Source organism: Brienomyrus brachyistius, chromosome 5 (genome assembly GCF_023856365.1).
Source record: "Brienomyrus brachyistius isolate T26 chromosome 5, BBRACH_0.4, whole genome shotgun sequence".
Taxonomy (NCBI): Eukaryota; Metazoa; Chordata; class Actinopteri; order Osteoglossiformes; family Mormyridae; genus Brienomyrus; species Brienomyrus brachyistius.
Window position 1 is genome coordinate 374,451 of NC_064537.1, and position 53,140 is coordinate 427,590.

General features: G+C 47.8%; 3 protein-coding genes across 6 annotated transcripts; 1 reads left to right on the forward strand and 2 right to left on the reverse strand.

Moving 5' to 3' along the window:
• Positions 1–905: 905 nt before the first annotated feature.
• Positions 906–18,035, reverse strand: LOC125742126 (long-chain fatty acid transport protein 1-like). Of its 3 annotated transcripts, XM_049013805.1 has the most exons (13): positions 17,662–18,033; positions 16,473–16,640; positions 15,833–16,227; positions 12,726–12,890; positions 10,529–10,598; positions 10,340–10,431; positions 10,144–10,253; positions 6,749–6,958; positions 6,523–6,649; positions 6,290–6,427; positions 6,021–6,185; positions 5,770–5,916; positions 906–5,687 (listed from the first exon to the last, which is right to left on the reverse strand). In XM_049013805.1, exons 2-13 carry the CDS (start codon positions 16,637–16,639, stop codon positions 5,530–5,532), a joined length of 1,944 nt encoding a protein of 647 aa, XP_048869762.1. In that variant the 5' UTR covers position 16,640; positions 17,662–18,033; the 3' UTR covers positions 906–5,529. The 3 variants fall into 3 exon arrangements, with proteins under 3 accessions (XP_048869762.1, XP_048869761.1, XP_048869763.1); XM_049013804.1 differs by having other exon boundaries at positions 5,770–6,185; positions 17,662–18,034; XM_049013806.1 differs by lacking the exon at positions 16,473–16,640 and having other exon boundaries at positions 5,770–6,185; positions 17,662–18,035.
• A 7,289-nt stretch (positions 18,036–25,324) lies between these two features.
• si:dkey-27j5.5 (GTP-binding protein Rhes) lies at positions 25,325–26,949 on the reverse strand. The gene is made up of 2 exons (XM_049015314.1): positions 26,364–26,949; positions 25,325–26,180 (listed from the first exon to the last, which is right to left on the reverse strand). Exons 1-2 carry the CDS (start codon positions 26,947–26,949, stop codon positions 25,636–25,638), a joined length of 1,131 nt encoding a protein of 376 aa, XP_048871271.1. The 3' UTR covers positions 25,325–25,635.
• Positions 26,950–27,543: 594 nt separating this feature from the next.
• LOC125742889 (mycbp associated protein) lies at positions 27,544–48,720 on the forward strand. 2 transcript variants are annotated; one of them, XM_049015313.1, is made up of 19 exons: positions 27,544–28,096; positions 30,718–30,836; positions 31,842–31,989; positions 32,361–32,467; positions 33,545–33,710; positions 34,340–34,539; positions 34,655–34,805; positions 34,977–35,095; positions 38,050–38,195; positions 38,461–38,569; positions 38,641–38,881; positions 41,902–42,089; positions 42,629–42,775; positions 44,472–44,594; positions 44,992–45,134; positions 45,370–45,485; positions 45,718–45,827; positions 46,153–46,290; positions 48,260–48,720. In XM_049015313.1, the coding sequence occupies exons 1-19, from the start codon at positions 28,030–28,032 to the stop codon at positions 48,326–48,328; spliced, it is 2,607 nt and encodes an 868-aa protein (XP_048871270.1). In that variant the 5' UTR covers positions 27,544–28,029; the 3' UTR covers positions 48,329–48,720. The 2 variants fall into 2 exon arrangements, with proteins under 2 accessions (XP_048871270.1, XP_048871268.1); XM_049015311.1 differs by having other exon boundaries at positions 27,544–28,211; positions 30,718–31,989; positions 34,340–34,455.
• The last annotated feature ends 4,420 nt before the right edge of the window (positions 48,721–53,140 follow it).

The window sequence follows — 53,140 nt, forward strand, 5'->3', positions numbered from 1 at the left end:
GCTTATCTGTCTACCGAGGGCTTACTGTACTACTCCTGCTGATGCTCTTTTGCTTATCTGTCTACCGAGGGCTTACTGTACTACTCCTGCTGATGCTCTTTTGCTTATCTGTCTACCGAGGGCTTACTGTACTACTCCTGCTGATGCTCTTTTGCTTATCTGTCTACCGAGGGCTTACTGTACTACTCCTGCTGATGCTCTTTTGCTTATCTGTCTACCGAGGGCTTACTGTACTACTCCTGCTGATGCTCTTTTGCTTATCTGTCTACCCAGCGCTTACTGTACTACTCCTGCTGATGCTCTTTGGCTTATCTGTCTACCCAGCGCTTACTGTACTACTCCTGCTGATGCTCTTTTGCTTATCTGTCTACCGAGGGCTTACTGTACTACTCCTGCTGATGCTTTTTTGCTTATCTGTCTACCCAGCGCTTACTGTACTACTCCTGCTGATGCTTTTTTACTTATTTGTCTACCCAGCGCTTACTGTACTACTCCTGCTGATGCTTTTTTGCTTATCTGCCTACCCAGCGCTTACTGTACTACTCCTGCTGCTAAGTTTTTGTACCTTGACGTTACTTACAATTTACAGGCAATATACAATATATTTATTGCTTGGATTTGGTACTTTTACAGTACTGATATTTATATTCTTTTATTTCAATTTCCCTTATTCTTTGTATGCATGTGTGAGGTTTTAAATATAATGCGCCATTTGAGGTTAACGCCATTGCAGTTTAGTTGTGTTTGCACAGTGACAGTGAAGGTCATGTTCAGTGTCATGAAGTGACTTCTTAGCTACAGAGTGTCAGGATACAAGCAGCCTGAGGGCAGGGAGCTTCCTCACTCTCCTGCTTTTGGCTTTCAATCTGTGGTAGCCACTCCCTGGTCTCAGCAGCTCGCCATGGTTCAGGTGGGCAAAGTCTTTTATTATTTTCACTGCTCCTGTGAGTGGCCTGCAGGTTCAGGAGATCACATTCCACATTCAGCCGAATACATCATCAAAATCAGGGTTTTAAGGGAAAACCCTGAAAATTAACATCAAAAACTCCCAAACAATCCAAAATAACAACAGAAAGGAAAGCAAAAAACAGAGAAAACACAACCGAAAACATGCCAAAGTCACATAAAATAAACACAGCAAAAATAAGAGGCAGAGAAAACACAATCAAATGTTCACACACTGATCATACAGAGGCATGGCGGCCTCATGCAGATGGTGATACATGTGCTGTAGCATGTGATACATAAAGACTGACACTCAGGGGTGTAGGATCCAGGGGGACGTGTACCCCCAATATCTCATATTACTGTTCTGGATACATGCTGCAGATGTACAGGGGCATGGCGGCCACATGCAGATGGTGATACATGTGCTGTAGCATGTGATACATAAAGACTGACACTCAGGGGTGTAGGATCCAGGGGGACGTGTACCCCCAATATCTCATATTACTGTTCTGGATACATGCTGCAGATTTACAGAGGCATGGCGGCCTCATGCAGATGGTGATACATGTGCTGTAGCATGTGATACATAAAGACTGACACTCAGGGGTGTAGGATCCAGGGGGACGTGTACCCCCAATATCTCATATTACTGTTCTGGATACATGCTGATGTACAGGAAACAGATTTCCAGGAAACAGATTTTGTACTGGCTACTACAGAGAAAATGCTGTGACAGTTTCTGATGCTTATCATTGTCACGCATGGATGATTGTATTGATTAGATTGAGTACTGCAAGTCACTGAGTTGCATATGATTAATGTGTATTGGCAAATTTCTCTTACTCCTCAAGGCTCAGACATGTCGGCTTTTGTAACTCCTGATGCCTTTATACAATACTTTGTTATGGCTTTTGCATTATGAAATGCCCTTGCTACTTTTCATCCAACCATCCATCCATTTTCCAAACCGCTTATCCTACTGGGTCACAGGGGGTCCGGAGCCTATCCTGGAAGCAGTGGGCACGAGGCAGGGAACAACCCAGGATGGGGGGCCAGCCCATCGCAGGGCACACTCACACACCAGTCACTCACACATGCACTCCTATGGGCAATTTAGTAACTCCAATTAGCCTCAGCATGTTCTTGGACTGTGGGGGGAAACCGGAGTACCTGGAGGAAACCCCACGACGACATGGGGAGAACATGCAAATTCCGCACACATGTAACCCAGGTGGAGACTCGAACCCAGGTCCCAGAGGTGTGAGGCAACAGTGCTAACCACTGCACCACCATGCCGCCCTCTGCTACTTGTCAGAGACTTGTTAATTTGGTGGTAGGAGATTATCCCAACTGCAGAGCTTATATTCATGATATTGTTGTACAGTCCTCTACTTAGTCTGACCATATTTATACCTTGAAAAAGATGTTTGGACAACAAGCAAAGACATTCTTGACTTTCAATTTGGAAAATGTGTTACCTTGGAAAACTAAAGTACAGGTGCTGGTCATATAATTAGAATATCTTGAAAAAGTTGATTTATTTCACTACTTCCATTCAAGAGGTGAAACCTGTATAATGTATACATTCATTCCACACGCATGGAGTCGATCAGTCTGTGGCACTGCTCAGGTCTTATGAGAGCCCAGGTTGCTCTGATAGTGGCCTTCAGCTCTTCTGTATTGTGGGTCTGGCATATCGCATCTTCCTCTTCACAATAACCCATAGATTTTCAATGGGGTTAAGGTCATGCGAGTGTGCTGGCCAAGAACAGGGATACCATGGTCCTTAAACCAGGTACTGGTAGCTTTGACACTGTGTGCAGGTGCCAAGTCCTGTTGGAAAATGAAATCTGCATCTCCATAAAGTTAGTCAGCAGCAGGAAGCATGAAGTTCTCTAAAACGTCCTGGTATACAGCTGCGTTGACCTTAGACCTCAGAAAACACAGTGGACCAACACCAGCAGATGACATGGCACCCCAAACCATCACTGACTGTGGAAACTTTACACTGGACCTCAAGCAACGTGGATTCTGTGCCTCTCCTCTCTTCCTCCAGACTCTGGGACCCTGATGTCCAAAGGAAATGCAAAATTTACTTTCATCAGAGGACATAACTTTGGACCACTCAGCAGCAGTCCAGTCCTTTTTGTCTTTAGCCCAGGCGAGACGCTTCTGACGCTGTCTGTTGTTCAAGAGTGGCTTGACACAAGGAATGCGAAAGCTGAGACCCATGTCTTGCATACGTCTGTGCGTAGTGGTTCTTGAAGCACTGACTCCAGCTGCAGTCCACTCTGTGAATCTCCCCCACATTTTTGAATGGCTTTTGTTTCACGATTCTCTCCAGGGTGCGGTCATCCCTATTGCTTGTACATTTTTTTCTGCCACATCTTTTCCTTCCCTTCGCCTCTCTATTAATGTGCTTGGACACAGAGCTCTGTGAACAGCCAGCCTCTTTTGCAATGACCTTTTGTGTCTTGCCCTCCTTGTGCAAGGTGTCAATGGTCGTCTTTTGGACAACTGTCAAATCAGCAGTCTTCCCCATGATTGTGTAGCCGACAGAACTAGACTGAGAGGCCATTTAAAGGCCTTTGCAGGTGTTTTGAGTTAATTAGCTGATTAGACTGTGGCACCAGGTGTCTTCAATACTGAACCTTTTCACAATATTCTAATTTTCTGAAATATTGAATTGGGGTTTTCATTAGTTGTCAGTTATAATCCTCAAAATTAAAAGAAATAAACACTGGAAATATGTCAGTCTGTGTGGAATGAATGTATACATTATACAAGTTTCACTTCTATAAATGTAATTAGTGAAATAAATCAACTTTTTGGAGATATTCTAATTATATGACCGGCACCTGTAAGTCTTGTAAGCTCCTTTTTTCTGCAGTAGCTGCCTTTCTTCTCCACCACAAGAAAATGTTGTTCCTGTTTGGTTTTGTTAATCTTCTCCTAGGCGTCACCTGTCATCCCTACCTGAGTCTCGGGTTCATTTCCCCTTTGTTCCCCTGAGTTTCAAGTTCTGTTCATATAGTACAGGCACCTCAACACCCCTTTGTAAATAACCTCAGTGCAGTATTCCCTGCATTTGCTTCTTGTTCCTTATTCTACTGATGTAGTGTCGCCTCTGCTGAACTCCCCCGTGGACCAAAAGGGCAGGTATAGCGCCTGAGCTGCAGTGTCCATCAGACAGCGCCTGCGACGCAGTGATGCAGTGTCCATCAGACAGCGCCTGCGACGCAGTGTCCATGCCAGGATATGGATAGGAGGACTGACCCCGGGGTGGATAAGGATCAGACATGGTCCTACTATTAAATAATAGAATAGATTTTAATGACCCTTGCAAGAAAACTTTTTTTTTTGGCAAATTCCATAATTCACCACCTATCAGGGCCCATCCCCCGACCTCCCAAAACAGAGCAGGTTGTTAACATTCACTAATAGAACGAGATTCACTCCATATCCATTTAAATGTGTGACTACAGGCATGTCTACGCATTGCTACCAAAAAAACATATTTCTACAAACAGCAAAATCTCAACCAGAAACTCACACATTCCAAACGTTCATCACCACAGAGAACTGTGTGTTTTACATCACTGCAACAGATCTCAGCAAGGGATCTGTGCACACAAGAACCACAAATCAGTACAGCACATTTACTTAAAACCATTCTTTGCAGTCATGTTACCTATTATACTCGGACTGGGCACTGGGTTCAGTAAAGGCACTGGGTTCAGTATGAGACACCAATTTCTACAATGTGTGGTGCTTGGTATGGTACCACCTGACAGAACCATCGGTTTAGAGCAGGAAATCCTGAAGATAACACAGGGTCCCGGGAGTCACGATGCCACCTGTGGGAGCTGAGCACCACGCAGCACTGCAGGGAGCCGCCAAACATGGCAAACAGCCTGTAACCCACAGTGACCCAAGGACAGGCAGCTGCAGGAGCAGCTCGCACTTTCATTTTGTTTTTACCCTGATGAGTTACAGTTCAAAACCTTTGTCCGGGACACTGCAGTTTGAGTGACAGTTTGGGGGGGGGGGGGGTTCGCAATCTGAAGTGAAAGAAAGTCCTGACCGGCTTGGCAAAATGTGTTTGTTTGCAAACACCATGACAATGCATTAAATTGACTAGCCGGGGGGGGGGGGGGGGGGGGGAGTGTAAAGGGAAATACCTCCAGTAGCAAAAACACATGGCGTGCTGGGGTGACCTTCCCAGCAGGCTGGGCTGCAGATACTGCCTTAAACACAAAAAGGTCATGTGATCCTGCAGCAGAGGTGGAGCGTGTGCCCGACTGGCCACAGCAGCTTTGCTCCTCTGCGGTAGCAGAGGTCCCATTCTGGGACACACCTCCCTCTGACACCGTGTACTGTCCCCACCGCTGACTATCACAGTTGACCTCCTTACCCTATCACGTTCATATTAGAAATTACAACACTGCTAATCTTTAAGGTTGTATTAATCGCTCTAACAGTACTATTAGTACTAAGCTCCTCTAGTACTCCATACCCCACTCTGCAAATCAATCCCATGATTCCAGGACTGCTGGTGAGCAACTGGGTGGGAGACCCACATCATAAAGGCACCGCCCCCGCCGTGATGCAGCCGTACAGCTCGGTGGTCATAGGTTCATACCGCCCTGCACGGGAGTTCAGGAAGTAGATGTGGTCAGAGGATTGCAGTGGGTCAAATCCTTCCCTCTGCAGCCGCGTCTTCTGGATTTTGAACGTTCCTGGTCGGGAACCGCAGGACAGAGCAGGTGTGAGAACTTCATGCAGACGTGCAGCAGCCATCCTATGGCGGCGGCAGCTCACCTGTAGTGTCCATGTGAGTGGAGATGCGCAGGAAGACGGGTCGGGCGTAAGGAGGCAGTGCCCTCTGCACCTCTCGCAGGAAAGTCTCACAGTCAAAGCGGCCTGAGCCATCGGAGATGGCTGCCATGCCCGCCCTCCCCTCCACGCCTGCAGAGGTAAGGGGGATGCGGGCACCTCAGGAAAAGACACAAAGGCACAGGCAGACTGCTGATGTGTGAGCAAGAGTGAGAATATTCCAGAAGAGGGCTCACCTGGTACACTGACCCCATAGACAGCCACATCCGCCTGGCCTAGCAGGCTGCTCAGGGTGCCTTCCACCTCCGTGGTGGAAACATTCTCGCCCTTCCAGCGGAAGGTGTCCCCGCTGCGGTCACGGAAGTACATGTAGCCCAGCTCATCCATGACAAGGACGTCCCCTGTGGGCATCAAGAGTCAGCAGGGGAATGGCGCAGTCTCACTGCCGAGGCGTGTTAGACACAGCATAAACACGGGGACAGCAAGACGTGGCTTGGTCACGAACCCGAGAGGTAGGCAGAGTCGCCCTTCTGAAAGACGTTGTGTGCGATCTTCTTCTTGGTGGCCTCCTGACTGGCGTAGCCGTCGAAGCGCCGTAGGGGGTCCTCCTGGCAGATCCTGCCCACCAACAGCCCTGGCTCACCTGTGGGGGGGTGCTGACATGAGCGTGCCGCTACACCAGCAGCAAGCCAGCAAGGTGGGGCTGGCTAGGTAGGGTGGGTGGTTAGGGCTCCTCACCTGGGCGACAGGGCACGCAGAGGCCGTGCTGGTCCCGAATCAGCTCCATGCTGGCCTCATCCACCTTCACCAGCCGGATGGGGTACACATTGGGCAGGATGCGGCTGTTGAATCCACATGCTCCTACCTAAGACAGAAAGGGGCCGAGTCCTGCGGTGATCAGGAGAATGCCACCCAGTGCACAGACACAGAGAGCGTGCCCCACATGAACCACATGCCACCTGACCTTGCCGTCCATGTTGGCGATGCTGCAGTTGCACTCAGTAGCGCCGTAGAACTCGCCGATGTGGGGGACACAGAAGCGCGTGGTGAAGGCCTCCCACACGCTGGGCCGCAGCCCATTGCCCACTGCTAGGCGCACACTGTGCTGTTTCTCGCAGGGCCGCACTGGCTGTGCCAGCAGGTACCGGCAGATCTCCCCGATGTATTGCACCACCTGAGGGCGAAGACACGTGCTTAGCATGGCAGGTCACACCAGGTTACGCCGTGCTCAACACATCAGGTCACGCTGGGGCCCTGGCAAGCTGAGCACGCCGGGGCACTGTCACACTGAACACATCGAGTTACACTGTGGCCATGTCACAGAGAATACTGAGTCATCACCATGCGTAACACATCGAGTCACACCCGGGGCCTTGTCACACTGAAAATACTGAGTTTCTACCATGCGGAACACATCGAGTCACACCCGGGAGCCTGTCACACTGAGCACGGCGGGGCCCTGTCACACTGAGCACATCGAGTCACACCGGGGCCCTGTCACACTGAGAATACTGAGTAACTACTAGAGTTGAGCCGGATATTCGGCTGAAACGAGTATCCGGTACGGATAAAGCACTTTTGACGAGTACGAGTATCATACGAGTCATACGAGTCAATATCTGTGCTGGGATTGAATAAAAATTCTCATTGGGTAGCTGACTGTGTCTGTGTTGGACCAGTCACAGCGCCCCTCCCCTACACACATACAGATTTATTGTGTTGCTGTGTCCCGCTCTGCTCACTCACACACAGAACACTGAGAAGAGAACAGCGCTCTCCCTCTCTCTCCCTCAGTCACTCAGGTTCGCCGGTTTTTTCCGTTAACGTTCAGGGTTTCTTCAGCTTCAGGTTTGAATTTTACTTTGGTTTGTAGTACTTACTTATTAACCAGTAGAGTTTTGGTAAACGTGGGGTTTGTTCAGACGTGGTGCTTGGTAGAATGCGACTTGCGTCTCTGCCTGTCGGAGATTTTTATTTCTTTTTTAAACCGTCAGCTGGCTCTAACCATTTTTTTTACTTTACGCACTGAAGTGTCTGACACTTTCTTGCTGTATTTCATAAAAAAAAAAATTTAAAAAAGGAAGTAGTGGTATAAAACTAATATTACAAATTAATTAGCTACACACACACACACACTCTCTCTCTCTCCCTCTCTATGGCGGTCATCGGAGTTTTTTTTTTTTTAAACCGTCTGTTGGCTCTAACCAGTTTTTTGACTTCACGCACTGAGTGACACTTTCTTGCCGTACTTTATAAAATAAAGGTAGTTGTGATATAAATAATATTACAAATTAAGCTACACACACTCACACATACCTGGTGTGGAAATAAAAAAAATAAAAAAAGAACCAAAAAAAAAGAAATCACACTGATCATAAAAAAATTAAAAGTTAAAAAAAGAAAGTTATGTTGAGATGAAAACTCTTGTTCATTACATTTTACTTCATTATTGCAACCGCATGTGTTGTATTCATTGTTGCAAAACTTGTTCTGTATATAGTTCGTTTGTTATCGTGATCAAAACCACTGATCTGAAGCTCAATGCTGATGCTGTCATGTAAATAGTTTTCTAATCAGCAATAAATATAACAATTTCTGATCAACCCATATCAATTGCATGCTTAAAATAACATACCGGTTAAAGCTCTGCCCATTTCAAGACAACCCGACCCACTTCCAGATTAAACCCCGCCCACTTCTGGGTTAGGCCCCACCCAGTCCGAGTACAGATACAGATAATTCATATGGTTAATAGATACAGATAATACTGAGTAACTACCATGCGGAACACATCGAGTCACAACCGGAGCCCTGTCACGCTGAGCACATCGAGTCACACTGGGGCCCTGTCACGCTGAGCACATCGAGTCACACTGGGGCCCTGTCACGCTGAGCACATCGAGTCACACCAGGGCCCTGCAACGCGGAACATGCCGGGTCACTGTTGGGGCCCTGCAACGCGGAACATTCCGGGTCACTGTTGGGGCCCTACCACATTCAGCATGCCGGGTCACTTTTGGGGCCCTGCAACGCGGTACATGCCGGGTCACTGTTGGGGCCCTGCAACGCGGAACATGCCGGGTCACTGTTGGGGCCCTGCAACGCGGAACATTCCGGGTCACTGTTGGGGCCCTACCACATTCAGCATGCCGGGTCACTTTTGGGGCCCTGCAACGCGGTACATGCCGGGTCACTGTTGGGGCCCTGCAACGCGGAACATGCCGGGTCACTGTTGGGGCCCTACCACATTGAGCATTCCGGGTCACTGTTAGGGCCCTGCAACGCGGAACATGCCGGGTCACTGTTAGGGCCCTGCAACGCGGAACATGCCGGGTCACTGTTAGGGCCCTGCAACGCGGAACATGCCGGGTCACTGTTAGGGCCCTGCAATGCGGAACATGCCGGGTCACTGTTGGGGCCCTGCAACGCGGAACATGCCAGGTCACTGTTGGGGCCCTGCAACGCGGAACATTCCGGGTCACTGTTGGGGCCCTACCACATTGAGCATACCGGGTCACTGTTGTGGCCCTGCAACGCGGAACATGCTGGGTCACTGTTGTGGCCCTACCACATTGAACATGCCGGGTCACTGTTAGGGCCCTGCAACGCGGAACATGCCGGGTCACTGTTAGGGCCCTGCAATGCGGAACATGCCGGGTCACTGTTGGGGCCCTGCAACGCGGAACATGCCAGGTCACTGTTGGGGCCCTGCAACGCGGAACATTCCGGGTCACTGTTGGGGCCCTACCACATTGAGCATACCGGGTCACTGTTGGGGCCCTGCAACGCGGAACATGCCGGGTCACTGTTGGGGCCCTGCAACACGGAACATACCGGGTCACGGTTGGGGCCCTACCACATTGAGCATGCCGGGTCACTGTTGGGGCCCTGCAACGCGGAATATGCCGGGTCACTGTTAGGGCCCTACCACATTGAGCATGCCGGGTCACTGTTGGGGCCCTGCAACGCGGAACATGCCGGGTCACTGTTGGGGCCCTGCAACGCGGAACATGCCGGGTCACTGTTGGGGCCCTGCAACGCGGAACATGCCGGGTCACTGTTGAGGCCCTGCAACGCGGAACATGCCGGGTCACTGTTGGGGCCCTACCACATTGAGCATGCCGGGTCACTTTTGGGGCCCTGCAACGCGGAACATGCCGGGTCACTGCTGGGGCCCTACCACATTGAGCATGCCGGGTCACTTTTGGGGCCCTGCAACGTGGAACATGCCGGGTCACTGCTGGGGCCCTACCACATTGAGCATGCCGGGTCACTTTTGGGGCCCTGCAACGTGGAACATGCCGGGTCACTGCTGGGGCCCTACCACATTGAGCATGCTGCGGTCTTGGAACTGCTTACTGTGCAGTTGTACTTAATGCAGTCCTCCCAAAAGCGGCTGGCAGAGAACTTCTTCTTCACGACCACTGTGAGCCCATGGATGAGACACTGGCCCACGCCCATAATGTTTCCTGAGGAGGAAGAGGAGGCAGGGGGTGAAGGATGCCATACAGCAAGTGGGCACGACGCTACAGGTAACAGTGTGAGAGAGGCTGACCTGCCGAGTGGTACAGGGGCAGGCAGTCGTAGACGATATCATCAGGGCGCATCCGGAAAGCGTAGTAGCCAAAAGCAGCGATGCGGTAATACCTACGGAGCAAAGCCCCAGGTGTCACGCCATGGGAGACATGCTCGCCCTCCCCCCCCCCCCATCCCCACCCCCGTGCAAGTGCCCACCCGCACTCACCGACTGTGCACAACGATGGCGGCCTTGGGCAGTCCAGTGGTGCCAGATGTGTAGATGTAGAACAGTCTATCTGCAAGAAGAGGGGAAAAGGAGTCAGACCAGAGCAAATAAGGCCGGAGCAGACCAGACAGTTCAGTCCAGGCTAGACAAGGCCAGAGCTTGGCAGTCAGATGAAATTTTACAGATAGTGGGTCCGAGTCAGACTTCCTCGTACATTGTACATCGCATAGGAGCTCTCATCATAGAATGTGGATGGATCCCATTTGATGCAATAAGGAGGTCCACACCCCAAATGTACACGTAATTATTTAGCCCAAAGCGAGACAGACACTACAGTACAAGGGTACGGCTGTCAAGCAGCCAACTAGGCCTCAGTGCAAGTTGGTTGAGGCCCAAGAGCATGTGTGAGACAGACAGACCAAACCCGAAATTCACAGTCAGAAGGTCTGAAAATAGCTACGGGATCATTAGCAAGCAAGGTCATTAACTGACAGTGGATTGATGTCAAAACCCAAATGAATCGTTTACACATGTCACAGAAGCTGAACCCCTTTCCCCTGGGAGGAGTGAGGCGAGGGGACGTGGGGGAATAAATCTGCTGTTTATTCTTTAGCCATCGTGCGGCTCCTTTCACAGCCAGGAGGAGAGCGGCAGGCACTGTGACGTCTCTCAATGAGGCATCAAAGTCATGTGGTAGGAAGGGAGGGAGATCGAGTGTGAATGCACAGACAGGAAGTGGGGGGGGGGGGGGGCTGTGAAAGAGAGGAGGAGGCAGAGGGAGGGAGAGAAGGAGGGGCACCAGGAACTGGGTGAAAGGTCACATACCACACGGGTGGGAGCTGACGGGCAGCTAAATATACTGCTTACGCCGCCGCCACAGGCAGAAACTGCCACCCTTTGCATGATCCCTCACTCTGTGCCTCTGCGGACACTCTGTCCCTCAGACAGACAGACACACACACACACGCACGCAGGTCAGGTGATCGTCAAGTCCTGACATAAACAAAGTCATTCAGTCCTTCAGCCGAACAGACTCTCTTTAACCTATCCCATCATACTCTTCTATGACACATGGCACCCCCAACAGACCCAGGATCAGTCAGGACTTCACTCCGACACCTTCACTGACCGCTTCACCGGCTATCCCGTCTGACCGCTTTGCCCGACTGACCGATTCGAGGGGCACCTCGAATGAATCGTTTACACATCGTTGACCGCTTTGCGGGACAGCCCAACTGATTGCTTTGCCCAACTGACCACTTAGCCAGGGCACCCCGACTGACCGCTTTGCCCGACTGACCAATTCGAGGGGCACCCCTACTGACCGCTTTGCCCAACTGATCATTTGCCCAACTGACCACTTAGCCAGGGCACCCCGACTGACCGCTTTGCCCGACTGACCAATTCGAGGGGCACCCCTACTGACCGCTTTGCCCAACTGATCGCTTTGCCCAACTGACCACTTAGCCAGGGCACCCCGACTGACCGCTTTGCCCGACTGACCAATTCGAGGGGCACCCCTACTGACCGCTTTGCCCAACTGATCGCTTTGCCCAACTGACCACTTAGCCAGGGCACCCCGACTGACCGCTTTGCCCGACTGACCAATTCGAGGGGCACCCCTACTGACCGCTTTGCCCAACTGATCGCTTTGCCCAACTGACCACTTAGCCAGGGCACCCCGACTGACCGCTTTGCCCGACTGACCAATTCGAGGGGCACCCCTACTGACCGCTTTGCCCAACTGATCGCTTTGCCCAACTGACCACTTAGCCAGGGCACCTCGACTGACTGCTTTGCCCGACTGACCAATTCGAGGGGCACCCCTACTGACCGCTTTGCCCAACTGATCGCTTTGCACAACTGACCACTTAGCCAGAGCACCCCGACTGACTGCGTTGTCAGGCACCCCGACTGACTGCTTTGCCTGGCACCCCTGTGTGCCCAGTTTACATGGCACCCACACGGCAGTGATGTTTGTAAATAAACAGACATAGAGAGCAGTGCAGAGTGTGTAGGGGCACATAATAAGATCTGCAAACAAACTTCTTGCTTCTTATTAGGGTGACATAACGGCCCTAATATATGACCCAAGCATGCCTGAGCCCATACCTCCCCTCCTCAGTCAAAACACACAGGCGTCCTGCCTCAAACCCACCTCACTCCCACAGAAAGTACAAGCGAGCAACACACTCACCACTAAAGCTCTTGCTGTTGGTGCAGGGAGGTGGTGTTCTGGGGGCAGAGGCCAGCAGGGGCTCCAGGGGCTCAGCCAGCAGGGAAGCCATGGTGTCCGAACCCAGCTCCCCTGCACAGAAACGAACCATGGACTGTCCAAAGGACATGCTTACCTCCAGCATAGCTGCAGAGGAAGGGCAGAAATGGAGAAATAACACTGAAAACTCTGTGCTACAACTGTGAGACATGGGGCAAGGACAGGACACTGACACAGAAAAGGCACAAGACAAAGAGACACTGACACAGGAGGACAAGACATTGACACAGGAAGATGGAACACTGATACAGGGGGACAGGACACTGACATGCAGAGGTGGAATACAGACACAGGAGGACAGGACACTGACATAGGAAGATGGAACACAAATACCAGAGGAAGGGACACTGACATAAGAGGATGGGACACTGACAGGCAGAGGCAGAATAAAGGCACAGAATGAAGGGACACTGACATGCCCCACTGACATGTTAGAATCATGATCCACAACAGATTACTTGATTTGAACCTGAAAATAAACACAAACTAAGTAGAGCCACTAAAAGGACCAAAAGTAAACAAAGATACGTTTTTAAATGAGACTTAAAACACAGTCTAGGATCAGCAACAGAGGGGATAACCTAACGCAAGCAGGCAGGCTATTCCACAGTCTAGGATTAGCAGCAAAGGGGATAACCTAACGCAAGCAGGCAGGCTATTCCACAGTCTAGGATCAGCAGCAAAGGGGATAACCTAATGCCAGCAGGCAGGCTATTCCACAGTCTAGGATCAGCCGCAGAGGGGATAACCTAACGCAAGCAGGCAGGCTATTCCACAGTCTAGGATCAGCCGCAAAGGGGATAACCTAACGCAAGCAGGCAGGCTATTCCACAGTGTAGGATCAGCAGCAAAGGGGATAACCTAACGTTTGGACCTAATGAAGGTCCAAACGAAAAGAGTGAAAACCTCAGTTGTGTGTGAGAACTTCACTTTAAACGTGAGTTTTCATGTGGGTGCAGTTATGCCAGATCCCCTGGTTATCCCACAGGCTAAAAAGACGCTGCTGCCTAAGCTGACCATTGGTGCGAGTGACTGCACCCTGCGATGGGCTGGCATCACGTCCAGGGCTGCCTCCTACCTTGTGCCATTCCAATACATAACATATAAATTTGTAATTTTATATATGTATATACTGTATATAAATGATTACTTGATTGATTGTAAAATTACTCGATTAATATAATTGATTGTGGCAGCCCTACTTTGTTGCACATCAATCTGCTTTTGTTGTACTACTGTTGCAGGCTCCAAACATGCAGGCATCATGTAAGAAATGCTTTTTGATTTGTTCTGTTATAACAACAGTTGTAAATAACGCACTTGTAACTGGCCATTCATTGAAAGCTCAGCAAGACTTATGCTGATATTTATCACACTATGTTGCTTTTGGGCAAAACTGTCTACTATTAAAACTACAAAATGTAGTGCAGTGCTACTGTTCTTGCAATACCTCTGAAATGCTTGTTGGAGATACAACTGCAACTCAACATAATAAAGTATGGTCATATCACCCACCACTACATACTGACATGAAAAGGCAGAATGCAGATAATGGATAAGGAGACACATATTAGCAAAAGCAGGACGCAGACGGAGATAACAGAACTCAGACAGTAGATGAGAAGAATACAGACCATGGAGGATGGGGGACGGACACAGAATGAGAGGGACACAAACGTCATACAGGCACTGAATACTATTCCTTCTCATGTAACTTTTCAAATCTTTTTCAATATTTTGTTCACCAGATTGTTCTTTTTAAACGTGCAAAAACACTTGTGATGCTGTCTTTTGATTCTCTGGGAGTGCGCGCCTTGTGGAACACCTCAGAGAAAATGTAACATTATGGGGTGCAGACTTCAGTTTGCCACCCTATACAGGCCGGCATGGAGAACTGATTCAATTTGGACTTTAGCTTTGCCCTTGACCCCAGTTTACACTTTGCTTTTAGCAAATAAGCCCACTCTGTCTTTTCAATAATGTTATCATGTCTGGGGGGGTTGGGCAGCCAGTTGACCTTGGACCCCCAAAAGTTTTTTCCTCTTTACTTGGGATTTTTTGGTTCCTCTCCTCTGTTGTCATCTGGATTTCTTATATTCTTTTCTTTGTCTTTCCTGTTCCCTGTTTTTGAATTATTCTGTATTATACTACGGGACTGTTGAATGCTTGAATCTGATTGGCTGACGAACGTTCTGAGGTGTGCAATTATTTTCAGATAAATGCACGGCGAACGTAGTTCCAGGTAGCTCTCTTGACCGCATTACAGTGTCATATCACTTCGCATAGTTAACTGTAATAACGGAAATTAGCATACAGTACCTATACAGCACACAGGACTAACAAAAACAACAACATGACAGACGATTTTCCGAAAGTAAATTTTAATATTTACGGTGAATATGAAACTTTCAACAACTGGGCTGCAGCAGTATTAGTTAGCCTAGTGTACCAACTTAAAGGCTACACATGACATTTCTCACTAGCGAGGTAATAACAGCGCTGCATCTTAAAGCAGACTTACAGTTTAGAGACGGTGCTTCAGAACACTGTTGAGGGACACACAGAGGTAGCCTAATTCATACAAGCTCTCTCTCTCTGTTTCTCTTTCTCTGTCAACGGCTCAAGCCTCCATTGCCAGCTTTAAAATGACGTTTTGGAACTAGCAAAAGAGTCGTTAGATGAGATGCGGAAGAAATAATCCTACTCACAATAGCGATTTAAGTAGAAAAACCGGACGAATCCCTTGAAATATATCATCTGATCGATGTCTTGAGGTGTGGCAACCGTAGTATAAGCGGAATAATTGACTCCAGACCGTTGAATTATCAGAAAATAATGCACACCCGAGGTGTAACGGCCCGTCGTCAATTATTCCTTACTTAATGATCCAGGATTATATCGCAACACACCCATGTCAAGCACCTTCAGGTGACACTGTTGTGAAACGTACTACAGAAAAATAAACTGAATTGAACTGAAATGAAATGGACCAATAGACAACCCAGACAAGTCTCTGTGCCTCCACTCACCATCAACCAGCTCCGCCCCAAACACGATGCCCCTGGCGCCAGACACGCCCACACAGTGTTTCAGTGAATCACGGCGTAGGTTGAAGTTGATGAGTGCAGCCTCCACGCCCACCTTGGCCAGGCCCAGCCAGAGGGCCACAAGCAGGGGTTGACTCTCCATGAAGATGGCTACCACGTCACCCGAGACCCAACCCTGGTGCAATGCCCAGTGGGCCACAGCATTTGACAGCTGGTCCAGCTGGGCGAAGGTCCAGGTCTCACCCGTGGCATCATACACCAGCGCTGGCTTGTCTGGGCACCGCACAACCGTCTGGGCGAATATTGAGGGAATGGTGTTCCTTTTGCTCATGTGCTGATAAAGTGCTATCTTCACCCGCAGTAGCACGTAGAGGCCACTAGGAGGACAAGAGAGGCCAGAAGGGAGGGTGAGGAAAATGTGAAGAGACTGAAGGAGGGGTTTAAAGGAGGTGAAGAAGTTGTGAATGAGGCCAGGTGAGAGAGGACAGTGAGATTAGTGTCAGGGGGAGGTTGAGGGAAAACATCAATAGAAGAAAAGGGCAGGCTAATGGTTCATGGTGTCTCTGCGCAGGTCCGCAGAGACCTAGTGCCCGCTGAGGCGTCCCCCCCCCCCCGCACTCACTTGAGGTCCCTCTTCGCAGTGCGGGCCACCACATAAAGATACCTCCAGCCCCCCGTGCCAAGGTACATGCCAAAGCTGGCTGCCAGGCTCCAGGACCAAGGAGCCGCAAGAAGCCGCAGCAACCCCAGGGAGCCGAGGGAGACGGAGAGTCTGAGCGCACTATGCATCCTATGGGGATGAGGAGGAGAGATCACAGGACGGTGGGTGGAGGGGTGAGGGAGACACACCGAAACACAGAGCATCCTGAATGAGGGAGAGAGGAGGAGACATCACAGGAGAGTGGGTGGAGGGGTGGGGGAGACACACTGAAACACACTGAGCATCCTAAATGAGGGAGAGAGGAGGAGAGATCACAGCACAGTGGGTGGAGGGGTGGGGGAGACACACCGAAACACACAGAGCATCCTAAATGAGGGAGAGAGGAGGAGAGATCACAGGACAGTGGGTGGAGGGGTGGGGGAGACACACCGAAACACACTGAGCATCCTAAATGAGGGAGAGAGGAGGAGACATCACAGGATAGTGGGTGGAGGGGTGAGGGAGACACACTGAAACACACTGAGCATCCCAAAGGAGGGAGAGAGGAGGAGACATCACAGGATAGTGTGCGGAGGGGTGAGGGAGACACACTGAAACACAGAGCATCCTAAATGAGGGAATGAGGAGGAGAGATCACGGGACAATGGGTGGAGGGGTGGGGGAGACACACCGAAACACACAGAGCATCCTAAATGAGGGAGAGAGGAGGAGAGATCATGGGACAATGGGTGGAAGGGTGAGGGAGACACACCGAAACACACTGAGCATCCTAAATGAGGGAGAGAGGAGGAGACATCACAGGACAGTGGGTAGAGGGGAGGAGTTTAGGATTGATTTCACTCTTCTACAACATAGTCGACAGCCAGTCCTATTACTAGGCATAAAGTTCATGAATACAGCTGTCATGTGAAATGTGCTCTGAGTGAGGGCCATTAACAACAACACCCCACCCCCCAAAACGAAAAACACCCCCAGCGAGTGGGGCCGGGCGTAACCACCAAACCAGTTTCATAATTATCATTCAACACCTGTAAGTGTTACCAGCGATCCGGCGCCGTTTCCCATATACTACACCATATAAAGCCTAACTTGAACGCAAGTTTCGGGACCGTAATCTGGACGCTATAGATAAACAAATTGTAATACTTACTTGACGGACCAGACCCAGGGAAGTGGATGTTATCAGCCCTCCCAGCGAATATGTAAACCTTTGCTCCACACCTTACAGCGCTGCCTTATGGTACCACACTGTGTTTTTATACGCCTTATTAAATCCTGAAGATATTTATGACCACTGATTACAATAAACTATGCTAAGAAAACATGATCGTGCTTATAATAACGGCACGTGTCCTGACTCTATTTGTTAGAGAAGCGGATATACTGGAATAAACCACAGCTGACTTAAATAGCTAGTTAGAGAAAGCCTTTCCGTACTCTTCGTAGTCACAAAGCAGCTCCTGCCCCACAGCAGCAGCCATTGCCCGCTCCTGCGTCTTTCTGACTCTCCCAAACAGCGGGACACAGCTGAAGACCTGCCCGCCTCTGCGATGACGCGTAGTTCGTCCATTGGTCATCGCCACGCTTGTCAAATTTGGGTTGAAGCGCTATTGGACCGAAGCGGCGCTTCAGCAGAGACGCTGCAGGGCGGGTGTGTGGTGGGTCAGGTCGCTGGCCAGCTCCAGGATGGTCACCCGCTAAACACACCGGCGGGACTAATGCTTGAGCTTCTCACATCACGTGTGCTTATGCAATATGATATTCTGGTCTAGCATGTCTTAGGATTTACAAAGAAAGAATCGAAAGTGTGTACTGTGTTTATGTTAGTTGAGTGTGCTTGCGTGCGTGCTAGTAGAGCATGTATTGTGCAGTGTGTGTGTTGGGTGTATATTGTTTATTTTATAAGGGGAAATCCATCTCATAATTTTTCTGTCTCTGCTCAGCATCATCCCTGCTATGCTTGCCCACCCTTTTTTACCATTATCACTCCAACTGACCTCTCAAATCTGTTTCCTGACCATATCTTGGCTGATCAAACAATGAACCCTATCCTTACTGAAGAGAAGTTTATTTGGCCATAACTGAGACAGCTAAGAAATGGTGGAACAGTTACAACAAAGACGACACTTGGAGAAGTGAAAAAGTTGTATTAGAGACCAGGCTGGACTGTATTGTGCTGGGGAAAACAGTGCCGTTCTGTGAGCCCACGCAGTCAGGTGCCGAGGACTGGAAGAAAGGGGCCAGTGTTAAAGGAGGGAGAGAGAAGCGTGAGCAGCCACTGGCAGACAGGACATGACAGGCACACCCTGTAGGCGAGAGCGAGTGGCCACAGTGTGCAACAGAACTAACAGCACATCTAAGGTTTTATTCATCACATTGTTACAACAGAGAAGCGTGCTCTCAGAGTTCAGCTACTGACTGTATCAGAATTTGGTCATTGACTGTAAATCAGTTTCATCATCATCCTTTCACTGTCACTGTCTCAGAGTTCAGTTATTAACTATATATGATTATTATCATCTTGTCATTGTCTGTGTCTCTGAGTTCAATCAAAGTTCAGTCACTGACTATTGCTGCATTCCGTTTGATCTCGTAACTTGGAAATTCTGAGTTTATAGTCAGAAATTTCGACATGAATGCCCCCTGAAGTCGGAATTACGACTCGTGAAGTTGAAGGAATCTACAGATTCTACACAACCCCGAACTCAGAATTCAATATGGCTGCACCTACAACAGTGCATTTTACATTTCATTTCAAATAAAATGCATGGTTGCCAACTTCGGTCAGCTGGCTGGAGTGAGATTTTCAGTCTGCACACACATGCAATCGCATTTACATGTAACCATTTTACTACCTTCTAAATATTTTTTAGGATTTGAAAACCACCCCAACACTTTTGATGTCGCCAATTTTAGATTAGTAATGTAAAAATATATATTTGCTGTAAGATTTCTTGCGTGAATGTGTTTGAAAGCCTGTCAGGCCAGATGCGTGAGAATTGGCAACCCTGAAAACGTACGTTTTTTGTTTCATATTTGTTGATTTGTAAAAATATAATATTACTTTATACAAATGTTAAAAAATGTAAACTTTGACGACCATGAAATCACCAATTATATAGATCTATTTATCCAGCATTTTATAAAATACTGCGTTGGAAAACTTTTCAGCTGTAAGATTTCAGAACAGTGTAGCCGCTCTGTTAGGAATATTACGGTTTTTTTTTTGTTAGATTCGCTACTGTTATTAACACAAATGACAAATTAGCGCAAACAAAAGGGCTGCATAAGTCGAATTACGTCTTGCTTGGAAGTAAAGGAGTTTCACGTTCATTTGAATGGGAATTGGGTAGTTGTGCCTTTTGTCACGCACCTTGCATGAAGGCAGCGATGCATATATATTCTGATTGAGCGAATACAGTAAAACCCCGTTATAGTGGACTCGCTTATAACTGAATATCGTCTATAACGGACGAGGTCCGTTGGTCCCACCGTGCGCCTTTAAGAACATGCAGAAAAAGCATCGGATATAGCGGACTGGCATATAACGAAATTTCGCTTATAACGTGCAAACAATTTGGTTCCCATGGCTGCTTTTAGCTGTAGTAGCATGCCGGCATAGCATGCCGGTGATATCCAGTGCGGATATGTAGTCGGGATTATCAAACTGCATCCGGCCCTGCAAGCGCTCCTCCAACTTGCAGGGAAACAATTTTTTGGGGGTTGTGATGAGATTGGCACTCCAGCCACCGTAAAACAACTCACAACTGATAGATACTCCTCTGCAGTCCATGGGAGTGGTTCTGCTCCACCATGAAGGGGATGGGGGGAGGCCTTTGGGAGCCCCATCCCCGGAAGAGTCGAAACCTTGCCTGTTCTCTCAGTTTATGCTGCGACCACGGTGAGTGATCTCCAGATGACACTCTGATCCCGAGGAGTTTCGCAGTGTGGCGAGTGCAGCAATGCACTGCAACGCACTGCATCAGCGCATGTTCCCAAACCTGACCTGATGATATATATCACCCACCTGCAAACCATCCACTATTACTCAACGCAAGAGAGGTCTGGGGAGGTCTGAAAAAAATTTCAGGCCATGGTAATGTCAGTGAAGGGGGTGCAGAATCTCGTGACAGGGAGGGGGCGAACAAACTGAATCTGATTTTTAACAGATTTGATGCTGCCCCCACCAAGTCATCAGGATTCAGCCCAGTCGTCCAACACCTTCCCTCCCCCTCAGTCCCCCACTGTCACCAGGAAAATCCTCCTCAGGCTACCTCACCCCCCTTCACCCAGCATCAGGGGAATCAACACAACCATCCCCCCACCTAAATCTTGAGAAATCACCGCTCAGCCCCCCACCCTTCAGCCTCTCCATAACGGCAGATCAGGTGAGGAATGAGCTGAGGAAGATGAGTGTGGAAGGCAACGCGCCTGGATGGTATCAGTTCCAGACTTCTCAGAGACTGTGCTGATCAACTCTGTGGGGTCATTCTGCACATTTTCAACCTCAGTCTCAGTCTGGAGAGAGCCCCTACCATGTGGAAGACCTTCTGTGTGGTTCCTGTCCCCAAGACTGCGTACCCCAGGGAGCACAGTCACTTCAGGCCAGTAACCTTGACATCCCATCTGATGAAGTGCCTGGAAAGGATCTCACTCAATCACATTCAACACCTTGTGAACAGTGAGTTGGACCCCCTTCAGTTTGCGTATAGACCAGGTGTCGGCGTGGAGGATGCGATCATTTTCCCGCTCCATTGGTCCCTTTCTCACCTGGAGAGCACTGGGGGCACTGTGAGAATCATGTTCTTTGACTTCTCCAGTGCTTTCAACACAATACAGCCTTCACTGTCCCAGGGTCCCAGAGGTGTGAGGCACCAGTGCTAACCACTGCACCACCATGCCACCCCCATTTCAGTGTCAAACTCCTCCTTTCCTTAACCACTCAGTAGCATCAGTACTGGTATATGTTCACTTAGAAAACAGATCTACTGTAGTTTCGGTATTATATTATCTTTAACAGACACTTATATCCAAAGTGATATTTTTGAGAAAGCAGAATACTTGGGGACTAAGGGCCTTGTTCAAGGGCCTAACAGTAAAAAACACTGCGCCAGCTGTGGAATTTGAACTGACGACCTTCCGATCACAAGAATGGCAGCCAAAGCCACTGGGCCACACAACCCCCCCATATTACTCATCTCTGTGTGCTCATGTTGTTCAAACGTAGCAGTTACTCAACATCAGCGTTTTTAACTTTATGTTCTTATAGAAAACTAGGACAACAGCCTTTCCTAACCAGTGTCAGGGTCATGGAACAAGCTGCAAGAACATCTTTATCCAGGTATGTCCAAAGGGCTATTTGTTTGGGGGGGGGGGCTTTAGCTGGAAATGATAGGATTTTCACTCATCAGACTTACGGAAATAACCAAGAACACTGCTCAGACACACGTTGGATATTAAAACACTTCCTTAGTGGAGTGTGCTTGTACTTTTTACAAGCACACTCCAGGGTTTTAAATACATCACTGCTACTGTGAATTTCACTGGTGAAAAATGGATTGTAAAATCTAACTGTGCAGCCTACAATATGTTTACTACACTAGATGGCACCATAAATATCACCAAAGATAGTACGGGTGGTAGTAAAGTACAAAGAAATAAAGCAGTCTTGCTTTAATCACTTTTTAAATGTTGTAGTGTATATGTAGTATCAGAGGAAGCCGCTGAAGGCAGCCCAGAACTACCCAAGAAAGGGCAGCAGAGTTCATACGAGCCCGTAGTGATGCAGGCCAATGGCATCATCATTTCAACATGTAGCTAAGAAGAGGAGGACAGAGGGTGGGGCGGCTGCAGGGGGCAGAAAGCCTGCACAGTGATGCAGACATCCAGAAGCACTATTCCACTTGTGACATTGCAGGGCACAGAGAATCCCAGCACTTAGTTGGCCCAAGCCAGAGGCCAGCACCAGTCCTGCACTGGTACCCAAGAGTGCGCCACCCACAGGCAAAAACCACCAGGTCCCTGGGTGCTGTCAGGTGTAGTACCCCACAAGCAGTAGAGGATGTGTGGCCTGGGGTCAGGCCCGTGAGGAGAGCAGCGTCACAGCTAGGAGGACCCTGGCAGATATGCCAGCACTTTTCAATAGAATAACGTTGTTTTTTTCAGCCGGTAGAAAACAAAAGATCGATCTGTTGGCCAGATTTAATTATAAATCATAAACATGTTATAGGTCGAATCAATAAAATATTGTAACTCTCGAGTGGCAAAGATCATGAGGTAGACTGCAAAATCAATTTTTTAGAAAACTCTTTTACGGCGTAATCCTGAAAAGAACAATGGTAAAACAGCGAGTGAGAATTACCTCACTTACACACACAAACTAGAGAAATATGGCCTTTAAGGAGGCAAAGTGGATACAAGCAATAGGAACACAGTACAACGCGTGATACTCTGAAAACTATGAGACTTAAAGGTTCTTTTTCTTTTCATTTCGTCACTTAGAAAAACTTAAAATCTGAAGCAGATCAACATAAATCCAAAAAACATAATTCAAACGAATCTTTACTTTACTCTTACTTCCACCCACGTAACATTTCGGTTCCGTTCTTTGTTGAAATACGTTTGGGTTCTTAAAAGGCACCAAGTGGCAACCAGTCCATCACTGGCACCAGTACCAGCAGGGGTGTCGTTAGAAATTTTGGGCCCCATGAAATCATATCATATTGGGCCCCCAACCCAGACCAATCATAGTATGTTCCATATTTTTAGGGGCCCTGTAGCTCAGGGCAGGGTTGCCAACTTTGGTCAGCTGGCTGGCTTGAGATTCTAAATTCAAAACAAATCTCCACACTTACACACCCACATTTATATGTAGATGACTGCTTTATTACCTTGTAAATAGTCTGTAGGGTGTGCAAACTACCCCAGTGCTTTTGATGTAACTAATTTTAGGCTGACAATGGAATAATATACATTTCTTGCCTAAGCATGAAAGTTTGAAAGCGTCACACCAGATACATGACAGTTGGCAACCCTGCCAGAGGCCATTGGAATCATAACTGTGCCCCCCCCCCAAAAAAAAAATCAACTAAAAAATAACTAAAGAAAAAAACTAACTAAAAGCAAGCCAAATACAGAACAACTTATATGTTCATTTCCTGTGGGGGCCATAGAAATGGGATGGGTCACCATGATAGAGGAGTGAGCAGGGAAACAGGAAGGGGTCACTTCTGGGGGGGAGGAGGGTGGTTTTGAGGTCACCATAGTGGGGTAGGTGAGCACAGAAATGGAGGAGAGGGGCGGATGAGCACCAAAACAGGGGTCACTGTGGTGAGGAGTTGAGCATGGAAATGGGAGAGGGGGCAGGGTCACCGTGGTGGGACGGGTCAGCCTGGAAAAGGGGAGGGGTCACCGTGGTGGAGGGGGTCACAGAATTGGGGGGGGGGGTAGTGGCCATGGTGGTGGGATTAGATGATTAAGGAGTACGTGATGGTACACCACACTAGCTGAAAAAGGAGTGGAGAGGTGAAAGATCTTTCTGGTGGTTGGAGTTCCAATCCTGCCACCAACCCCCAAATTTTCCCAAAAACTTGGAGGACCTGCTTGGAGGACAGGGTTGGATGTACATTAATGTCATGCAGGTTAAGGGCTTTGCTCAATGGCCCAACGAAGGAGGATCACTCCAGGCTTTCATGGCTTCAGAGCCACCTCTACACCCATAAGTGGTGAACATGTAATCTTCAGGAATCTGCTGTTAACCTGCTGTGACTCTCTTCTCCTCTCATGAAATCACATTTATTTTACTTTGTTATTTTGTCACCCCTGTGATGGGCTGGCTCCCCCATCCTGGGTTGTTCCCTGCCTCGTGCCCATTGCTTCCGGGATAGGCTCCGGACCCCCCGCGACCCAGTAGGATAAGCGGTTTGGAAAATGGATGTTTGGACGGACTTTGTAACCCTAATTATGACTGAGGACAGATCAAATATGATCTTCAGAGCTCGATATGTGCAGAAGAATTTTGGTTTCAGAGCTTCAGGGTACATGGCATCTTCTGGCATTGAAGCCACAGCTTCAAGGCACCATTTCTCCAGAACGTGGTCTAGAGATGCCCCAAGACACAGCAGTCACCTGCTCATTTTCAGGGATGCAGTTTCTGATTGGGTACCTGTGAGGTGAAACCAGTCCCAGAGTCTAAGATGGCTGAGCTATTAGCTTAAAGGTAGTGGAATAAGGCATGGGATGAGTGTTTGCTTCAGCAGGTCAGGATGTTGTGCTTGTGATCGGAAGGTTACAGGTTTGAATTCTGTGGTCGGCAGAGTGATGTCACTGCTGGACCCTAAACCAAGACCATTAATCCCAAGTGCTCCAGGGACTGGTTGGCCTTGCTTTCTCAGAATGTATGCCATTCACTCTGGGCAGTAACATAAAGGTTATGCTGCAGGCCCCCCACGACTCTCTCCTGCATCTTCATGAATGGCATGAATTTGCTGCCTGCTTGGACATAGTGGGATCCAGCAGGCAGACAGATGTCCACAGTGACAAGCTCACTGCCTTGTGCTAAAAATTAACCTACAGCATACTAAGTTTCCAGCGGTTTTGAACAAATAATTGTGCTTGTCATTCTGAGTATTGCTGTTGTCCATATCTTCAAATGAGACTTGTCCATCCTGCTCTTTTTGGTACTTAGTAATTAATTCCGTCATAGTAATACTAATAAAAATCATAATCATGAACATCAAGTATAAAAGTTACAAAGAAACACGCACAGCAGTATATATATCTTTAACCTTTCAATGTTTTTAATAAAGGTTAATATTAATCAATATACATTAGAGGCAGTAAAGTTATATTTAAACAATCGTGTGTCCATCTACCTTAAATATATTGTCGCGGAGACCGTGTACCATTTATTAATAATAATATTAAGCAGTAAGCGTCCACTGGACGAGCCAGGATTCACGGTATAAAACACTCATATTTCCAGTAAAGTAAACATCGTCGGTGCATTTCTTTTAAAAAAGTTCCTGTTCATGATATTTGACTAAAAATACTGAAAAAATCAATCTGTTCATCACTTGTTAGCCTCATGCAGTGTTGAATCAAAAGTGCAGGATTCATCGATCCCTCAATAATTAAACGAATAGTCATTTTCCCACCGAATGTGGCATTTTCCCTGCGGTTTGCCGCGCTTGTTTCCCAGGACCTGCCGCAGATCGCTGCTGAAGCTGGGTCGGCGCACCAGCGGGTGCAGTGCGCCGTAGGATGCATCGATGCCCGGCGCTCTGACGGCGCTCCGGCTGTTCCTCCCCGCACGCAACGCCTGATACGAGCGTATGGAGATCTTACGATGCTGGGAGGGACTGGTCTCCGTGGGAAGTCCGCCTCGCTTGGCAAGAGCCTCGAAAGCTTCTTCCAGGTTGGTACCGGTTTTGGCGGACGTCTCAAATAGTGCGCAGTCCTCCCCGAACGCATGTTGAGCCTCCCACCAGCACACCACTCTGCTCTCAAGCTCCAAGTCCACTTTGTTGGCGCAGATTATGGTGGGGACGCGGGGCTTCGATTTGCTATGTATAATCTTAGATTTGGCCGATAATATCTCTTTGTGCAATGTGCGTACTTCTTCAAAGGAGTTTCTGTCATCCACGCTGAACACTAGGAGAAAGATGTCACCTGTAAGAGAGTAAAGTATACGTTACACTAAACCGAAGGCGTGCTGGAAATCAGCAATAACTAAAAAGTATATAAAAATATAATATAACAAGTAACAACAACAACGATAATAATCATAAACAGGCATCCGCCAGCCACGCTGCTTGGACCCCTAATAATTCGAATCAACTGCGCTTCACGCACCTGTCAGGATAGACAGTCTCCTTTTGGCAGGGAAACTCCTCTCCCCGGAGGCATCCAGGATATCAACCTGGTACACTTCCCCACGGATCTGGTACAGCTTCCTGTAGAAGTCTTCGGACGTGGGTTCGTAGCGCTCCACGAAACTGTCACGCAGGAAGCGTTGAAGGATGGAGGTCTTGCCCACTTTTGGCGAGCCCAACACCACGACCCGCCGGCAGTTCCGCGGCTTGGCGCGGAACAACTTGTCTGGACAAGGCTTGCTGATGGTCTGGCCGTGCAGCATCGCCTTTAGCTCATCCATGAGAGATTCCTTGCAGGTGAAGCGCTCAGAGGACGAGTGCCGCTTGCCGGTGCTTGAAGAGCGCACGACTCTTGCTGTCTTCTCCTGGCGTCTCCATTGCGACGTTGCCATTTTTATGATTCCAATCACCGCTTTGGAAATCGTGGACATTTTGAACGCAGATGCACTTTTATACTCTAGGAGGGACTTGGAGGAGCCGGCGCCCACTCTGTCGCAACGGAAGCGGGCGCGGAGATCGGGGCTCTCTGCGGAATAAGCCGTCTGCTCCGGCGATCTGATTTCCATGGTGCTGACTGTGGTAAGTAATGGTGGTCCTGATCTGCTTAAGCTTTATATACCGCTTGGACACTTCGGCGTCACACAGCATCCATCACTCACAAGCGTGCATTTGACTGACAGGACAGCGGGGTGTGTCGTGTACCTGGAGGGAACGAACCGTTTCTGCGGATCCGAGATCACAGAGACCCTTTGGGGACACTGCGGTGCGACTAATTGTGTGTCTCTTAATGACAACTAGGTCTACAGACAGGTCAAACAGTAAATTATGTAACTATGTTAAGTCCTGCTTCATTGCTTTTTATTTCTATTGTTTTTATTATTTTTACAGTAATGTTATTTATTTATGTTATCTTTTTTATATCATTCTTCCTTGTATTAGCCTACTTATTTCTATTGAGCATAAATTCAAGAAACATTTCACTACACAGTTGTTCAATGTATGTTTGAGTAGACCAATGAACCTTTAAATTGCAGTACCGGTGCATAGTATTTCGGATTTTAAACCAGGGAACCCAATATAAATCCAGATCAGAGCCAGAGACCCCTGTGATTACATAAGTAGCCTAAGTAAAACTAAGAAAGCTAGCGCGGCTGATATTGATTTAAACATTTCTTCTGATTGAATATTTTCAAAAATGTGATTACATGTGGTTAAATAAATCTGATAAAAGCACGTACAATTTAGTGGGCTGCTGGCACATCATTCACCGTGCACGCGTTTCAACCCGGTTCGGCGGGAATTCCCGAAACTGTAGATTGCAGATGGCTCATTAATTAATATTCAAAGAGAACGCGCTACCTGATTGGCCGGTGACGATCTGACGCTCACCCCTGCTGGAATTCGCCGCCGCCACCACAGATGAACCGCGCGGCGGAAGCGGTCATCTGGAGGCGGAAGTGAGCGCCGTCGCCATGGATACGATAAAGCGGTAAGAAGGCGCAGTGGACTTCTCAGCGCCAAACACATTTGGATAGAAATAAACTTCAGTTTCTCGCCCTAACGTGATCAACGGCTAATCCGAGACATTTATAGTCGTTTTGTAAATGGAAAGATAGGCACCTTTTAGCGCAGGGACGTTTTTATAAATGGCTAGCCTAGGCAAATCTAAGGGAAAAGCCTCCAGGAAGGAGCTGAGGTCACGGACCCCCACAGGTACGTGACAATGGGACACATCGAATGGAATGAACCCTTAGTAACAAAAGTCCAGAACCAGAAGAGCATGCATACATTAAAAGAGCAACAAAACCTTAAGGATTTGTACTTAAAGGTAAAAAGATAAGTCAAATGTTCAGTTGTTTAGGTAAAATGTTAGATACGATAAAACATTACCATATCTTAATACAATTAGGAAAGTCGCTAATTTAAAAATGTGAAATTTATTGATGCATTAAATTAGTCATGAAGCTACAGGTATATCAGAGTGGTTGTCTGGAATATCAGCAGCTTGCTGTAAAATTTCTAACAATGTTTTACTGAAGGTGCCTTATCAGTGAGCAGTGTTCAGAGTACTTTCTGAAGAGGAGACCTCATATGAGGCCCGGAGCAGAGGCGGTGGGGAAGCATGAGAGAGCAGTAGCCTCTTTATTAGTGAAGTGAAGTAGGTCCTTATTATATATACAGCCCACAGCGGCATGAAATAACATTCCCCAGGACCACAGTGCGGCATCTATACATAAAGTGCAGAGACTGTAAGTAAGACAAATGCAATACATAGGGGAGAGGGGAAAAGGAGAATAATAGCTCATAAATATAAGTAATAGAGTAATAGAGAACATACTCACACTAACACACAGGGGAGCTAGGGCTACCCACACAATATAACAGATGTGGTGGCTTCTGTAGATATAATGAATAGATGTAACAATATGGCAGATGGTACTCGTGTGTCAGGTGCTGACAATTTTGGGGAAGAAGCTGGTGAACCTGGCAGAGGATGCTCGAATGCTGCTGTACCTTCTGCCAGATGGGAGAGGGACAAAGAGAGATTTACTAATGGCCACATTCAGCATCTAAAGGCTGCAGCTGCAGGTCTGCCAAAATAACTTGCACTTCTGTCCTTAAAAATGATCAACTGATTTAAATTAATAAAAGCAGAATTAAAACCTTTTTATCACTGCCTTTTCAGCAGCAGCTAAACCCCAGTCTTCCACCAATTTGGGGATAGGGTGTTACTGTCACATCCTGTAATAACACTAACCTTACTTTGGGATGTGCAGGGTGTTAATCTTGCATCCTGTGCTAACCTTAACCCTACTCTGGGATACGTTAGGTGTTACCGTGACATCCTGAGGTAACCCTAAACCTACTCTGGGATGTGCAGGGTGTTACTGTTACATCCTGTGCTAACCCTACTCTGGGACGTTCTGGGTGTTACCGTGACATTCTGAACTAACCCTTCTCTTGGAAGTGTGGGATGTAGGAATTAATCCACCTCTTTATCAGAGAAAGACGTATTGTGGGATTCTGTATTCTTGTGATGATCCATGAGGATTTATTTCGTTGTGCTGAGAATGCCGGAAATGTTTCCAGTAGGGACTGCCTGCAATGAGCCCTTTGATGCCATATGCTGTCTGCCCTCCTGGAAACATTTAGATGTCTATTTCTGTTTTAGCTTCAGATTTGTCTGGTGGTTTATCTTGCAGTGTGCTGGCCAGCTGGCTGCTGCTATTGCTATGAATCTTCAACTTTTGTGTATATGTGTATTTTAAGGATGACTATTGCAGATCCTGGTTCTAGTGCAGACCCCTTGACTGTGTGGTATAGAGAAAGCTCTGCTCCAGTCCCTGCTTAACAAAGGGAACCACTGTGGTTGAGCCTCAGGCCTGCCAGCAAGATGGGAGACATAAGCAATTAGGACACTCTGACTTCACAGATTGTCATGTTCTAACAGGGGAGCTGCTACATTTGGGTGGGGTGGGGAGGAGAAGCTGGCATCCTGTGCTCCTCCCCCGCTCCAGACCTCAGTCTTTGCCATCCCCAGGGCCTTGGGTAGCTTCACGCCACTCATTATCCTGGCCTGAACCAGCCGAGTCTGCAGAGTATGTTAAAAACAATGCAGGACTGAGTGTACCTTCCACTGAATAGACTGGCAAATGGAAACATCTATATGGAGGCAGTAAAAGGGAGGACTGTCGTCATGGTAACTGCTGTTCCCAGCACGCTCCTCCCAGACCCCTCGTTCCTTCTTTTGTGATTGTGTCAGTAGCTGCTGTTCTCAGTGCTCTTCCCACAGACCCCCTGTTCCCTCTTTTGTGATTGTGTCAGTAGCTGCTGTTCTCAGTGCTCTTCCCACAGACCCCCTGTTCCCTCTTTTGTGATTGTGTCAGTAGCTGCTGCTCCTAGCATGCTCTCCACGGACCGATATTTCCCTCTTGTGTAACAGTGTTGGTAACTTCTGATTTCAACACATATCCTGTGGACCCTTCAGACCCGCTTCTGTAATGGGGTGGGTGTCAGTGACTGCCGTTCCCAGTGCACTCATTAAGCTGGCCCATAATTGACACTGAGAGGTTGACTACTTCTGGTAGGGGTATTTATTTTAGCTGGACTCACTGTTTGCCTCATTATTACTTTGTAATTGTTTAATGACCTGATGAAACTTCTCCTTTTGGTATGGCTGCTTTCTCTGTGGAAAATCAGCTTCAGGATCCCATGGGTGCATTAAGGATCTGTGGCGGCTTCTTCACACTGCTACCTGGGGCCCATCAAGGTCATTATGAGAGCCTCATGCATAATAATATTAAGCAACATATTATGCTTATCATGTCTTCCAGAGAAGGAGCTGCAAGGCGGGGCACTGCTTTGCCGTGTCTCGGAGGGTCAAAGCCAGATCCCCAGCCTAAAGGCGGAGGACATTCAGGCTCTGGCCGTCCGCCTGGAAGAGCTGCATAAGGTTTGACAGGGCAGCTGGAGGCTCATTCTTATTTGGGTGGAGCTGTGTTCCAGGTGGAGGTGCTGCTTTGGGCTCAATACAAACTTCTTTACCCAGCAGTAACATGGATCAGTTTACCTTCCCATGCACGTGTCTGCCTTCTGTACCACTTATCTGGTACAAGGACATGGATCATTTCCATACTGTGCATTCCTGTCTCTTGTCTATGTGTCTGTGTTTCCATATGTGTGTCTGTGTTCCTGTCTGTACCTCTGTGTGTCTGTGTTCCCATCTCTGCCTCTGTGTGTCTATGTTACCATCTGTGTTTCTGTGTGTCTGTGTTTCGGTCTGGACCTCTGGGTGTCTGTGTTCTATCTGCATTTCTGTGTGTCTGTGTCCCATCTGCATTTCTGTGTGTCTGTGTCCCATCTGCATTTCTGTGTGTCTGTGTTCCCATCTGCATTTCTGTGTGTCTGTGTTCCCATCTGCATTTCTGTGTGTCTGTGTTCCCATCTGCGTTTCTGTGTGTCTGTGTTCCCATCTGCGTTTCTGTGTGTCTGTGTTCCCATCTGCGTTTCTGTGTGTCTGTGTTCCCATCTGCGTTTCTGTGTGTCTGTGTTCCCATCTGCGTTTCTGTGTGTCTGTGTTCCCATCTGCGTTTCTGTGTGTCTGTGTTCCCATCTGCGTTTCTGTGTGTCTGAGTTTCGGTCTGGACCTCTGGGTGTCTGTGTTCCCATCTGCATTTCTGTGTGTCTGTGTTCCCATCTGCATTTCTGTGTGTCTGTGTTCCCCCTGAGCCTCAGGGTTTCTGTCCTCCCTTTTGGCCCTCAGGCTGTCTGTGTTCCTATCTGTATTTCTGTGTGTCTGTGTTCCCATCTGTATTTCTGTGTGTCTGTGTTCCCCCTGAGCCTCAGGGTTTCTGTCCTCCCATTTGGGCCTCTGGGTGTCTGTGTTTCTGCTTGTATGTGTTTCTATCTCTGCCTTTGTGTGTCTGTGTCCCTGAGTGCGCAGCTGCTGCTTCCTCAGACCCCCAAAACGATCCCGAAAGCTTCCCTGATGACCCGGGTCCTGGTGAGGAGGCCCCATCCCCCAGAGACAGGCAGACGGACGGTCCGGATCACTGTGGCCAGGCCTGCACCACAGGGGAGCTCCATGCTGCCGCTGGATTCTACAGGTGCAACTAGGAAAAAACAATCAGTCAAAAGCTCTTCATGTGCTGTTATTCTCAGGCCATATCTGGTTGGGGCTGTGTGTGCTGTCAGTCATTGGCTTCACTGCTTCCCATTTGTTTAAAGCATGCAGTGACTAGTACAACAGTGTACAGTAACCCTACCCGTTTAGGATATCGGCTGTCTGGTCTATAGAACATATCACACATAGAAAGCAAGCTTCATATTAAAGGCTTGTTTTTAATATACTGCACGTCATGCATTTCCCTCTGTGCATGCTTTATCAAAATGGATATCGGATAATTCTTGGTTTCACCATGTGCTGCAATTGCCTCTCTGTTTCTTTTGTGTTTTATGACATCGCTGTGAGCCACAGAAGCTGGCGGTCCTCGTTTTGATGCCCGAGGAATGGTCCTGCCACACAGCATCCTGGGAACCCTGGAGAACTTTAAACAGGATATGGAGGCCAGAGGAGAGCTGGAGGTAAAGCAGCACTTTGGTGTGCGTGCTGATGGGGGTGGGGTGTTTCTGTGCTAGGCCTCTGAAGTGCAATGAGAGAGAGCAGGTTGTGGCCCCCAGGGGCCCCTGTGCGGGGGAAAGCAGCTCGCAGCCCCCAGGTGTCTCACAAGAGCTGCTATTTGATTGGACTACAGTGTTGACCCCCTGCCCAGCAGCTGTGTGTGTCCTGCGTCCTACTCAGTCTTGCCTTTAAGCGGCTGCCCTCACATATGCACCCCTCACATACATGGCCGCCCTACAGGCATCCCTGACCCCCCTCATACATGCCCCCTTGCCCTCTGTCACAGACGTGCCCCCTCGGCATGTACCCCAGCCTCTCCTCACACATGGGGGGTTGGGCAGCCAGTTGATCTTGGGTCCCCACAGGGTTTTTTTGTCCCTGCTTGAGGTTTTGGTTCTTCTCCCTACCCCATTTTCGTCTTTATTGTTGCTAATAGACCACCTTGCATTTCACTGCAGCTTATAGTCTGACCGTATGCCTCGCATAGGACAAATAAAACTCTTGAATCCTCTGTTATCTCCTGACATTCTTTTTCCCCCTTTCCCTCTTTCATTTTTTTTACCATTGGGATTCTTTACCATTCTAAATTATATGATTCAGTAATGATCGCCACACACTCTTGTGAATTGCCTTGAGGTGACTCTGTTGTGAAAGGACCTGTACAAAATTTGAACTGAAATTTAATTTAAGATTATTGTTTCCTTGTTATGGTGAAGTACTTAATGCTGATAGTAACTATTAATGAAAGTTGATCAATTATCTTCCTCCACACTTCATTTCAGCCTGCATGGACACGTCAGCATTTTGCTGGTGTACTGGGAGGTGAGCAGAGTGCTGAAGTTTGCCAGTCGCTTTACTCATAGGTTAATCTGTCGGTTTATGTGTCACATCTGCCTGTTAATTGTTCTTACCGGGGCAAACCCCCCCATGTAGCAGCTAGACAATGTTCAAGTTAACAGCCGGTTTTCTTATTGCAATTCAATTTCTGGCCAAAGTAATGTGACACAGAACACACATGTGCTTTTTTTTACCCCAAACAGCTGGTGAAACGAGTGCCGGTCTCCGTAGGAGTATGCCCCCTGCTGGAAGTGATGCAGAAAGGCAGCCCTGTTAAGCAGCACTGTCCCCTGGACCCACAGAGCCAAGCTCTGCATCACTGGGAGCATCACATGGTTGAGCGGCGGCGTCAACAAGCCTTTCTCTCCCGTGAGGCTACTACCAATGGCACGCATTTTGGACACACCAGAAAGGCAGTGAACATCAGGACCTCATAGTGAAGATCAGTAACCCGTACCGATGGTTTACTTTGGAAACTCCAAAGAAAGGCAGTGAACATCAGGATCTCATAGTGAAGATCAGTAACCCGTACTGATGGTTTACTTTGGAAACTCCAAAGAAAGGCAGTGAACATGAGGATCTCATAGTGAAGATCAGTAACCCGTACCGATAGTTTACTTTGGAAACTCCAAAGAAAGGCAGTGAACATCAGTATCTCATAGTGAAGATCAGTAAACCATACCGATGGTTTACTTTGGAAATTCCAAAGAAAGGCAGTGAACATCAGGATCTCATAGTGAAGATCAGTAACCCGTACCGATGGTTTACTTTCGCAACTCCAAAGAAAGGCAGTGACCATGAGGACAGTAACTCATACTGTATGTTGCCAGTCCTTCAGCACCATCCCCAGGTGCTGGCAGTGCAGCAGCCAGGCTGCAGGCCACTTCACTCATGTGTGCTGAGATTAGTTGGCTCAGAGTGCTCACTGCGTTGACTGGACTGGTTCCCTTTAATGTTCTGGTTACAGTTGTTGGACCCTGTGATTTATGTATCAACAGGACTGCTTCACAAACCAGTGCAGACGCTGTTGATGACCCAGTCTGACTGGTTCAGAGAGATCCAAGAGAGACGGGAGCTGATCAGCCGTGGGCTGCCTGCCCTGTGCGCTGGCCAGGTGCCTGACCTAGACTGCCCCCTGCTGAGTCTCACCGCTGCCACCTACTGGACAATTGCTTTCTCTCAGTGTGTGTTACCAAGGGTGTGCCGACAACCCAGATCCCCACACGGATTGCTCTATGTCAATCTCATATTGTGTATCAGTGTCTTGTGTCTGTATTTTTCTGTCTCTAATGACTGCTATTTGGCGTCATCAGGGCTACCATGTGGGCAGTGAGTTCTGGAACCTTCCTCAGAATATTGGTGATGAGTTTAGTGGTATTACCAGCACCCTGACCCGGAGGGAAAGGGGCTATCCAGAGCCCATCACTCGCATTGGCCAGCCAAGGAGGATACGTTTGGAAACAGGTGCACTTCCACCTCAGATAGACATAGGAAGAGTTGGAGATGGATTCATGTAACATCCAATATGTACTCTAGGGAGGAGCAGAGCAGAAATTCTACCTTCCTACCTACCTAAGTGTGACATACTCTTAAATGTTTTAACATTTTAGGCTAACATATCTTCTCTCCACTCAGGCAACGCATTCCCAGAGGACTCCCCTTCTGCCTGCCGGACCTGGGCCCACAGCCTGTACTTGCAGCACCGCTGGCAAGAGCTTGGGGAGCTTCTCATGGACCTCGGCTTCACACAGCCAGTGGGTTCCTGTCCCCAGTCACCATTGTGCTTGACCTGGCCACCCTCTGCCAGGCCTGAGAGGGACCATGTGTACCGTATTTGGCCCAGCGCGTCTTACCAGAACCGAGGGGGAGCTTGTGTACCGTACATGGCCCGGCGCGTCTTGCCAGGCCCGAGGGGGAGCATGTGTACCGTGCACAAACCAGCACGACCTGTGAGGCCTGAGGGGGAACTTGTGTACCATACGTGGCCTACAGCATCCTGCCAGGCCCGAGGGGGAGCATGTGTACCCTATGCAGCTTCGCGCACCCTGCTAGGCTTGAGCGGGAACATGTGTACTGTATGCGGCCCAGTAAGTCCTGCCAAACCCAAGGGGGAGCATGTGTACCGTAAGCATCCCGGCACTCGCTGTGCTTCCCCATAATTACTGGACCCCGGTGGGGGGGGGTCACATAACAAGATGGATACTTGTGCTGGCATGCCAGGGCTAATTACTGCTAATTGTTGGCACTCATGAGCACCTTTTCTAAATGAGTGGTCTTTTGGGGTAATTAGCTCCCTCATTCGTGTGCACAGCAGTTACACAGAAATAAATACAGACAGGCAGAAGGCCCTTGAAATCCAAGTGTGCACCCCTAGTGATTATTCATAACTTTGATAAAATAACAGGTTTTTAGACATTTGGTCCCCGCAATGTAAAATATGTATGACCACACACACACAGAAATGCAAGCTTAAACACTACATAATGGTGAGAGCAAGCTGCATCCATGTCTGAGAAGATGGTGTTCTCTGAGGATCACCTGGCTCAGTGTGCTCCAGCGCTCCAGACTGCCACCATTTATTGATAGTGTGCAGGTTAAAATTTCACGTGGTCGTATATGTGCGAGTGTATCATCATCATCTAGATGGTTCTTTTTGCTGAGTTGGTCTCTCCCTACCTGCACACGGGAGTATATATGTAAACAAACACTGATGATGAAACACGCAAAACAATCCCTTTAGCTGAGGTGTTAACATGTTCCGAGAATGAAGCCGTCTGTAGCTGATTATTATAAAATAACAAAATGAGAGGAGAGAGGAGGAAGCTGGTAGAAAGAGAGTTAAAGAGAAACAGACATGAGTGACGAAGTGTATTAAAGCCAATGTTCAGATTCCTTTCACATTTGCGCATTTGACATTTATTTGGTTCGCATAAAATCATATAATACCTAAATATTTGTAAGTCGTGATATTCGTTTCTGTAAGTATGTATTTTATCTTTTAATATTAAAGTCTTGGCTTGGTTACGCAATGAATCTGCCTCACGAGGGACGGATTACGGACCGGGCCAGCGGGGCCGCTGCCCAGGGGCCCTTGGGGTGCAGGGGGCCCGTGGGGCCCCTAGCCCAAAAGAATTTGCAACGCGTATCAACAATGTATTTTCGTTTGTCTATTTTAGAGGGCCTACATTCTTTGATCCACTGCTTACAAGGGCCCCTGTCCCTATAGGGAGGGCGTTTCGCTGCCAAGGGCCCTTGAATTGTGGTGCTGGTGGTGGTGGGGGGGGGGCCTCGCGAACGTTTTGCCCAGGGGCCCACACAACCCATAATCCATCCCTGAGCCTCACTCATGTGTTAGCTGTCTTTTTGACTGTGGAATCTCCCGTTTCTAGAAGTAAACATTTCACGGATGTTATTTTAACATCTTTAATAGCCCAGTAGTCCTACAACACAGTGCTCCCATGCGTACAGTACTAACCTTGTACATACAGGGACAAAATTTAGATGGCTTGTATATTTTATAAAAAGTCTAGCTAGGAAATGATAGTAATTTGCCCCCTGCTGAAATTACGAAGTAATTTGACATGCAAAGTGCAGTACAGTACAGTTCTGTGGTTTCAGTCATTGGTAATAAATAGGCTTTTTATGACTAGCAAACTGCTCCCATGTATTAGTCACATTGGTGGGGATCTGCTGCAACCGTCACAAACGTCAAGTGGTTACTGTAACTCTTGAATCACTGTTAATCTTTCATCGATACACAAACTAGGGTATGCAAGGTCATTGGTTAATACCATCTTGCACCAATAAAAAGGGTGTGACCAACTGAGAAAGGTGGTAGCGCCACTGATACCACTGGAAGAGCGAGTCTGGAGGCCTGTAGCCCCTTTGTCCAGCCATAGACAGCCCTGCTGGGCACCTGGAATGGCAACGTAATTAACCAGAGTGTGTGTGAAGGTGTCCGAGCACCCAGAGGCACACAGAGACAGAGGGAGGGGAAGCCCCATTGCCAGTCAAGTTCTTTGGTGGGCAGATTCAGGGCTCAACTGTCTGAGCTCAGGCAGGGCTGCGACAGGCACCTGTTCTGTCAGCCACACCCGTGCCCTCCTCCCAAACGCATGGGAATGTCCACATGCTTTTGTGCATGTGTGTGACACCATGACAGTACAATGCAATCCGCTATCTCTGACTGATTTACAGCTGAGAGATATACAGCGAAAGACAGGTGACCTGTGACCCTCGCTCAAGCTGTAGTTAACTGCTATTGCCTGAGAATGATGTGTGAAGTAACCTAAGGCAGATGGAGTGTGGGTGTGTGTGAGTCCCTGTTGAGCTTTCTTAACTTTCTCCCCGCCTCCCTGCCCCCTCAAAGCTGCATTGTCTTCATCACTCAGGCACTGTGGGGCAAGAATCTCAACACAGATCATTTAATCACGCCGGTATTCAGACCCAAGTCACTGTTAGTGATGGTGAGAATAGTGTTTCTGTAGCCTGTGAATAGCAGCTTGGTGTATTTCCGGTCACTTTAAAGTCCTCCTTTGTGTGGTAGAATCCATGCTGTGTGGTCAGCCGTGTTCCCCACACCCCTCCCTAATAGGATATGAAATAGGTGCAGATAAAGCATCATTTGATTATTTCATTTTGATTCCTGCCTTATGTAACAGCCCCCCCCTCTCTTCTTCTGTTCCTCCACCTCCGTCACTGCCCACAGGAGATAGATGGTCTGGAGGTAATCGGGAGAAACCAGGTGTTCTCTGCTGATACTGCAGAGTGCTGCTCCCTGTTGGATGAAGACAATAGGGAGCCGGTAGAGGAGGAGAAAGAAACAGTGAAGAAGGAGAGCAGTGCAGAGCTGAAGTAAGTGCATTTTCCCACTTGACAAAACTGGTGGCTGTGTGTTCATCTACCTGCCATGGATGGTCTGCACTGTAAGTGAGGCAGTCGCAGCTTAGCTTTAAAAACATTCCCAGTTAATAATCTACTCTGCTGGGAAAGGAGAGACGGATGAAACGTGCCGCCTCCTTTCTTGATATCTGTAAATGCTACTGATGTATATGTTTGATAACAATGAGCAATGGATCACACATCCGTTTGAGCTGCACGTTTTGTCTGCTGCTCTCAGGAATCCCCCGGTGGATGATGATGACATCACTCCAGACACAGCGCTTGTTCCGGTACTGCATTTCTGCGGGCACCATGTCTGCTGGACCGGCAGCTCGCCCTTGCACCAGGTACGACAACCTCTGCGATGCGCAGCCACACAGGGGCACCACCAGGTGCTTTTTCATCACTCTTCCTACAGGGGGTGGTGGGCGTCACTGGCCAGCTCAGCTTCGAGGCACCAATAGGGCAGAAGGCCTCGTCCTACCTGGAGCTGCATAATGAGGGGAGTACAGCCATCTATTACTACTGGAGGCGCCAGACCCTGCGGCACAGCTTCAGGGAGGCTGGTGGGCATGGCTACAGGGAGACTGGCGGGCATGGCTACAGGGAGACTGGAGGGCATGGGCATGGGCAGCGCTTCTACTTCAACAGCAGCACGGGTAATCCACTGTTTACATGTAGCATAAGGGACACAGAGGGGGACACCTTTTACAGACACACTATACAGATAGAGCTACAGGTCACTGATAATTGTACACATTACCCACACTACATATGCAAAGGTACAGGTCACATACAGACTTTTACGCTTTACGCACACATTATAAACAGCTACATGAAACTCACAGAATTACAGATATTACACTTCCACACTATATGCATAGAGCTACAATTCACACAATAATACGTGTTACCCACACTATGTACACAAAGCTACAGATCACATGCAGAATTATACACATCATGCACACATTATAAACACAGCTACAGGTTATACACAGAATAATATATATTTCACTCACATTATATGCATAGCTACAGGGCAAACTCAGTTATACACTTTATCCACACTATATATACACAAAGCTACAGGTCATATACAAAGTTATACACATTACACACACACTATAAACACAGCTAAAGGCCACACACAAAGTTATATGGTAAGAAAGCACCAACTCTGGAACACAACAATAGTCCCATAGCACTACATTTTATGACTGTATACATCAAAAAAGTTAAGCACCCAGAAGTAATGGTCCGATTTAGGTGTAATTCGGTACACATGCAGACCAGCGATGGGCATGTAAATGATTTGATTTTCACGTCTAGTCACCAGACACAGAGGATGCCTTGTAGACGCATTAGACAGCATTACCAGCACTTGGCGGAGTCTGATAGGGGTCACACTTTGGGTCTGCATGAGGCCGGGTGGTCGTACCGTGCCATTTCCCGACATGAGGGGCATGCAGATGTCACAGTCACCTGATGTGGGAAGCAATGGGCACGTGAGGCACCCACACACGTCGTGAAGGTTCTGGTCACCAAAGACAGCGTACCGAGGGAGGATAGTCAGAACCCAATGGCATCTGCGCCTACCATCCGGACACAGTTATTGGAATCTGTCCAACACCTCGTGTCATCCCGCACCGTGTCTCGATGACTGGCACAAGCTGGACTACGGGTTCACCATCCCATGCGTAGGCTGCCGTTAACACCAGCACAGAGACAGCTGGGTTTGGACTTGTGCTGTAACCGTGAGGCATGGACTGATGATTTTTAGAACATAAGAACATAAGAGAGACACACCAATGTTACTCCTGGTGTGGGGAGCCATAGGGTATGACTTCATGGTGTGGGAAGCCTTAGGGTATGACATCATGGTGTGGGGAGCCATAGGGTATGACATCATGGTGTGGGGAGCCATAGGGTATGACATCCTAGTCTGGGGAGCCATAGGGTATGACATCATGGTGTGGGGAGCCATAGGGTATGACATCATGGTGTGGGGAGCCATAGGGTATGACATCATGGTGTGGGGAGCCATAGGGTATGACATCATGGTGTGGGGCCCCATAAGATGACTTCAGGTCATCTCTGGTAGTGATTCGGGGGACCCTGACAGCACAGCACTACATCAGTGACATTTTGCGTCTGCATGTCTTACCCCTCCTGAGACAGCACCCTGGTACAGTCTTTCAACAAGACAATGCCTATCCACACACACCACGTGTGTCTATGGACTGCCTGCGTCATGTTGAGGTCGTCCTGTGACCAGCCAGGTCCCCAGTTTTTTCCCCAGTCAAATATGTGTGGGATCAACTGGGACGTCAACTCAGACCCAGTGCCAATCTGCAGGATCTCGAGGGCCAATTACAACAGCTGTGGCTGAACTTGCTGTAGGAGAAGATACAATGGCTGTACGACTCCCATCCGTACTCTATCGCTGCATGCACTTCTTTGTCCATTGTCTCCTCCACTTACTCTGCCTGCCACGTTCTGCCCTGCTTGCCTTCCTTGCCCTGCCTCCCTGCCTGTTCCTGCCTGCCCTGCTTGCCTTCCCTGCCCTGCCTCCCTGGTCTGCATTCGTCGTTCCTCCCATCTCTTCGTTTCCTCGTCTCGTCACTGAGTGTAGGACTGACCTCCCCGGCTTTGGACCCACAGCGACCGACCCGACTTCCCTTTTGGTTTAACCCTTCGGCATTTGGTGTACCCGACTCCCATATGAAACCCGTGTTCTCCTGCATTATGGGCTCTGCCTCTTCCCTTATCGCGAAGCATCACACTAATCATTTGTCCGTTTGTTCTGATATTATAATCTTTACAGTACAGTAGCATGACCTTTCACCATGTGCAGATTCATTTCATTTCCACCACTCCATCTGAGTGTGACTTTTTTTGTCACAGTATATTTATAACATCTATAACAAAGAAGGGTTGATCATCAAATGTAATAAACACTGTAATTTTGATTTCTCAATGTTTGCACTGAATTTTCTTTCACTGTCAAAAACTGACAGACTAGCGTAATTCAGCAGTAATACAGTCTTCTTTACTGAAATCGATTCGTTTTTCAGAAATGTTTCATACTCTTCACTGTCTTGACGTCACTGTCTGGGTTCGAGTCTCTGCCTGGGTCACATATGTGTGGAGTTTGCATGTTCTCCCCATGTCGTCGTGGGGTTTCCTCCGGGTACTCCAGTTTCCCCCCACAGTCCAAAAACATGCTGAGGTTAATTGGAGTTGCTAAATTGCCCGTAGGTGTGCATGTGTGAGTGAATGGTGTGTGAGTGTGCCCTGTGATGGGCTGGCCCCCCATCCTGGGTTGTTCCCTGCCTCGTGCCCATTGCTTCTGGGATAGGCTCCGGACCCCCCTCGACCCAGTAGGGTAAGCGGTTTGGAAAATGGATGGATGGATGATAGTTGGCTGATACAATCGGTGCATCTCTACTATATACACAAAGCAACAGGTTACATACAGAGTTCTGCACATCACACAGACAGTCACATCTCCACAGCACACACAATCTATACACAAAGCTACAATTAACATAGAGTTATACATGCAGACAGTCATGCTGCACACTGAGAGGTCATGGCCTGTCAAAGTCACACACCTTAAAGTCAATATTACTGTGTGTGACCTGCTGTGACCCCATGCCCTGCCCCCTGAGCCCAGGCATCATCCTGCCCGGCGAGATGCAACAGATCCTCTTCACTTTTAAGTCGACCACGGCCGGCATCTTCCGTGAGCTGTGGTGCCTGAATACACACCCTGTACTTCTCAGCGGGGCCTTGCTGCAAGTGTCGCTGAGCGGGGTGGCCCTCCACTGGGATGAGTCTGTGCAGCAGAGGGCCACTTTGGAGGTGTGTGTGTGAATATGTTTGTGTCAGTGCATTTCTGTGTGTCTGCCTGTCTTTCTGTGTGTCGGTGCATTCGTGTCTGTGTGTGTGTGTGTTTCTCTGTTTGTGGCTGTGTGTGTCTGCCTGCGTCTGTGTATTTGTGTCTATCTGTCCTTCTGTATGCCTTTGTGCGTGTGTGCGTGTTTTTTTGTAGGTCAGATCTGCATCACATCGTGGGGATATTTGTTATTTTGACGTTGTGGGGACCATTCTTTCAGTCCCCACAAGGGGTAATTCAATTTTATAAAAATCAGTAACTGCAATCAAAAAACTAAAAATGCCAAAAGACTAATATTTGTTTGGCTACTTATGGTTAAGGTTAGGGCTGGGTAAGGGATAAGTTGTCATTGTTGGTATTAGGGTTTTGCCCATAGAAATGAATAGACATTCCCCAGAAATATATGAGTACAGGTCTGTATGTGTGTGTGTGTGTGTGTGTGTGTGTGTGTGTGTGTGTGTGTGTGTCTGCATGAGGCTAACCGGCCTGTGTGCATGTGTCACAGCGGGGGCTCCTGCAGAAGGAGGCAGCCTCAGTGTGCAGGCAACTACTGTCCGAGCTCCTGCAGGGGGTGCACTCTCCAGAGAGGCCCGACTCCCCTGCTGAGCACCGCCTCACAGAGGAAGGCTGCTTCTGCAAGGCCAACCCTCAGGTACGTCATACCTGCAGCTTCACGCCTGGGCTTTCATCAGCGCTCCAGCATTGTCTTTGTGTATCCCACAACGCACTACTCTGCATAAATGACCCATGCTCCTGAATGGATTAAGCTGTATCCGTATTCTAGTTACTGGGGAGTGATTTTCCTTGCAAAATCCAAAATAATTCAAAGAATCTGTTATTATTTCAAATTCAAATCTAGCACCTTCTGCATTAGGTGTGGCAGTGTCCCTCGTCCTGGGAGAGACCGCCCTCCTCTATGCCACGTGACCCTTGGCCACCATTCCAGCATTTGCTGTGTTAGATGTGGCATCGTCCCACACACTGGGAGAGACCAGCGTCCTGCCTGTCATGCGGCCCCTGGCCACCATTCCAGCTTCTGCTGCGTTAGGTATAGCGGTGTCCCTCGTATTGTGAGAGACCAGCCTCCTCCCTGTCATGCAGCCCCTGGCCACCATTCCAGCTTCTGCTGCGTTAGGTATAGCGGTGTCCCTCGTATTGTGAGAGACCAGCCTCCTCCCTGTCATGCAGCCCCTGGCCACCATTCCAGCTTCTGCTGCGTTAGGTCTAGCAGCATCCCTCACGCTGGGAGAGACCACAATACTGCCTGTCGCTCGGCTCCTGGCCACCATTCCAGCACCGATGAGACCAGCCTAATTGGACCCATTAGTGCTCTGATTGGATTCTTAGCTGTAATCTGGGGCACCACACAAGGAACTTCCTAAGAGAGGTGCCCTGTCCCCTAACACTCACATTTTTCACTGAGAATTGTCCTAAAATAGAAAAGATGTACATGCCAGTCATGTGCAACTCTGCCTTCACCATGTGCAATAAGGACATCAGCCTGGCACAGACATGACTGCAAAGGCCGAGATACTGAACCTTTAAGAATAAGATGAATCCATTCACATTCACCTCTCCCATGTACCCGCAGTTTTACAGATCTGGGATTTTTTTTTTTACTGTATTATAGATTTTATACCCCCCCCCCCATGTGGCTCAGTGAGTTTGGCTGCCTTGTCTGCAATTGGAAGGTTAGAGGTTAAAATTCCAGGGTCAGCGCAGTGATGTCACCATTGTCCCCCAGAGCAAGCCCTTTAATCCCCACTTAACCCCCATGCAGGGACTTCCTGACCCTAGTTTTCTGGTTGCATGTCACTTTGGACAAAAGCATCTCCTAAATATGCATATGTGATGTTCTATGAGGGCACAACAGGCTCACTTATAAGACCCTGTGGGACGGGAGTTCGGCTCAGGGCCAGGATCAGGATCATTAATATTTCAGTAACACCATGTATGTCATCTAAAGTACGCTGTGCAGCACTGCATTATCTATGGTTACTGTGCTAATTGCACACCTGGCTGCAGCGAAGTGCGGCCTAGCAAATGCTTGCTAAAACAGAATGAACTGTGAGATCCACAGCTGTATTACCCGCAGGGGGCTGTGCAGGCACGCTGCATTATTTACAGGGCTGTCTCCATGGTTACTGTGCTAACTGTGCACCTGGCTGCAGCTGCAGTAGACTGTGTGATCTGAAGTTGCATTACCAGCAGGGGTCCATTCAAGCACACTGCAGTTTTTACAGGACTGTCTCCATCGTTACTGTGTTCACTGTGCACCTGGCTGCAGCTGCAGCAAAATGCAGCCTAATGAATGCTCACTGAAACGGAATGGACTGTGTCATCCACAGCTGCATTACCAGCAGGGGGCCGTGCAGGAACTGAGGGAGCTGTGGGAGCAGGTGGCTCCTCAAGGGGGCGACCCCCACCACCGCGCCCCGGCTTGGGACTTCTCTGTGCCCAGCCTCAGACGGGTAAATCTATGCCAATGCATGAAACTTTGATGCCACAATAACACCCTGTACCGTTAGATACACTTAACTGTTTCATATCTCGTCAGAAATAGGTGAAAGGACCCTTTTACTGATCAAGTTTTCTATATTTGTTGTCATTAACATTTCCAAGTGCACTTCAGGGCAGACATATTAATCCTGGATGGACCATCGATCCATTAAAAGCCCTCATGAGATATGTAACTGACAGCTTTGTTGTGCTTTGATTTGATTGGGTCTTCAGGAACACAAGGTTCATTTCATTAGTCCAAGAACAAAACTAAGGTGGCCATCAGTAAGCTGTAGCCACTCCAGATAGGTGTTATACCCATGGCATGACCTCCATGACATTCCTCTTGTGTTTCCACGTCCTTCCCAGACCCTGCTGGCTATGCCAGAAGGAGAGAGGGAGGGCTCAGTGCAGAGGCACAAGGAGAACGCCCTGGCCTGCTTCAACACCTTGGTACTGGAGCTCCAGCAGTTTCATGAGCGGCCCCTGGTCCTATCGCCATACACCATTGGGTGAGCTCAGAGGAGAATGTGGGGGCTCTGTGAGAGGAGGTAGAGTGAGGGCAGTGCATTGGGTGTCACCCCTGCCTCGCCCAAGGGACACAGCAGGCCAAGACACAGTCTTTCAGAGCAATCTCGCTGTCAGTGTGTGAGAGCCGATGTCAAGGATCAGGGTGCGAGGCCGGTCGTCGGGATCCGGATGCCATAGCTGATGTGGTATTAGCTGACACTGCTGCTGTTGCTGCAGGCTGCAGCTGTGGAGGGAGCTGTTAGACAAAATGGTGAGTGAAGCCTTGTGGCAGAGACACTTGCTTGAACTTCCAGACAGGGACGCCTGGGCAGACAGCAGGCTGGATCAGGCTGGTGAGTCTAGTTTTGATACACATATCTACAAACACGCTGCAGTTACATAGTTAAACACATAGTTACACATTTGACTGTGCACTCGTACTGACATACACAGAACCATTCAGGGTCAGACACTCATGTAAAAACACAGTAACAACATAACACTTAAGCTGAACTTGATTATGTCAGTATCAATAACTGATGCTTAAATATAATTTCCAATACCATTATATTTTCCGTGGGTTAGGCTTCAAAGTAAAGAAGGAGGACAATTCGGAAAAGAAAGGAGGGATTTCAATAGAAGAGGAGGAGAAAAAAGGAGCAATGAAGCAGCCAGGGAACGACAGTGCGACAGAGGTTATGATCAAACACACACAATGACTGCATTAGTCCAAGAGGGGGCAGCAAACACCTGTATAGTATGTCGTTGAACCGTACTCTCTGCCAACTTTCTGTGTCATGATAGCGCTTATGTAAATGTAACAATAAAACCAAATGTTGCTCATTTTAGCAGTTTTGGTAACATAAGATTATGAATCATGGTGAGGAAAATTCTTGTAGTGAAGAGCTGTACAAACTAAATTGCTTAAAAATCAGCAGACGAGCCAGAGCAGAAAGACGCATCGCAAACATATGGAGTGTGCTTCGAAGACTCTGTGACCTTGTGCCCCCCCATGCCCAGGAGCAGCTCTGCAATAAGAGGAAAGGCCGAGATGAGAAGCATCACAGGATGTTGTCAGGAGGAAGAGGCTTGAAGTGCGACCTTGTGGAAAGCCAAGAGGAACTTCAGGAGCAGTACCGCCGAAAACTGTACCAGCAGGTGACAATTCAGCAGTGCACCGCATCACACTGTGCTGTACCACACTGTACTGAATCTCACTGCACCAGATTATACCACACCACGCTACACCGGACTGCACCATACTGCTCCTCATTACACTATACCGCACCGGATCGCACTGGACGATACTGCACTCTACCACCCCTCACTGCAGTACATCACACCAAACTGCACCAGACGACACTAGACTGGATTGAACAGCACCATACCACTCCTCATTGTACCTCACCATACTGGATTGCACTGCACTGCATTTCACTGCCCCGTGCCACAACTCTCTGGAATGGACTGTACTGCACATGCTACCAAACACATACAATCAGTACAAAATTGTAAGATAAGATATAACAGTCTTTATAATCACTATACAGAGCAGTGAAATGTCATTTAGCAGCACTGCAGCCAGCAGTACAGCATATACAATATGCACAGATCAGGAAAATGCACATGGATAGACATAGAAAAGCACAATAGACAATAAGTGTGAAACCAAAAATATATGTACAATGCCATAAATATATGTTCAGTAAGTACAACAGCCGATGATAAATAATAACAAATGAAATGTCATGGCTATAGAGAACAAACGCCTGGCGTGCACATATGCAGGGGCTCCCTGGAGCTACATCACAGGGTGCGTCAGGCTGTTAATGACACTGGGATTTGCTGTGCAGTTAACTTTTGTGGTGGAGCATAATGGCCTCTGGGAGAAAAACAGTCCCAGAATTCTCTGCTCATGCACCGCCTGGCAGTAGGGTGCAGGGGGGCAGGTAGCTGTGCCGGGTGACCTGATACTGCTACACCTCACTCAGTGTGCAGTATAATGTGCAGCACAGTGCACAGTATAGTATACAGTATTAGACACTGTGTCACATGATACGCTGCTCATGCCATGCAGTGTTGAACATATACTGCGAGTGAAAAACTGTCTGATTAATATAGTTTTTTTTATTTTTATTTTGTAAGTTGAGTAGAAGTAATTTATTCTCTCCTCACATATTTTATATTATTTGTTCATTTTCAGGAAGTTTACTTTTGAAAAATCAAAACTGCGTTTCGAATGTTTGATTTAAAAATAACTTTATAATGTTTTTACCATATTGCTCTGCATTTGCTGCCCTTGTCTTTGGTGCTGATTGGCCCTCCTGTCTCCTGTCACTGGTGCTGACTGGCCCTCCTGTCTCCTGTCCCTGATACTGACTGGCCCTCCTGTCTCTTGTCACTGGTGCTGACTGGCCCTCCTGTCTCCTGTCTCTGGTGCTGACTGGTCCTCCTGACTCCTGTCACTGGTGCTGACTGGCCCTCCTGTCTCCTGTCACTGATGCTGACTGGCCCTCCTGACTCCTGTTACTGGTGCTAACTGGTACTCCTGTCTCTTGTCACTGGTGCTGACTGGTCCTCCTGTCTCCTGTCTCTGGTGCTGACTGGTCCTCCTGTCTCCTGTCCCTGATGCTGACTGGCCCTCCTGACTCCTGTTACTGGTGCTGACTGGTCCTCCTGATTCCTGTCACTGGTGCTGACTGGTCCTCCTGTCTCTTGTCACTGGTGCTGACTGGTCCTCCTGACTCCTGTCACTGGTGCTGACTGGTCCTCCTGACTCCTGTCACTGGTGCTGACTGGTCCTCCTGACTCCTGTCACTGGTGCTGACTGGTCCTCCTGACTCCTGTCACTGGTGCTGACTGGTTCTCCTGTCACTGGTGCTGACTGGTCCTCCTGACTCCTGTCACTGGTGCTGACTGGTCCTCCTGTCTCCTGTCACTGGTGCTGACTGGTCCTCCTGTCTCCTGTTACTGGCGCTGACTGGTCCTCCTGTCTCCTGTCTCTGTTGCTGACTGGTCCTCTTGTCTCCTGTTACTGGTGGTAACTGGTCCTCCTGTCTCTGGTGCTGATTGGGCCTCCTGTCTCCTGTCTCTCATGCTGACTGGCCCTCCTGTTTTCTGTCTCCAGACCTACTTACTCTTGGAGGAGCTGGTGGACTCTCTGTGTGAGCTACTGGATGAAGCACAGAGCTACTGAGCACAATACAGTCCTCCTAGTTTAATAAATCAAGTGTGATTGTCTACAAAGAAACATTTGGAATGAAAATACATTAATAATTTATGTGCAGTTCAATGTGTGTGCATACGCACATACATACACACTCACACACACACACAAATACATATGTGTGCGCATGGTGCATACATACACACACACACACTCATTTGCGCATGTCGCACACACAAATACACACACACATGCGCATGCATGTCGCACACACACACATGCGCACACACACACACACACACACATATGCACACAAGCGGATTTATATTTACCATATTGTGAGGACCACAATGTGATAAATATCATTTTTGCTTATTGGGACATTTTTCAAGTCTGCAGTTTATCAAATAAAAGGAAAAGTGGTCAAATCTGTGGTGTGTGAAAACTTTTGACTGGTAAATGGACTGCATTTATATAGCGCTTCTCTGCACCTACGAGTTCTCAAAGCACTTTACAATTCATGCCTCACATTCACCCATGGCGGAGGCTGCCATGCAAGGAATCAACCTGCACACCAAGAACAATTTGTGGTTCAGTGTCTTGCTCAGGGACACTTTGATGGGATCAGGAGGAACCAGGGCGCGAACCTGCAACCCTCCGGTTGCTGAACAAAAGCACTACCTCCTGCGCCACCATCTTATGATTACACCACCCGCTGGTCCACATTGAAACATGTGAAGTTGTGTGCAGAGGATGACAGCAGCAGCCCTTGTTGGTACCTCACTCACCTGTGTCTTACTGGTGGCAGACTTAAACCTGGTCTGATAATGTGGAGCATCCCCCAACTTCCTCCTCAGTGGAGGACTTCCTTTTCTTTACAGCCCACTTTCACCATGTGTGGCAAACTATTTATTTACTATTTTAAACAGAATAATGATAGTTCTCAGTCACTCAGTCACCTAAACCCATCATGTCACATTCCTGTTTAGAGGCTGCCAAGGCTCCCCTAAGCAAACTCATCACAAGTGTGTAACGAGCGCATGTAAAATCCATGCAATGTCCAGGAACGTCCCTGCGTGCAACATCCAGGAAGCTGTTCACATTCACAGATAAATCCTCAGGTGTCCTGTCATTTGATAGGCACTGTACTGCTCACATGTATCATTGTAAAATGATAAACCAAAACAATCCAAGAAACTATTAGGTTACCCACCACATGGGGCGCTATAATCCTGCTGTTCCATAAAAACAAATCCCTCCATCAGTGTTTCATAAGGCTTTATGTGGTATGATGGGCCTGGTGCCCATGGCAAGCAGTACAGGAAAGAAAACACAGCACTGAGTGCGGGTCCATCAAAGGGCACATACTCACAGTCTCACCCTGTGTTTTTTGGACGGCAGGAAACCACATAGGCACATACCACCACCCCAAACAAACGGTTCCTTTAAATGAATAAATCATGAGACCATTCCCCTGTCTGTGGCCTGATCACTAAGTCGATGACCAAGCTCCATATTCATATTCTCCGTGCCATAAGAATATACCAATACACTATATATAGACATGCCTTTCCAGTCACTCCAGTATTTTTACTGGAGCCCCATTGGGAGACAGACTTTTTATGGGAACAGAGTGGGAAGCTGTAAATCATGCTGCTACAGGGATCTTACAGAATATGGAAGCCCTTCTGCATGGGCCTCATTCTGGATTAGTGTGTAGAATCAGCGACCTGGCAGAGAGCTGCCCTCAGCGTAACGTAATCAGGATGTAATCAGGATGCTTTCATGTACCACTGACTGTACACTGTACATATATTCATCATGCATGGCTTCATTACGTTGTTTCCAGTTTGGAAAGCACAGTGAAACATATTTCTTGAAACACGTGGAATCCAGGGTTAATTTTGTCAATGACAATTTTGACGATATTATCCTTAGATGACCATTTTTTTCATGATTAAATGTTCACACTATATGTGTGAACTTATCAAAGACGCGACTGGATGGAGTCACCAATGTGTTGGAGACGCATGTCAGATACATAATTTTACCAAAAGTATTGGGTCACCTAATAATCAGTTCCATACCCACAGGTGAACAAAATCAAGCACCTAGGCATGCAGACTGCTTCTACAAACATTTGTGAAAGGATGGGTTGCTCTTAGGAGCTCAGTAAATTCAAGCGTGGTACCATGATGGGATGCCACCTGTGCAATAAATCCATTCGTGAAATTTCCTCGCTACTAAATATTCCAGAGTCAACTGTTAGTGGTATTATAACAAAGTGGAAGCAATTGGGAATAACAGTAACTCAGACACGAAGTGGTTGGTCACATAAAATCACAGAGCGGGGACAACGCATGCTGAGGCGCACAGTGTGTGGAAGTCGTCAACTGTCTGCAGAGTATGGTGTGGGGCTGTTTTTCAGGGGATGGGCTTGGCCTCCTAGTTCCAGTGACAGGAACTCTTAATGCTGCAGCATTCAAAGCCAATTTGGACAATTTCATGCTCCCATCTTTGCAGTTTGAGGACGGCTCCTTCCTGTTCCAACATGACTGTGCACCAGTGCACAAAGCAAGGTCCATAAGGATATGGATGAGCAAGCCTGGTGTGGAGGAACTTGACTGGCCTGCACAGAGCCCTGACCTCAACCCGACAGAACACCTTTGGGATGAATTAGAGCAGAGACTGCAAGCCAGGCCTTCTCGTCCAGCATCAGTGCCTGACCTTACAAATGTTCTTCTGGAAGAATGGTCAAACATTACCATAAACACACTCCTGAACCTTGTGTCTTGTTGTCTTCACAGGACTGCTGAAGCTGTTATAACTGCAAAAGGTGGGCAAACTCCATATTAAAGCCTGTGTATTAAGAATGTGTGTGTAAAGGCAGGTGTCCCAATACTTTCAGCAATATAAAATAAATAAATAAATAAATACAGTGTATCCAGCAGGCTAAATATCTTGACCTGTCGGCAACGACGGATCCTGTAGGTGTGACCAGTGGTGTGACGAGCCACAGCCAATGAGAGCACAAGACATGGGGTGAGGCGAAACCCGAAGGAGGAATTTAAAACAGTGTCGAAAGTTCAATTTGTTTAGGAACTGTTCTTATTGTTCAGGGATACACACACACACACACATTTTGTAAAGAAGCGTCTTCCTTAAAGGAACCTCTATTTAGTAAACAGAAGGAAAGACACATAATATTAATGCTTATTCCAAAATAACACAATATTAATCAATCAATCAATCAATCAATCAATCAATCATACTTTATTTTATCGCATTATCCCTACTAATATAATGCAACCAAAGTGCTTTATGTAATAAAAACAAAATGAACCCACCCCAGCTGGCAGCCTCAGTGAACTATGTAAAATAAAGGGACAAACGACATGAAAGACAATTATAAGTACAAGTAAACAAATAAAGACATAAGTAAACAATAAAATAATAAAAAAGGCAATTGGCAATAAAAACAGGAACTGAGGAAATCATGAATCTCAGAAATTTCACTAATGTGCTTTTTTGTAATTTCTGCAAATTTACTGCATTTTTATTGTATACTATGAACACACAGTTTCACACGGTTAAGTGGATGTTTGGTGTTTTACTGCCCTAATAATAGAAGTTATTACAGTATAAAGAAGCCAAACAGTTAGATTTGATTGGTGTTTTAATGCCCTAATAACAAAGATAAACATAGAAAAGTACAACTATGTCTGTATGCAGAAATAAATACGACCTGTGAAGGAAATATGATTGTATTACACTTTTTCTAACAAACTTTAGGCATTAATTTTTAATATATGAAAGAAGTACAGTAAGTCAGTAACATATTCCCAGCTTAAATGACTAAGCATCATAGGCTGTGCTTATGTATGAGCTGTGCTTATATATAATATGTGCTTATGTATGAGCTGTACTTATATATAGTATGTGCTTATGTATGAGCTGTGCTTATATATAATATGTGCTTATGGTAAATGGACTGCATTTATGTAGCGCTTTTCTACTCCTACGAGTACTCAAAGCGCTTTACATTTCATGCCTCTCATTCACCCATCCACACACACCGGTGGCGGAGGCTGCCATGCAAGGTGCCAACCTGCTCACCGGGAGCAATTTGGGGTTCAGTGTCTTGCTCAAGGACACTTTGATGGGGTCAGGAGGAACCAAGGCTCGAACCTGCAACCCTCCAGTTGCCGAACGAATGCACTACCTCCTGTGCCACCATCTTCCCCCTTTATGTATGAGGTGTGATTATATATAAGGTATGCTTATGTATGAGGTGTGCTTATGTATAAGGTATGCTTATGTATGAGGTGTGCTTATGTATAAGGTATGCTTATGTATGAGGTGTGCTTATGTATAAGGTGTCATGCCCCAATCGCCTGATCCTCCCATGTGCCACGCCCACTCGCTACCTCGTGCGGAATCTCCGTATTATCAACTGTTTCTCGCTGTTCTTAATTAGTCCTGTGTACTTAAGTCCCCGTTAAAGTACATTTCCCCAGTCCGGACACTGACGTCCGTTCTGCGTTTCGTAGATGGTCTTCTTTTGTCTTTCTCCCATAATAAACCCTCGTTCGCCCGATCTCGTGGCGTCTGTGCTGTTTCCCTGCTGAAGTCGTGACATAAGGTGTGCTTATGTATGAGATGTGCTTATGTATAACATATCCTTACTTCTCATGGCAAAATCCAGTTCAGTATCATGAACCTGTCTGAGAAAATTCTAATTACAAATGAGTAAAATTAGACTAAAATTAAACCCGCTGACTAAATCTTAACTAAAACAAAACAAAAACAAAAGACTAAACTGTCACTTTAATCCAACTCCAG

What these genes read in the sequence shown, in the direction of transcription:
- LOC125742889 (XM_049015311.1), top strand. Translation starts at nt 30,960, where the DNA reads ATGCACGTGTCTGCCTTCTGTACCACTTATCTGGTACAAGGACATGGA. An exon ending in CTGTGCCCAGCCTCAGACGG is followed by an intron (nt 44,595 to 44,991) that starts GTAAATCTATGC and finishes CGTCCTTCCCAG; the next exon opens with ACCCTGCTGGCTATGCCAGA. An exon ending in CAGCAGGCTGGATCAGGCTG is followed by an intron (nt 45,486 to 45,717) that starts GTGAGTCTAGTT and finishes TCCGTGGGTTAG; the next exon opens with GCTTCAAAGTAAAGAAGGAG.
- si:dkey-27j5.5 (XM_049015314.1), bottom strand. Translation starts at nt 26,949, where the DNA reads ATGGAAATCAGATCGCCGGAGCAGACGGCTTATTCCGCAGAGAGCCCC. An exon ending in GAGACTGTCTATCCTGACAG is followed by an intron (nt 26,181 to 26,363) that starts GTGCGTGAAGCG and finishes ACTCTCTTACAG; the next exon opens with GTGACATCTTTCTCCTAGTG.
- LOC125742126 (XM_049013804.1), bottom strand. Translation starts at nt 16,639, where the DNA reads ATGCATAGTGCGCTCAGACTCTCCGTCTCCCTCGGCTCCCTGGGGTTG. An exon ending in TCGCCAACATGGACGGCAAG is followed by an intron (nt 6,650 to 6,748) that starts GTCAGGTGGCAT and finishes TTTCTGTCTTAG; the next exon opens with GTAGGAGCATGTGGATTCAA. An exon ending in CGACTCTGCCTACCTCTCGG is followed by an intron (nt 6,186 to 6,289) that starts GTTCGTGACCAA and finishes TGATGCCCACAG; the next exon opens with GGGACGTCCTTGTCATGGAT.